A 72,089-nucleotide genomic window follows, 5' to 3' on the forward strand; every position below is an offset into this window, starting at 1 on the left:
GGGCAAGATCTATGTAGCCAGATTAGCCTTGAACTCCATGCCCTCTCTCACCCACCTCCTGGATGCTAGGATTTCAGGCATGTGTGTCACCTCACCTAGCAAAGGAATTCTTTACTTTGGATCAAATCTTTAGGTTCAAAAGGAATTCTTTTCCTTGGATCAAATTTTTGGGAGAGGGTTGCTGCAGCTGTGGCACAGTCTTCTGTCTTCCAGATGATTTCCAAATTGACTACTGATTCGTGTAATTTCAGAGAGTAGCAAAATTGATGGCAATGTTTAGAGAGTTTAAACTGATATACTCTGGCAGCTCATACAATGGGAAGAAAGGTTCATCCTATGGGAAGAAAAGCCTGCTAGAAAGAGCTGGAAGAGAAAAGAGATGCTGGACATAGACCAGATTCCTGTGTGAATCAAGGTTATGAGAGCTAAAAGCAACAAGGATGTGTAAGCTGAGTCCGGTGGTGTATACTGCAGCCTCAGCCCTTGGGAGACAAAAGCAGAAGGATCAGGAGTTATCAGGTTATCTTCAGCTACAAAGAAGTTCAAATCTAGCCTGGGCTATATGAAACCTGTTTTATAAACTGTGTATGTGTGTGGTCTATACAGTCCTGTGAAGTGTTAGGATTTTAAGCATCTATTTCAGACTTGCCATGCCTCTGTGTGGTTTTTACAGTTTGAATGTCTATAAAAAGAGATCAGAGGCTGAAACATCCAACATCATGGTCCCAAAGAAGCAGGGCAGCATTAGCTCTGGAGAACACTGGCTATAAATAACTGACTTCAGGAGCCTGTGTGGCCTAGAACCAGTGTGTGTGTGTGTGTGTGTGTGTGTGGTGTTTGTAGGCTGGCTTCAAAATGACAGTGTCACTGGAATTTTGGTCTGGACTCCCCTCTAGTCCTTGTGATCTGTGTTGACAGACTTCAGAAGAGACACACAGAGTAGCACAAAAAACAGAGGTTATTGCAGAGCGTACTGTCGCGGGGCAAACAATGGCCCCAGACACCACTGTCCCAGTCTATATTTTGGATACACTTTGTGTTGCTGCTGTGTTTCTTTCTTTCTTTTGGTTTTGTTTTGTTTTGTTTGAGACAGGGTTTCTCTGTAGCTTTGTCTGTCCTGGAATTTGCTCTGTAGACCTCTGCCTCACTCTGCCTCTCATGTGCTGGGATTAGAGGCATGTGTCACCACCACCCAGCTATGTTGTTTTCTCAGATTTTCCTAAAAGAATTTGATTCATCTAAGTGATAGGCTGGTTTGGACGGAGCAAGATATGATGTGTTTTTACTCAGTATCATAGGCACATACTGAAATGAACTTGTGTGGGGTGCAAGAGCTGTTGGGTGCAGTAGTTAAGAATGGAGTTCCACTTCTTGGTGTCAGCAGATAGAGTTAGAGAGAGGAAATGAACACAGGCCTGTAATCCCAGCACCTGGGAGGTAGAGACAAGAGAGTCATCACTGGATGCTAAACCCAGTAGAACAAGTTTGATGAGGGTTAGGCTCTTTACATAGTCTCAAATTATCTCCCATCAAAGCATCTATCAACTGTAAAAGGAAAACCACTACTCTTGAAGGGAAGAAACTTGGGAGAATTGACTTAACCAGTAATGGGACAAATCAGCCCCTGCAATTATAACCAGTGCCATCACTCCTTGTGTTCCTGCTAATCCATAATTTGAGTCTAATCATGAGGAAACACCAACCTATGATAGGATACTCTAAAAATGTCTTAAATATGTCATGGTCCTAACTGCAGAAAATCTATTCCAGATTAGCTATCAAAGATGTGGATGAGTGTTTGCCTAGCATGCTTAAGGTCCCGTGTTTACCATCAAACATACTTGACGACTGGATATGGCCTATGATATGGAATGTATTTTACTATAATAATGTTATTGAGACACTGGAACCATGTTTTAATGAGGCTTATAGATTAGAAATTATTGTTCAATTGGAATTGATTTCTTAGTTTTCATATTTGCATTGCAGCTTTGAAAAAAGAATGCCCTTCTCTTTTTGCTTGTTTTTTGTTTTTATTTGTTTGTTTTTGTTTGTTTTTCAAGACAGGATTTTCTCTGTGTAGCCCTGGTTGTCCTGGAACTCACTCTGTAGACCAGGCTGGCCTTGAACTCAGAAATCCACCTGCCTCTTCCTCCCGAGTGCTGGGATTAAAGGGGTGTGCCACCACTACCACCAAGCCCAAAGACCTTTTTAATGGGGTGTCCAAAGTCAGTTGATTATTAGACAAGACAGCACACCCAGCAGGAGTCTCCAGTTCCTATGAGTCTCTCTAGTTACAGTACATATAGAAGAGTTTGTTTGCTTGTGTTGAGACAGTCTCATGATATAGCCCTGGCTGGCCTAGAACTTATTATAGAAACCAGACTCAGACTGGTAGATATCCACCTACTTCTGTCTCTAGAACTGTAGGATTAAAAGTATGTGTCAGCCAGGCAGTGCTGGTGCACACCTTTAATCTCAACATAGGAGAGGCAGAGGCAGGCAGATCTCGGTGAGTTCTAGGACAGCCTGATCTACAGAGTCAGTTCCAGAATAGCCAAGGCTACACAGTGAAACCCTGTCTTGGGGGGGGGGGGGAGGGGGAAAGCACGTGCCACCTACAGAACCTTCTAACACATAAGTCAACTCACTTCAACTTTGGTCCGACAAAAACTATTTTTCGCTTTCATCTTCACATTGGGTGATTTCGGTCACGAATTTCACAGGGCTCTCCTTCTCAAACAATAGAAGAATCCATTTTTTGATAAACAGGTGGAAACTAAATAAATTCTAACACTTGTATAATACAAAGATGAAACATTCTGGACCCAAGGCTCAAAGCTAATTAAGCTCCAGTGGGGGCCACAGATTGAACCACCTCCAACCCCTTTGGCAACACTCTTTGTTCGCTTTCCTTGCTGCTGTTCCTATATCGCTTGCCGCAGGAAGCTGCCATATTGAAGCCCAATTTTTAGTTGTTGCTCTTACGAAAAGAAAAACAAATAGGTGGTTTATTACAAGAATGTACGGGAACTTATACTCTAAACGTCCATAAATACATATTCCAGGAGCTCTTATCACCCCAGAACCCCACTACACCTTCTCTTTCATCTTTTTAAACATCCTGTTACATAAATTCCAGCTGCATCTATAGCAGGAAGAATAATAAGATAATAATTGGTCAAACATCAAAAACATTTGGGTGGGCCTTCTCCAGACCTCTGGTCTTCTCTCCCATTGAAGCCCTGGCTCAGGCTCCCCCACTTTATTAATACATTTCTTTGTTTGCCTGTTTCTTCTCATGCCTTTCTCCTACGTAATTACTATGAATTTTTGCCAGGTCAGGAATTTTTCTCACAAACAAATCTCAGATAATAATAATAATAATAATAAAGCAGACAAACAGTGTCTGAAGATCACACATGAAGTCTCTGCAGGCACACCCAGCCGCCCTTTGATTTCTTCTCCATATTGACTTGGGATTCGTTGGGAGAATTGCACGTCCTCGGTTTTGGACAAAGGGGAGCAAGCAGATCCTTCACCTGAGCTATTCGAGGAATTTCCTATGAATTTCATGGGCATGGATTTAGAGCTGTTAAATAAGAAAGAACCACAAGAATGGCCTGTGTGGGCTGGGAATCTCACAACATCGGTACATACATCCCCAAGCATTTCATAATGCTGAAACATCAGGGACAGGAGAGCATTAGGGGTCACTCAGCCTGACTTCTTGTTCTTGTAGGAATGTTTCCATAACTTTGCTAACAAATGGTTGCACTTAAAGCTTAGGATTTTGTTGTAACCAGGTATTGCCTATGGTGCTGACAGACCTTTCCACTGCTGGACAGCTCTCACCAGAACCCTTACTTCTGGCTGTGCTCCTGAGAGGCCGTCTGTCAGGCAATGCCTGCCTTCCTTGCACAACTCTTGCACACTTTTGGTAGCTTCCCATCTGCATTAGTCAGAGTTCTCTAGAGCCAGAGAACATATGGAATTTCTCAATATATTAAGGGAATTTATTTTAATGACTTACAGTTTGTAGTCCAACTAAACTAACCCAGCCATGGGCAGCAGGGAATAGAAAGTCCTAGAATCTCATAGTTGCTCAGTCCCATGAGGCTAGTTGTTTCAGCGGGTCTTCTGTATAAGCTGGGGTCCTAAAGAAGTAGGTTCCAAGAGAGAGATGCGCTGGCAAGTAAGTGCAAGCAAGTGAAAGAGTGGCTCTTCCCTCTTTCAATGTCTTTATGTAGGCCTCCAACAGAAAGTGTGGCCCAGATTAAAAATGTGTATTACCACATCTGGATTTGGAATTTGGTTAGCCACAGGCTAGCCTTGAACTCAGAAATCTGTTTGCCTCAATCTCCCAGGATTAAAGGCATGTACTATCTTGCCTAGGTCTAAACTTTTCATGGCCACTATGCCTCAAGAGCTCGATGTCAACACCCAGGTCAGAAGCTATGTCTTCCAGTCTCAAGATCAGGATCACAGGTATGCCTTCCATTTCTGGATTGTAGTTCATTCCAGATGTAACTAGGTTACAACCAGGAATAGCCATCTCACCAGCTATCCCAACTAAATTGTTACCAGCTTCATTTTCATGTTTTGGATTATGTGGAACAGATGTGTGAATATATAAAAGGAAATGGCAGGTCAGACCTAGAAGTAAGACTATGGTTCTAAACCAGATGTCATGGTGCAAGCCAGTAATCCCAGCACCAAAAAGGCTGAAGCAGACTGTCAAAAAATTCGAGGCCAGCCTAAACTTTCTACTGAGTTCCAGGCCAGACTGGACTGTACATAGTAATACCTTATCTCAACTAATTAACTAACTTAATTAAAGAAAAAAAAGAGATGCCGGGCAGTGGTGGCGCATGCCTTTAATCCCAGCACTTGGGAGGAATAGGAGGAATAGGCAGGTGGATTTCTGAGTTCGAGGCCAGCCTGATCTACAGAGTGAGTTCCAGGTCAGCCAGGGCTACACAGAGAAACCCTGTCTCAAAAAACAAACAAACAAACAAAAAACACAAGAAAAAAAGAGAATGGTTTTGCAATTTGTGTGGGAGTGTTTTTCTGTTTGTTTCTTTTGGGATTTCTATTTGTTTGTTTGATACAGGGTCTTCTGTAGCCCAGAAGACTTACTAAGTAGGCCTTAAACTTACTAGGTAACTGAGGCTAGCCTTGACTCCCAATCTTTTTGCCTCCATTTTTCTCTCAGATTAAATGTATACAGCACCATGCCTGGCCTATAGTTCTGTTTTTCTTTCCTTGTTTTATGTAAACTCTAATTTTCACAACAAATATTTATTTTAATAATAAAGATAATATGAAGGTTTTGTTTGTTTAGTTTCTCCTGAATGCTAGCATATATATGTATAATATATAATATATATGTGCTTATAATATATAATGTATAATTATATATAATATACATATATATGTATATATTATATATAATTTTCACACTCAACTTTCAATGGTTTGTTTGTTTGTTTTGTTTTGTTTTGTTCTGAGACAGTGTCTCTCTATGCAGCTCTGGCTGTTCTGGAACTCACTATGTAGACTAAGCTTGCCTCAAACTCAAGAGATCTGCCTGCCTTAGCCTCCTGAATGTGGGTTTAAAGGGGTACACCACCACGCTTAGCTCAATATAAGTTTGTTTTGTTTTGTTTTGAGACAGGATTTCTCTGTGTAGCTCTGGCTGTTCTGGAACTCACTCTGTAGACCAGGCTGGCTTCAAACTCAGGAATCCACCTGCTTCTGCCTCCCAAGTGCTGGGATTAAAGGTCTGTGCCACCACCACTGCCCTGCTTCAATATACTTTTTTTATTGGCTAAAAATATTAACTTTGGGCTGCAGATACAGCTCAACTGCTCAGTTCTTGCATAGGATGCAGAAGGACAAAGCTCTATCCCCAGCATCATGCAAACGACAACATAGGGAAGTAGAGGCAAGGGAATCCAAACTCATGGTCAGCCTCTGCTACTTAGAGATTCTGAAGCCAGCCTTGGCTACGTGGGACCCATCCACTAAAACAAGCTATGTGCTTATAATCTCAGCATTTGAGAACCTGAGGCTGGAGGATCAGGAGTTGAGATGATCCTGACCTACACAGTAAGTTCCAGGCCAGCCTGTGTGACACTGAGACCCTGTCTGAAAAGTGCCAAACAGAAGCTGGAAAGGTGTCTCAACAGGTAAAAGGTGCTTGCTGACAGACCGGACAACCTGAAGTTTGTCCCCGGAGCCCACATGCTGGAAAGAATTTCTACAAGTTATTCTCTGACATCTGTATTTGTGTGACACATGTGCCCCCACTCCCCCAAAAAACCAAAAGAATGCATCATAATTTAAAATAAAATAAACAAGAAAGAGAGAGCTGGGTACAGTAGTACATGTCCTCCAGACGACTCAGGGCACTGTGCACAGTGCAGCCCAGCACTGGGAAGCTGCTTTCCCATTGATAACACTGAAGGCCTTCAACCAAGTGATAAAACTCTTGCTCCATTCGTCAGAGTTCTCCAGAAGAACAGAGCCGATAGGATGTGAACAGTGATTTATTAAATGGACTTCATGATTGGCTGGGGAGTATAACAATGTCTGTCTGTATGCTGGGGAGCCAGAGAACCCAGGTGCTTCTCAGTCCAAGAAGCCAGAGGCCTCAGAATAAGGGAGCCAGATGACAGCCTTAGTGAGAATCACTGCTGTGGGTCCATGTTGTAAGGTTGAAGGGGATAGCCTCTGCTTGGCCGTGGTGACAGCAGCAGGAACAGACATACTGGTTCAGGAACAGTTGGACTTGCACACATGGGCTGGCTTCTTCTCCTTCCAACTTTGTTCCATTCAGACTCCAGCCCACTGAACAGAGCTTGGCATGTTTAGGATAGACCTTTCTCCATCAGTCCGTGTCCCATGTGTCAACTGTCTTTGGAAATACTTTCACAGACATACCCGGACATGTGCTTTACTGATTTCTTTGGATGTCTCTTACACTTAATTCACTATTAGTGAGTCTATATCCTGTGTAGTAGATACAAATATATTTATAGCCCAGAATTGTTAAGTCTCATGCCCAGGACAAAAGGTTGAGGTGCCTATTAACATACCAAAGTGAATGCTGATGGCCAGGTTCTCCCCGCATCCCTCAGTTCCTACCCAGTACAGAGTCCTCCTGGCTGGCATCCACCCCTTATCCTGAAGTCTCCAGCCCAGTAGCTGGGTTGGGCTTCTCTATTTCCTATATAACCCAGCCATTCTGGTTACATTGCCCCACCCCCATTTTTTTTTTTTTTTATCTTTTTTGGATCTTTTCTCTCTTGGCCACTTCCCCCTCTCCTTACATGGCCTAACTCAGGATCACATTGCTTCGGATTCTCCTAGAGGTTTCTGCATCTGGCTATGCTTTCCCTCCACCTCACCCAAGAGCAGTAATGATCTCCTTTTATTTCCTTTTTTATTCAAGAATGAGTCACAGGCTAAGAAACTTGTCAAAGTCCACCCATGTGGTAAGTAACAGAAGCAAAATCAAACCTGCCTGTCAACTTCAAAACTTAATTCATTGTTTTACCTTATTTCTTTATATTCCTATCTTAATTATTTCTGTATTTATTATCAAAAGGGTGAATTACATTCCACACTGTTTGATAAATGGCATGGGAAACCATGTAACATGTTCTAGGACATGCTAAATCTAATATTTACACGAATTTGTTGACCTCTGAAGAGGTTTGCTGAGGGCCAGCTGTGGTACCACATGGCCTTAATCCCAGCACTTGGGAAGCAAAGTCAGGCTAATCTCTATGAATTTTAGGCCAGCCTACTGTCTATTTAACAACTTTCAGGCTAGCCAGAAGTACGCATGAGACCTGGGCTCAAAACAAAAGTAAGCTTCAAGGGCCAGCCAGATGGCTTAGCAGGAAAAGGTGCTTGCTGCCAAGCCTGGCTACCAAGTTGGATCCCTGACAGCCCTGTGGTGGAGAGAACCAACTCCCACGAGATGTCCTCTGATTTCTTTTTTGTTGTTTTGCTTCCATTTTAGAGAGAGAGTCTTACTATGTAGCAGTGGCTGGCCTGGATATTGCTATGTAGATCTGTTTGGTCTCAAATACAGAGACCCACTTGACTCTGCCTCCTGACATTTGGATTAAAGGCATGTGCCACCACATCAGGCATGCCACCACTAACCCAAATAAATAAGTGTAACAATACTAATTTAAGAAAAGGGTAGCACTTGGGAGGCACAGACAGGTGGATTTCTGAGTTCGAGGCCAGCCTGGGCTACACAGAGAAACCCTGTCTCAAAAAACCAGAAAGAAAGAGAGAGAGAGAGAGAGAGAGAGAGAGAGAGAGAGAGAGAGGGAGGATAAATTTCAAACTGAGCACGATAACTGTAAGGCTGACTGGTATAGCCCTGCCAGTTTGAGGGCAGCCTGGGCTACATGATAAATTAAAGGGCAGCCTGGGCTACAAAGTGAAGCCCTGCCTCAAACAAACACCCAGAACTCATGTAAAAATCAGGGTTTAGCTTAGGTGTGGTAGCACATGCCTTTAATCCAAGTACTAGGAAACAGAGGCAGCCAGATCTCTATGAGTTCTAGTCAACTCTCCTTTACCTAGTAAGTTAATACCAGCCAGTGCTATGTACGAGATCCTGCGGACTGGTGTGTGTGTATGTGTGTGTGTGTGTGTGTGTGTGTGTGTGTGTGTGTGTTAAGTTCAGAAGAGCTGTGGTTGTACTCTGTTAGAACAGTGTTACCTACCACGCACAACAAGGCTCTGGGTTCAATCACCAGCACCTAAAACACAAGGCTTAGTGGTATATGACTGTAACCCTGCTACTGAAGAGGTAAAAACAAGGAATTCATGGTCATCTTCAGCTACCTAGTGAGTTTGAGGCTAGCCTGGGCTACATGACATAGTCTCAAAAAATAAAACAACAACAGACCCCACTATAGATCACAGATTTCATAGGTAAACCCCAACAAAAACAAATTTCCAAATAGGACTAATATAGAGCCTTCCAAATCTATCCCTTTAAAGGCAACAAGACTGTCCTGTGTATTTATTGAACTGTCAGACAGTTTAACTTACTAGTCAAACACATAAGCTTTGTTCTGATTAACTCTCAGTTCTGTTTCCAGTTCTTGCCAAGAGTTCAGCTTTGGACAGATTTATTAGCACAGTGAGAAAAGCAGAGAAACAGCTAACTGTGGTCCCTGCTACTTGGGAGCTGAGGCAGGAGGATCTCTGTGGGTTCAAGGCCAGCCTGGTCTACAGAGTCAGTTCCAGGACAGGCAGAGCTACGTAGGGAAAGACTCTGTCTCAAAAAGAAAAGAAAATAGAGAAACGAGTACCTGCTGAGCATGTAGATGTTAGTATGTAGTGTGTTATTATGTAGTATGTTAGCATAGGCATGTAGTATGTCACTTTGTCATACCCAGTTCAAAGATGAGAAGATAGAGACAGAGAAAGAATGAGGGATTTGTTTAAAAGGAAAATAGAAAAAAGGTGGTACACAAAGTCCCAGCCCAGCCCAGGAGCCCCAAAACTATTATATCCTGCTGCTCCTTGAACACTGAGGGAACTCTCACTGTGCCTGGGGACTTTAGAGTCAGACTAGGAGTCATCCTGGCCACCACCAGGGGCCCTCAAGAAGTCCCATGTGTCATGGCTTCACCACAGTGAGGTTTTGATTCTCAGCCATATATATTTAGAACTTCAGTCTGTCTGCCTTACTCTGTATGGCCGCTTACACCTGTAATTCCAGCACATGGGAAATTGAAGTAGGAGGATTCCTATATACATTTGAGACCAGCCTGGGATTACAAAACTGGCTCTGTTTCAAAAGAAAAGAAAAGAAAAGAAAAGAAAAGAAAAGAAAAAAAAAAAAAAAAAAAAAAAACAGAACAAAATCTAATCTGCTAACATATAGGCTATGAATTTGTTTCCTGAAGCTGATTCAAACTCCCAGAAGCTGGTGTTTAAAGTCACAACAGCAGTTTATTCTTAAAATTATGATTAGATACAGAAAGAGACACAAAGGCTGGGGACCAATACACTCATGTCACCAGTTCAGCACTAGGAAGCCTGGTGGCCAGAGTCGTTGTTTGCAGAGCTGGGAGTCAGAAGCAAAGAAGTCCCTTTCCCTTTGTTTCTAGCAAGTCTGTTTTAAGTTATGGATATTGCCAATCATGACAGGACCAGGTTCATTGGCCCCAAGGCATCAATTTACCTGCCTTAAGAACTGAACAGGTGAAGGTAATCTCTTTCTTGCCAGCCCTTAGATAAATACCCCCAATTTTCACTCTGAGATCCTCTCTGTTCCAAAGCCTCCAGGGCTCACTAGTTCTGGTCCTGAATGCTGTGTTCTTTCTTGTATTGAGGTCAAGTATTATCCCACTGTCAACAGCACCTTGGGGGCCACGGGGCTTCTCTTTTATTGAATGGAACTTTGAATACTATACTGACTTTCAGTTTTCTGATCTTGAAAGGGCAAATTAGTTCCAAGTTCATGAAGCTTCAAATCCTAACAGCAGCCTAAGAGCCTGGAGGTTTTGCTGGGTGGGCTCTCAAGCTTCAGAAACGGACTGTCGCCGTCAGATTTTTGCCTGTCTCCTGAAAACCAAAGGATAACAAATACTGTTTTCTGTAGCTACCGAAGAGACAGACTGCTTGGAGAAAGATTTACATGGCTCTGCAGACTCCCTGGCTGTGCCAACTCTGGGGGAGTCGCTGCACACAGCAAGAGTCGGCTCTGGCTCTTGGCCCTTGGCCACAGTTCCCACAGCTACAGCAACATTGGCAGCTCCTGCTCTCACACAGAGCAAAGTCGAGCATGCTGGGAGTCTCCTGCTGACAACCTCTGAAAGACAAGGCTCCAAGTCCTACCAGCTAATGCAGCCAGGACTTAAAGGCAAATGGCTGCAGCAAGATGCCTGGAATCAGGTCATGACAGAGCCTACCTCAGGAAAGGTTGAACCCTATCTGTGTATGTTATATAACACTTTGCACAGGAGGGATAGTATAGACAAACTATAGACCTAAGTCTATAAAAAAAAAAAAAAAAAAAAAAAAAGCAGGCTGAGCAAGCCATAAACAACCTCTCACCTCTCCTGAGCTCTCAGAGTTCAGGGAAGAAAATGTAGGTTCTGAGGAACAAATTTGCTTTTAATTTTTTTTAATTCTTTACAATTTCATATATATATTCATAATGAATTAATGAATTTTGGTCAATTTCACATTTTATTAACCAGTGTTTTAAAAATATTTTTATTTATGTAACTAATCTTATTTATCTACTTAATTTTGAAACAGGACCTTATTATGTAGTCCTGGATTCCCTGAAACTTGTATAGACCGACCAGGCTGGCCTTGTCTTAGGGTTTATACTGCTATGATGAAACACTATGGCCAAAAGCAACATGTCGTAGTCCATTATGGAAGGCTGAACTCAGGGCAGAAACCTGGATGCAGGAACCTGGAAGCAGGAACTGAAGCAGAAGCCATGTTGCTTACCAATTTGCCTCTTCATGGCTTGCTCAGCCTGCTTTTTTATAGACTTAGGACTACCAGCCTAAGGATGGCACCATTCACAGTGAGCTAGGCCCCCTCCTACATCAATTATCAATCAAGAACATCTCCCATAGGTCAACCTGTGGAGTCATTTTCTCAATTAAGATCCCTTCTTCCTGAAAGAACCTAGTTTGTGTCAAGTTGACATAAAACTAGCCAGCACAGTCCTAAAACAGAGTTTGCTAGCCCCTGCCACTGGGGTGCTGATCGGATTGAAGAAGTGCACCACCAGGACACCTTGCTTTCCTTCCTTGTGTGTGTGTGTGTGTGTGTGTGTGTGTGTGTGTGAGAGAGAGAGAGAGAGAGAGAGAGAGAGAGAGAGAGAGAGAGAGAGAGAGCTTACTTGTGGGCTTGTGGGTATATGCACATGAATGCAGGTCTCCTCAGAAGGCAGCAGATGTTTGAACCTTTGGAGCTACAGGCAGTTGTCAGTCAACTGCCTGATGTGGGTGCTGGGAACCATACTCACTGTGTAATCTTGGATGGCCCAGAACTCACTATGCAGACTAGATTGGCCTCAAACTCAAAGAAATCTGTCTGCCTTTGCCTCCCAAATTCTGATATTACAGACATGTAACATCATGTTGGACAGTGGTTTTTTTTTTTTTTTTCTCTCTCTCTCTCCCATTCCTTCCCACCTAATTTCAAGTTGTTGGGGTGGGGGGGGGGGGAGAGTCTCAGTTTAGGTAGAGTTGCTCACAGGAGCATGGGTTGGGGGTTATTTACCAGAATCTGGGCAGTTTACCAGTGATTACACCACTGAATAAAATGACTTCCTTCTGTAGCAGCCATTAACTACCAGCAGTCCCTCAGGGAGGGATAGGGCCTTATGAGCCCTGGGGCAAGTTTTTTCCCTATACTTCTGGGCTCCCACACAGAGAAGTACAGTGAGAACCAAAGCCTTGCTGTGGTTGTTCTGTTTTGCTCTTCTTTTGTTTTGTTGAGGCATGGCCTCACTATACAGCCCATGGGGGGCGGGGGGGGGGGGGTCCAAGCCAGTCCTTCTGCTTCAGTCTACAGAACACTGAATATATCCACAGCCTCTTCTTGGAGAGATCTCTTGATTTTGCTGGGAGAAGCATTCAGACTGTCCTACTTGCTGAAGACCAAGCAAGGTTCTAGACCGCCACGTTCACTTATTCAACATAGGTAGATTTATTACCGTTTCCTGCCCCAGTCCAACATTCACACACTGAAATGCATGACGTTCCTAGCAGTGCTTGAGGGTTAACTAAATGGGAAGGCTTGGCCCCTTGGTGATCCTTCCAATGGGTCTGGGTGTTTTTGAGCATTCCCTACGCTGTACTCCCTTTCGTCTTAATGGGCCCTACCCACTGAGGTGGATTCCAGATCTCTCTCCTATATCTTTGGCTTGGCTCAGGCCTCTGACCCCTCCACAGCATCCTCTCAAAGCAGGGAGATGGCCAAAATAGGCAGTCAGAGAAGAACACAGGCATTCATTCCTACTGCATCTGCTCAGCCTCTCAGCCGCCCTGTCAGGGAGCCTCTCAAAATCACAGGCTGGGCCAGAAAGTCCTGCCCTCTTCATTCACAGTGTGAGAACACAGTGAGATACAGAGCAAGGTCCTTCAGAGGCTGTGTGCTGACTGCTGAAAAGCCAGAGAGATACTGGTGTGGATGTGGTGTTCTGCACAGGTTCCTTTCCCTGGGTCAGTCTGAACTAGGCACCGAGGACTATGCTCCCCACAAGATTCTTCTCCTTTTCTCTGCTTGCATTGGTCGTCAGGAGGGTTGTTAATGATTTACTACAAGAAACTTCTACTGTCAGTTTTTTTCTTTTGGGGGGGAAGTAGAGTAGAGCAGGGCACACCTGCAGAGGTGGAGGTCAGAGGACAATCTACTGGAGTCTGTTCGTTCCTTCTCCCGTATCAGTTCCTGGGATCAAACTCAGGTCGCTAGGCTTTGCAGCAAGCACCTTTATCTACCTCGAAGGTCCTGTCATCACTTTTTAACTTTTTTTTTTCCTGTTGTTTTTCTAAACAGCAGCGCCCTGAGCATCCTGGAGTCATTTTGTAGACCATATTGGCCTCAGACTCACAGAGATCTACCTGCTGCTGCTTCCTGAGTGCTGGGATTAAAAGCATTTGCCACCATGCCCAGTACCTTTTTTAACTCTTAAAGAACTGACATATAGGAGTAGTACTCTTTAATGAAGTCAGGCAAGCCTAACAGACTTATTATATTGAGGTTTGGTCAACTCATTGACTGACTGATTAAAAACCTCTTGCAGCTGAGCGCTGGCAGCACCGTGTTCTGTTCTGCACAATTTGATATGAACTAGGGATGAAAAGACATAAAAAATGAATTCTTGATCCTAACTCTCAGAGTTTGTTTTTGTTTTTCCAGTGCTGAGGATCCTACCCAAGACTTCACAATTGCAAGGCAAGTTTTTCACCACTGAGCTACACCCCATTCTTCAGAAGGCTATCGTCTAACTAAGATATAAGTACCCATACAAATCAGTGCACTCCAGTGGGAGGACAGACAGCCCATCAGTATGCATGGCTCTGCCTGGCAGAGGTGAAGGAATGCACTTTCCCTTACCAGCCCACCAGGCAGATGCCTAGAGACTTCTGGGCTAGCCTGATTCCTCTTGGTGCCCAAGAAGCCAGCACCAAGATTAATACAAGCAAGCGGAGCACTATAAAGTAAATTCTTCAAAAGTCCCTGTGTGTACCTAACAGGAGCTCAGTGTGCAAGCCCTTTCTTCTCACTTAGTAAACTGGGTTGACTGCCAATCATTTCCTTTTAATAGCCAGAGAAACTGAAGTTACATTGCTCTTTCCTGTTCCTCGGGGCAACTAATACAAGAACAAACAGGGTTCAGTACCAGGAATAAAGTTGACTCATACTCGCAGGCTCTCTCTCCTTTTAGAACACATTGACTGAAGACTTGGAATGGGGGTGACATTCACTCTCACATGGAAATGAATGAAGTGGCCAAAAGCAAGAGATTAGCAGGGAGCAGGAGGCACAGAGCAGGCAGTAGCTCCTGCACTGTTCTCTGTTTGATTTGGGTTTGGTTTTTGCTTTTTTTTTTTTTTTTTTTAAACATAGAATGCTTCACAAATTTTTGTGTCATTCTCGTATAGGAGCTGTGCTAATCTTCTCTGTATCACTCTAATTTTTTTTTTTTTTTTTTTTTTTTTTTTTTTTACTATGTATGCTGCCAAAGTGAGTACTGGTTTTTACATTTCTGAGACAAGGTTTCGTTATGCAACGAAGGTTGGCTCTGAACTCTTGATCCTCTTGTCTCTTCCTTCTGAATATTGGAACCACAGACACGCACCAGCGTTCTCAGCTGTACTTACTATACTGTTTTAGGCAAAGCCGGGCCACTTCCTCTTAGAAGAAATGGTGGTCCTGAGAATCCTAGAGAAAGAAAGTGGTCCTTTGAAGGCCATAGTTTGGGTGGAAAGACAAGGCTGTGCAGAAATAATACCCCTAACATCCTAGGAGCAGAAAGCATGTGCCGAGAACACAGGTAGCCTTTTCCTCTGTTAAGCTTTTGCTATCTCTTCTACCGCTCCTGGTTGTCTCTTCATAGTCTACACTTACTATTTTGATACTCACAGGCTTGTTTTTAATATCTATTCTATACCACTTGAGGGTAGCAATAGTGATGTCCTATCCTTACTGGCAACTAGCTCGGTGACCACTCTTGTTAGGGCATTAGGAAATGTTGTTTGATTTGATGTTATAGGAGAACTGAACTTCAAGGGTAAATAGCTGCAAGGTCTGGCGATCCATAGGTCTGGCCAAGAATTTCTACCAGGCAAACAACATTTGGCAATGACAGGGGCATTCCATTGAAGTAGAGGAGAGATGGGTTATGCAACAGTTCTGCAAATAAAATGGATTTTTCTGGCATGGCTCAGTTCTTTGAAAAGCAATGTAAGATGTCACCTTTACAGATATCACGTACTATGTATCTCTTCCAGGTTTAAATAGGAAGAGGCACAGTTAGCTTTCTGATACATGACATTATGCTACATATTGTGCACATAGACTTTTTTGTTTTGTTTTGTTTTCACCTATGCTTTAAATCTCACTGAAGGGCTGGAGAGATGGGCTCAGTTAGAGAATATTTCTGAAAAAAGCATGAGGACTTGAGTTCAGATCTCCAGAAGCCTTATAAAATCTGGGCCTAGTCACACTTACCTGTAATCTATCACGGGGTGATGGAGGAAGAGATGGATAGATCCCCAGAGCTCAGTGGCCAGCTAGTGTAGACAATTAGTGAGCACCACCACATTCAGGGAGGCTTTCCATCAAAAGGCAAGGTAGAGAATGATAGTAAAAGATACTCAGTGTCGCCGGGCAGTGGTGGTACATGTCTTTAATCCCAGCACTCTGGAGGCAGAGTATGATGGTTATTCTTGGTTGTCAACTTGACTACATCTGGAATGAACTACAATCTAGAAATGGAGGGCACACCTGTGATCCAGATCTTGAGGAAGTTGGTACCCAGGACTGAGGTACCAACATGGTGCCTGACCATGCTTTTGTTAGGAAAAATGTGAATTTGGGGACTTTGGATTTGGAAAGCCATGGAATGTTTTAAGTGGCTTATTGGGCTATTCTAGTAGGAATATGGAAGACTTTGTTGCTGAGAGTGACTTGAATTGTGCAGATCTGGCCCAAGAGGTTTCAATGGAGAAGAATTTCAGTATGTGACATAGAGACTGTTTTTGTGGTATTTTGGTGAAGAATGTGGCTGCTTTTTGCCATTGTCTAAAGAGTCTGACTGAGGCTAAGGTGAAAATTTTAATTGCCTTGAAAAGGGGAGTCCCAAAACAGCCTGGTATAAATTCTGTTGTGTGGTTACTATAATTCATTCTTATGAAGAGTGTTTTAATGAAAAGGAGCAAGCTGAGAAAGAAAAAAATATAAAACTTATAATTCAAGTATTAAAAGGATGCCAGAAAGTAGAAAGGAGCTGAATCCTGTGTTCAAGGAGATGAACAGATTAAGGGAGAGGTGACCTCAAGGCAGATCCCACAGTGTTGAACTTGTTGTTTACAAAGACAAGGAGATTTATGAGTTCAATGCCATCCTGGGACAAGGCAAGTTCTAAGTGAAGAAAAGCTTAGGTCTAGGCAGCACTCAGGAGACAGGACCATGCAGATCTCTGAGTTCAAGGTCAATCTACAGAACAAGTTCCAGGACAGCTGAGCTTAGGTAGTGAGGGAGTTGGAGAACAGAAAGCTGGTAATAGAAGGGGGGCGGGGGAAGGCATGTTCCAGCTCCAGGAGGCAGCAGAACTCAGCAGCTTTGGTCATGTGGCTCTGTATCAAGAATAGAAGGGACTACTGGGATAATTGATGCTGGTTAGCTACAGCTAAGGAATTAGCAGTGATTAAGAAGAGACCAGCATCACTGAGGTGACAACCTCTGGGAAGTATTTTCTGAGAGCACAAAGAAGCTGTGTTCCAGAGATAGCCAGGGTTGCACCTTGTGCTGCAGCTGGACTTGGTAATATGTAAGAATCACCCAGGTAGTACTGGTTTTGAAGGTATGAAGGGGTCATGGAGAGCAGCTGAGGCTTGGCATTGTAAGAGGCCAGGGAAGGCCACTGGTAAAAATGCAGCCTCAATTGCAGTTGATGGCCCAAGACTGAAGAGGTCATGCAAAGAAGTTGAGACTAGACACCATGAAGAGAGCCTATGAGAAGCTATTGGTGAGGCCTAGTTGCAGCAGAAGACCCCAGTGTATTGGAGATCCCAGTACCATGTGATGACCACCAGGAACAGCCAGAGCAGTAGAGTGAAGTCAACCCAAACCTAGTCTGCTACAGAGAACAGAGCTGGAGAAGTGATGAGAGCCCTTTGGAGATGCTCAGAAGATCATGAGTGGATCTGAGACACTGGAGCAAGAAGCTGAGAAGCTGAAGTTGACTTGGAGACCCCAAGATAGTAAAGATGCCAGAGCCATGGGATACCTGCCGAGGAAAGCTGCTAACAGGGAGTAGAACCAGCCCAGGAGAAAGAAATTTGTAGCAGTCAACAAAGATGAAAAAGGAGCTGGAGATCTGAAGACCTCTTTGACATCAGACATGGAGATGCAGTTTGAAGTTTGCCCAGCTGGTTTTCTGTCTTGCTTTGAGGATTACAGTTAAGTGATTGGACGAATCTCAAAAGAGACTTTGAACTTTGGAATTTTAACATTGTCAAAACTATTATAGACTATGGGGACTGTTGAAGTTGGAATAAATGTTTTAGCATTATGCTATGTTTAAGTTAGGCCCTCATAGACTCCTGTGTTTAAACACGATGAGAGTCATAGGGTGGAATGTGGCGGTTTGAATATACTTGACCCCATGAGTGGCACTATTAGGAGGTCTGACCTTGTTGGAGCAAGTGTGGCCTTGTTGGAAGAAGTGTGTCACTGTGTGTGTGTGTGGGGGGGGGGATGGGCTTGGATACCCTCCTCTTAGCTTCCTGGAAACAATCTGCTCCTGGCTTCCATTAGATGAAGATGTAGAACTCTCAGCTCCTCCTGTGCCATGCCTGCCTGGATGTTGCAGTGTTTCCTGCCTTGATGATAATGGACTGAACCTCTGAACCTAAAAGCTAGTCTCAATTAAGTGTTGTCCTTTGTAAGAGTTGCCTTGGTCATGGTATCTGTTCACAGCAATGAAACCCTAAGATACAGAGGTAGTCAGATCTCTGATTTCAAGGCCAGCCTGGTCTACAGAGCAAATTCCAGGACAGGTGGGGCTATTCAGAGAAACCATGTCTAAAACAAACAAACAAAAAAATGAAAAGAAAACAAAAAAAATAAAGATACTTAGTGTTAACTTCTGGCCTCATGTACATGAATCCCACTTCGGTGCACTTGTATGCACACTTGTGCACTTACACCTTCATGTGTGAGCATGTGCACACACACATACAAATCTCAATGGGGAGTCAATATGCTTATAATTACAAATTAAATATTACAGTATTGTTGCTGACGATGTCTGGATATTCTAAAAGGCTCATATGGTGAAGGTTTGGAACCCAGATAGTGAATCTAAGCATTGGCAGGTAACTGGGTCATGAGAGCTCTGACTTAGTCCATGGATTAAATATACTGTGTGTTCATAATTTAATGGCATTATCCGTGGTAGAAATGTTACCAGTGGGGCCTAGCTAGAGGAACAGTTACTGGGGTCATGCCTTAGAAAGGAATACCTTTCCCCAAGCTGATGAATAACAAAAACCCTTTAGGGTTTTGTTTTCTTTTGTTTCTCTTTCCTTTTCCTGGCAGTCATGAGGGTGAGCACCTGTGCTCTGCCTCCTACTACCCCTTCCAGGATGATGCCTCTTGCCTTGAGTACACAGACTGAAACCACTGAAACTGTGAGCCAGATTAAACCACCCCTTTAACTATTTTTCTCAGGTATTTGTCACAGAGATTAAATGTCTGACAAGAGAATGCCCTAAAGAAGGCAGCCTTAAGATGGGTCTCTGGGGTCCTCCAATTCCATGGACCTTTACTCCTCAACCCTACGGGCATTTGAAACATTTAAAAAGTCTATTGTTTACCCCTCCTCTGCTCTATCCTCTATTAAATCAAGATAGCCTTCTATTTGCAGTGTAACAATTTGCCTATGTCTCTCTAGCCGCTTAGTTTGAATCTATAACCCTAATTTGAACATTGTCATTTTACTTTAAGGACTCTAATTCTTTCTTCTAGAAGAATGTGGTGTGACACCATTTCTGGAGTAGCATGAACAAATGTTCACTGACCCCAGATAGGGAAGGGAGGACAGAACAAAGTAAGGATAACAGGATAACTTTAGGGACTTTCTGAAGCTATTGGGTTACTTCCTGAGCTTAAAGACCTTCCTGCCTGCCTGATGGAGTCTTTGACCTCCCTCTTAACATCCTGTATATTAATGAGCTTCCCTCCATAATGAAATTGTTTATTTTGAGACGTGATTTCTCTATGTAGCCTTAGATGATATAAAACTAGCTCTGTAGACGTGGCTGGCCTGATACTCAGAGATCTACCTGCCTCTGCCTCCCAAATGCTAGCATAAAAGGTGTGCACCACCGATGCCCAGCCTAATTTACAACTGTCTCTTTGTCAGTGTCTCTGGTCTCTATGGCCGCTGTATATGTGTGTCTTTGTTATTTTAAGATAGGGTCTCATTATGTAGCTGTGTCTGTCCTGGCACTCGCTATGTAGGCCAGGCTGGCCTCAAAGTCACAGAGATCCTCCTGCCTCTGCCTCTGAAGTGATGGAACTAAAGGCACGTGCCACTATGCCTGGCTCTATGGCAAGTATTTTATGGTCACCAACACAAGCCTTTTTAATAAATTGTCTAAAGCTCTTTAGGTCACCATCCTGAGTCATGGACTCATTGTAGCTTTTTTTAAACCATAAGTATAAGCTTTCTCCACTGAAGTCACAGCTGAGTTGGTAGACTACCTGCTTGCCTAGCATGCACAAAGCCCTGGGTGCAATTCCTAGGACTCCATAAAACAAAACTTGTAGTAGTGGTGCGCAAGTGATAGCCCAGCAGATAGAATTGTCAGAAATTCAAGATCATCCCTGGTTACAGACCAAGTCTGAGGGCAGCCTGGGCTGCTCAAGACCTTGTCTCAAAAACAACTCCAAAATTTCTGAATTGTTCCTCAGACACAAGGGGTTCTCTTTCAGGCCAGGCAATGGTGGCACACACCTTTAATGGCAGCGCTCCAGAAACAGAGGCAGGCAGATTTCTGGGTTTGAGGCCAGCCTGGTCTACAGAGTAAGTTCCAGGACTGCCAGGGCTACACAGGAAAAAAATCTGCCTTTTAAAACCCAAAGAAATGGAGGTAGGGGACATTCTCTCTCTCTCTCTCTCTCTCTCTCTCTCTCTCTCTCTCTCTCTCTCTCTTTCTCTCTCTCTCTCTTCTCTCTCCCCCCTCTCTCAAGTTTGTTTTTACTGTTATTAATTTGCTATTATTAATTATTAATCTTCTTTTCAGTTTTAGTACTGTGTAACAGTACCTGACAAGCAGTAAACTCTTGGATTCAACTCACTGTGAACGCTTCACACTTCACACCAACTAAGCTTACTCACAGTTTAGAGTGATTAGCTTCACAGTTCACACCAACTAAGCTTACTCACAGTTTAGAGTGATTAGCTTCACAGTTCACACCAACTAAGCTTACTCACAGTTTAGAGTGATTATCATAATAAACTTTAATATTAGTTTAAAAAGTAGTATCCCCAATTTTACCTATGGGGAAAATACATCAAATTATAAATATTTTTTTGTTTTTCATTTATTTGTATGTGTATGTGTACACATGTGTTCAGGTACCTTTGCAGCCCAGAAGAAGGTGCTGGACCCTGTGGAGTTAGAGTTGTAGGTAGGTGTGAACTGTCAGTGGAAACTGAACTCTGGTCCCAGGAAAGAGCAGCGTCAAGTTCTCTTAATGGCTGAGCCATTTTTCCAAACTCAAATGTTATTTTTAACTTTCTTTAGTGCTGGGGATCAGACCTAGAGTCTCACACATGCTAGGGCCGTATGATTCACAGAAGTCTGGCTACAAGGGAGGCTGAATCAGGCTCATTTGTATCAACTCTTGTTTCTGGTACAAATGGTGGTTGTCAATTTCTACTTTAACATGTGAGGCAACAAATGTGCTATTTTAGAGGGTAGAGAGTCTGAGATTAATTAGATAGCAAGGTGAGTATCTAGGCACAGGGCACCTTCATGTGCTCACATGAGGTACGGAGTGCTGAGTGCCACATACCCTGCACGGTTCCTGACACCTGACCCTTAGCTCTCATTCTCCTGCATAAAGATTTTACAATGTACTTTTCAAACATTATTTTTCCTACACAAAAACCTTCTGAGTCAGACATTCTTGCTAGAATAGTAACTTCACTCCCCATAGTAAGACCGTATGAAAACTGTAACTGAGGATCATTTAGGTCTCTGACACCAAAGTCCCCGTCTTCTCCCCCTAGACAGCAGAGTCCTTGATTCATTGTTATAATCTATGTTAGAGGGCCAAATGTAAATAAATGGAAGAATTATTTGCAGACTTAGGGGTACCTGAGGTATTGGAGATACATTACTATATAGCCTTATTTATAAAACAACAGTACTGATTTAACCCAGTCTAGGAGACATATTGTCATATTTAATGTCTGTGAAGTTGAGGTATATCTTATCATGGAAGATGTTTTGTAGTTTTTGCTACTTAACAACAACCTTAACCCTAACCTTATCCCTAACCCTAATGTAGTTGTCATCTCTTGTTAATGCACAAATTCAGTTGTTACTCTCTTAGACGTGACCAGAAAATGAAACCCATGGATATTTTAGTGTGTTGATTTAACTTTTGGTATAAGGAATATAGATCCTATTTATTGTCTGACCATCTTCCATAGACACCACCTACTAAGCTCAAGAAAACACCATGTGATAATTGTATATGCTTGGCACAGGGAGTGGAATATGATGGTTTGTATATGCTTGGCCCTAGGAGTGGCACTATTAGGAGATGTGGCCTTATTGGAGTTGCTGTGTCACCGTGGGCATGAGCTTTAAGACCTTTGTCATAGCTTCCTGGAGGCCAGTCCTCTCCTAGCAGCCTTCAGATGAAGATGTAGAACTCTCAGCTCCTCCTGCACCATGCCTGTCTGGATGCTGCCATGCTCCCACCTTGGTGATAATAGAATGAACCTCTGAACCTGTAAGCCAGCCCCAATTAAATGTTGTCCTTACAAGAGTTGCCTTGGTCATGGTGTCTGTTCACATCAGCAAACCCCTAACTAAGACATACCATGTGAAGGGTCAGGGCTAGAGAGGTGGCTCAGCAGTTAAGAACACTGGCTGCTCTTCCAGAGGACCTGGGTTCAATTCCTAGCACCTACATGGCAGCCAACAACCTTCTATAATTCCAGTCCTGGAGAATCTGACACCCTCTTCTGGCCTACACAAGCTTAAAATACACATATAAAATAATGAAAATAATAAAATATCAAAGAAAAAAAAAAAGAATGGATGCACAAGGTTTGAAGGAAACCTCAGAAAGGGTTAGGCATTGTGCCATATACCTTTAGTTGGTTTAAGTTTAGCCTAGTCTACACACTGAGTTTTGGGCCAGTAAGTGCTACATTGTATTAGTACAGTGTCACAAAAACAAAACAAAAAAAACCAACCAACAAACAAAACCCTCAGGGGGAAAAAAAACCAACAAAATTACAGCAAAAGCAGTAGAGTCCTGCCTGAGGAAGGCTGTGTCAGTAGTATCCTGGTTGGCATGGGTGGCACTGGCTGAAATACAGATATCAGTGAGTGACTCAGAAGACAGACTGGCTAGGAAGGATTTGAATTACCTCATCTGAGTTATTTCTTTTACACTTTACTTTGTTTTTTGTTTTGTTTTGTTTTGTTTTGTTTTGTTTTTTTTCGAGGTAGGGTTTCTCTGTGTAGTCCTGGCTGTCCTGGAACTCACTCTGTAGACCAGGCTGGGCTTGAACTCTGTAATATGCCTGCCTCTGCCTCCCAAGTGTACACTTTACTTTTATTAATGCAGAAGCCAATGTATATAAGACTAAGGATATCACTCAGAGTATGTGTGTTTAGCATGCTTGAGCTCCTGGGTTTAATCTCCAGTATCACGGAAAAAAGAAGAAGAAGAAGAGGAAGAGGAAGAGGAAGAGGAAGAAGAAGAAGAAGAAGAAGAAGAAGAAGAAGAAGAAGAAGAAGAAGAAGAAGAAGCAGAAGAAGAAGAAGAAGAAGAAGGTCTCTTTAGTGCATATGTAAGTCTAAACAAGCCCTGCGGGTAAAGGCTGAGGACAAGAAAGCATTACGTCATCCATTAGCCTGCACTCAGTTTCCTCCGTTAGCTCATTTGGATTATCATAATAAACTTGTATTAGTAGCAACATATCATCTCCAGTTTTAATTCTAGGGAGAAAAGGGGAGCAAATTAATTCTTTGACACCATAGACTCAGGCTCTGAGGATGCTCTGGATCTGTGTCTTTTAGAATAAACCCTCACATTTTTCTTTCTCTCTCTAAAATGTCAGGATTTGCATCAGTTTCAGAACTAACATTAAAAGAAAACAGAACGAAGGGGATCTGGCAGGAGTAGATGTAATGGTTCATAATGAATATTGAATATGTCTTTGGCAAGGAAATTGGCTTTTCAGGGCTTTAACAATAATAAATCACTAGTACAAATATCCCAGCACTGTGCCTAGCACATGAAAAGATTAAATAAATAACAGGGTTGCGCTCAGTGCAGAGAATGTTGGCCATGCCAGTGGCCACACCCTCAATTCGCAGCATCTTCAACAACAGAAGTGTGTACCTCACACATGACACTTATCTAGCCCAGACTGGTGATCAGAGGAGGGCGAGGGCTGCTCCAGCCTGTGTCATGTGATGATATGAGCATCTGTGTCCCCTCCGAAATCAAGTCAGAACTTAATCTGCAGCAAGAGCTACAATTTTAAGAGCTGTGCTTGTAGCTGGGTATCATGATGCACGCCTTAAATCCCAGCACTTGGGAGGTAAAGGCAGGTGGATTTCTGTGAGCTTGAGCTAGCCTAGTCCAGAAAGTGAGTTCCATGATATCATGAGTTCCGTGATAGCCAGGGCTGGTACACTGAAAAACCCTGTCTTGAAAAGCCCCCAGCCCACCTGACAAAAAAGAGGTGGGCTTGCTTGAGGAGGCAGTCATGTCATGATGACAGAAGACTGTACCTTTGTGGAGAGGATTTAATACCTTACAAAAGAGGGTCACACAGATTTCTTCTTTTCCCTGTATGCCCTTTGTACTCTGTGAGCACAAGGAGCTAGCCATCTTGGGAGCAGAGACTGGTTCTCATCAGACAGCAAGCTTTCAGATACCTTGTTCTTAAACTTCTCAGCCTCCACAGCTGTGTCAAATCATTAAATTATTCAGTCTCGGCTGCTTTACGTACTTATTTGCTTGGTAGTTTTATGATAACTGTGTGCACAATGTGGTGTGTGTGTGTGTGTGTGTGACAACACACTTGGAAGTTAGAGGATAATGAGTAGCTAGCACCTTTACTCACCAGTCCATCTCAATGGTCCTTATCTCTTTTGTCTTTTTGAGACAAGGTTTCACTATGTAGCCCAGGCTGACCCTAAACTCCTGGCCATTCTCTTCCCTCTGTCTCCCTAGGGCTGGATTATAGGTGTGTACAGTAACCACACCTTGCCTTTTTTTTTCCCTAAAGATGTATTTTCAAGTGTGTGTGTGTGTGTGTGTGTGTGTGTGTGTGTGTGTGTGTACATGCATGCAGGTAACTGTGGAGACCAGAAGGTGGTATAAGGTCCCCTGAAGCTGAAGCACACGAAGTTGTATAGCACCTAACAGCCCTGAACCTGGACTGCATCCGTGGCAAGAGCAGCATCTGCTTTACTGCTGAGCCGTTCTCTAACTCCCACATCTACCTTTGTATTTCTTTATTTTTAAATAATAGCACAAGGGGCAGCAGAGATGGTTAATGACTAAGAACACTTTTTGTTCTTGCTGGGAACATGGATTTGATCCCCAGGACCCACATTGTGGCTCATAATCATCTGTAACCCCAGTTCCCGGGGCTCCAGTAGGCATTCATGAGCATGTAGGCAAAATATTCATATACATAAAATAGCTAAAAAATAAAAATAAATAATGGCACAAATACTCTCAGAAGTAAGTTAGTATCGAGAGTGGAATGTTTCTAACATGTGTCTGAAAATGGTGGTGCAGCTACAGCAGTGAGTGATGTGTAAGGCCGGACAGGTTGAGAGGTACACACTAGACAAAGCCTAGCTTGCTAGAATGCTGAAGGGCAATTCTGGCAAGGGCCAGGAGAGCCAGGGTGAGAGCCTAAGCCTTGGACATTGCTTAAGTGGTTGTAATCAGAATGCTGGTAGCAAAGTTGGCAGGAAAAGGTATTTTGATGCACTGTCAGATGGAAATGAAGAACGAGGTACTGGAGACTGGAGCAAAGAGCATTCTCTTGTAAAGTCACAGAACTTGGCTGAATTGTGTCTTTGTCCTAATGCTTCATGTAAGGCAAAACTTAAATCATGTGTGTGTGTGTGTGTGTGGTGTGTGTGTGTGTGTCTGTGTGTGAAGGTACATGTATGTCACAGCATATACATGCAGAGATGTCAGAGTACTCGTGGAAGTCAGTCCCCTCTTCCCACTGTATAGGTCATAGGGATCAAACTCATGTTGTCAGTCTTGGTGACAAGCCCCTTTACCCATTGAGCCATCTTGCCAGCCTGAACTAGAGTATTTGGTGGAAGAAATCTAAGCAAAGTACTGAGGGAGTTTGCATAGTTTCTTTTTGGTTTTTGATTTTTATTTGCTTTTTGAGACAGGGCCTCTCTATGTAGATAGCCCTGGCTGCTCTATAACTCACTGTGTAGATCAGGCTGGCCCCAAAAGCAAGAGATCTGCCTCTTGAGTGTTGGAATTAAAGACATATACCACATGACCAGGCTGCATGGCTTCTTTTGACTATGTTTATGTAAAATGTGAGAAGGCAGAAACAAATTAAAGATCGACTTTATAATTAAAATGAGAACAGAACTAAAGGTCTGGAAAATTCTTAGCCTAACTAGGTTCTAAGAGTCAGCTGGGAGAGATTACTAGGGTTGTGGCCCAAGCAATCATTTGATAAGGAGGGTTTTTGTGGCTAACATGAGGCCAGAGAAAAAATAATGCTGAGGCATTTCAGAGAGCTTCCAGGTTGCTAGTCCTAGCACAGGCCCACAGAGCTAGGGCCTCAAGGGCAGAATAGTTAAGAAGGCTTGAGGACTAATGAGGCCTGAAGGGTCACTGCCCAGCACTGCTTCATCCCTACTCGAGTTTCATGGAAGCACTCGTTGGCCACCCAAGCTGGGACCAAATGGCCCAGGAGTGGCTCATCATGACCCCTTTGAAAGCACATAAGCCTAGGCAGTGTTCTTGTAGGGCCTGGCCTGCTCTCTAGGTATGCACAGTGCAAGAGCTGTGGAGATGCTTCTTCACTTGTGTTTCAAAGCTGTCCCTAGAGAGCCTTGAGGCCCACACAGAGAGCTTCTACATGGGAAAGACATTTGGTTGAGCAGGGAGGTGAGAGCCACTACAGACAGGCTCCATAGGGCAGTGCCTAGAGAGGTAACAGAGGCTGGGAGAGACACAAGGGCTCAATTCCAAGCATAGTGAGTGGCAGCTGCTCCTTGAGAAGCTGTGGAGGTGAGGTTGCCCAGGGCCTAACCTCTGCCCCAGTGTGTCTGGAAAATGGGTCAGACAGTCAAGATCATTTGACTTGAGTCTCAAGGCTCAAGGTTATTTTCTTACTGTGTCTTAGGTCTACTTAAGAGCGGTTAACAAGTCTGTCTGACATATTGCTATTTTTTGGAATGGGAATGTGTATGTTCTCTACCCGTCTTTCTGGAGAATGCAATTACTCTATTTCTCAGGCTCACAGCTAGAGACATTTGCCTTAAGAGGGATTGTACCCTCTGTGCCATCTGATTTAGACTGTGTTTGGATGAGACTTTGGACTTGGTTTCTCGTTGATTGGTGCAAGTTAAGGTTCTGGGGACTGTTGGGATGGAATGAAGGGATCTCATATGTGAGAAGGCCACAGAGTATGGAGGACCAAGGATGGAATATTATGGTTTACTTGTTTGTGTTTCCTCCAAACTTCACATTTAATCTTAATCCCCATTACAATATTAAGTGGTGGGGCCTTGAGGAGATTAGGCTGTGAATTACCAATCATGAATGGATTGGGGCCTCATAAAAGAGCTTGAGGGAGCAGTGCATTCATGCCTCTGGAGCCTTGTTATTTGTGAGGACACAGTCTTCATGCTTCTGGAAAATGTAGCTGTCACTGGATGCCAGTCCTCTTTATCTTCCCTTGAACTTGACAGCCGTGAGCATTCAGAGGAGTAAATTTATATTATTTGTAAGTTACCAGTGTCAAGTTTTTCATTTCTGAAACAGGTGCTCACTATATAAGCCAGGTTGGCTTCCAACTTGGAATCCTCCTGACTCCACCCCTGAAATGTCAAAATCACAGTCACTATATCCAACTCTAGCCTCAAGTGTTCTACTACAGCAGTATGAGCAGACAAAGATACTCTGTAACAACAATGCCTCAGACTCTATTTTGAAACACACAGGCACTGAAGATGCTGTGTCAGAGGCTAAGCACCTGACTTGACTCCTTCCTAGGCCTGAAAATTACACAGGGTACTTCTTTCATTAGCCATAAGCCAGCTCTAGTCATAGGATCCTAACCTAACTGCAAGAAAGGTTGTGTGAGCCAAGATGACAGAGAATTTATTATGTAGCCCTGGCTAGCCTGGAACTCACAAAGTCTGGCCAGACTATGCTAGTGTTAAAGGCATGCCCCACCATGCCTGGTCTTACTGACATTTCCAAATACCTAGGAAAGTGCTTGACTTGTGGTGCTCATTAATAATTGTTCAGTCAATCGTCAATGAATTAGTGAATTTCTTCTTTACTTACGAGATGACTCTGAGAAGTGTCTAAACAAGATGGGATATTCAATGAGTATAGTAGGGTCTCATCCATTGATCTTAGCAGTCAAGAGGCTGAGCGGGATGGCTATTGAGAACTCAAAGGCAGCTTGGACCTCTCAGTGAGTCTCAGGTCAACATGGGCTACAGAGTCAGACACTATTGCAACAACAATAAAACAAAAATGGATGCGTTTAGGTTGATATTTCAAGAATACTTAGAGTTAGTAAGTTATTATTATTATAAATGTTTATTGAAATCAGTGAGCTCATTCTCAAATATAATTACAGATTATATAAAACGTTTTCTTAAGTAGCCTGGGGGGTGGGGTGTTCTTGTTTTTACTGTATCCCTCCCTTCCCTTCTCCTAACCTACCTCCTTTTACTCTCTGAGACAATCTTAGTACATAGCTCAGCTTAGTCTTGAACTCACCATTCTTTACCTTAGCCTCCTGAGTGCTGAGACGATAGGCTTGTACCACTATGCCCAACCCTGATTTCTTTTCATTATTGTTGTTGGGTTTCTTTTTCTTTCCTTTTAGACAGGGTCTCATACAGTTCATACTGGCCTCTGACTTGAGAATGAGCTTGAATTCCTCAGACTGTGTCTACCTCTCAAGTGCTGGAATTACAGGCACGGGTCACTCCACCTATTCTCCTGCATTTTTTAAGTTTACTAAAATATGAAAGACTGTAACACCCAATCTTAAAAGCAAAGGCCACTCAGAGAGCTGGTAAAAGATAATGTTTAGAGGAGTGATTGGGGCTGAGCTGTCCCTCGGATTCCAAGATCGTTAAGTGTCACAGCACCCTGTGAGACACAGGTCTCTTACTCCAACCCCTAAGAGCTACCAAATGGCTGATCCCAGAGAGGCTGTGCAGGGCGAAGGGGCTCACAGCGATTTCTGTTTTCATTCAAAGATAGACTACAGTCCTCTAAGACATGATTGCTGAGAGAGTTAGGAACAGTTCACATGGCTGAAGACTTTAGATTGTATTGATATAGAAAGACAAGGAACAGTCAAGACAAGGGGGACGGGGGCACCTAACCATCAGAACTCCTTCTGGCTATTGTTCAATACCTGTTCTTAATTTGACCTGAATAATTAGTAGTGTACAAAGTGTTCAGGAGTGGGTTTTTCACCAAAGGCATCTCAAAGTGATTATGAGATAAAATTGTCATTCATTTATTTACCTAATGAATTTGGTGACACACAGTACTTGGTGCTGGAGAGTCAAGGTGCAGACGACAGGCACAATTCCCTCATGGGACTCACAATCTTATAGGAAAAGAAACTGAATAATTCTTATGAAATAAGTATAATATTGGTTGTAAAAACCAAGATACTGGGTGCTACAGAATGATAAACTAGGAAAGCATCTTTATTTTGAGACGTGGGGTCAGGAAGATCTCTTCAAAATACTTATGTTTCTTAACTTAAATTCAAAGACGGAGGACTGGGTGACAGAAAAGCGAAGGGAAGAAAACTCGGGGTTGGAGGAAACACCATGTTCCCTGGTCCATTGATTCATGCAGTGTACAGGTTTAATTGGACAAGTGGGGAAGTTGTAGAAGAAAGTAGCTTGTTCTGCATTCACTGATGAGCAGAGATCAGGGCACTGCAGGCAAGTCTCAAAGTAAATCTTCTTCCATGACTCAAACTTTAGCTGAGCCAGTTATTCTTATAGCCCCATCAGGCACATCAGCCAACCATGAAAGAGGCTGATGTAACAGATATCAATTTACAGCCTGCTTCAAAGCATGCAGGATGAGAACAGAGAGCCCTGAGTGACTAGCACGCAGAAAGAGGGTGGGGCATGGTGGCAGAGAGGGAGGCGTCATCAGGGAGAGCCAAGCACTAAAAGCAGCTGCATGTGACATTTCCGTCAGCAGCCTTCCCTTGCTCATTGTGTATGAGAAACACATCGGATGTTCTGGTTTATGATTTCATCTTCAGAATACATACCCTTTGAGACCCAAGCTCATGTGTCTCTTCCACTGGCTGGCACCTGCTCATTAACTGGGATCTAAGGTCCATCTAAAAGTGACCAGAGAGACCCCTTTCTTCTGCTCTCAAGGTTAGGAAACCTGTGGATTGGGAAGTCAAGTGACTATTTTCTGTATTTGCTAAAAAGTAACAAAGAATAAACTATCTCCCCCCACATCCCTTCCCCCTCAAATCCCACACAGATGCCAGAACCATGTCAGAGTATAAGGTCACACACCACACATTGCCACTGTCTTCCTAGGTTGGAGAACAGTATTCCCTTTCTTTTGGAAGATATATAAGCTAACATTTGGTTGGGTGGTGGTGGTGACGGCAGCACATAGCTTTAATCCCAGCACTCGGGAGGCAGAGGCAGGTGGGTCTGTGAGAGTTTGAGCAGAGTCTGGTCTACAGAGGGAGTTCCAGACAGGGCTATATAGGAAAAACTCTGCCTCAGAAAATCAAACCAAACCAAATTAAAAAAAAAAAAAAAAACAAAACAGGAAAAACAAAAAACAAACAAACAAACACAAAAAATATCCCCCAAACCTGACACTTGGAGGCCACAGTAGCACTGCTTTATCTATTAGGGGAGCCAGACTTAGAGAGAACCACATCTTTGCCTTTTAAATGTTGTGTTTGCTTTTGCAGACATATTAAAGTACTAGAATCTATTATTTCTAGGGGGAGTAACAGAGGAAAGCACCTACAGGATTTTACTTCTTTGACCCAATTTCACTGTGGTATAAATGAAAAGCATGGTTGAATATCAATTGGCCCCCATATTTGTTAAAGTTCCCAGCATTCTGTTCACTTAAAAAATGTATTACTTGGGCTGAAGAGATGGCTCAGCAGGTAAGGGCACTTGCTACTCTTGCAAAAGACCCAGGCTGTGCTCCCAGTACTGACATAGTGGCTCACAACCATCTGTACCTCCAGTTCTAGGGGATCCAACACTCTCCTCTGGCTTCAGAGGTCATCAGACACATATGTGCAGTACATACATATGTGCTTGTAGCATATTCATAAACATAATCTTTTAAAACATACACACACACACACACACACACACACACACGGCGAGGGGAAGGAGAGACTGGGATAGAGTAAAGTTCATTGTAGAATGCTTGCCTAGCCTGCATGAGGTTCGGAGCTCATGTCTCAGCACTGCAGAAATATGCATATAATAAAGAAATAAGAATAGTACAAATGTATATATGCAATTTTAGAGATTTCTGTTAGGTTTTGGTGTTGGAATCTGAAACTTCTAAAACCGTACAGCCATATAATCTCTTTGAATATATCCCCAAATTATCTCATGCAAACTATGGTAACTATAGTAAATACCAAAGTGTTTCCTTTTTTAAAGAGCAAAATCACAGCCATGATGACAATCTGTTCACATTTAAGTGATAACCGCGGATGAGCACCAAGGCAGTTAGTTAGCTCTGTCATCTGTTGGCCACATTCAAACAAATTTTGTGTCAGGAATCTTTTCATAGCCAGACATTAGACCCAGTTCTAGGTCATTTGGATCATATATTGAATTGGAAGGAACATGCCAAAATTAAGAGAAAGGTTACTTCAGGGCTTGTTAGTCTATGTTATCCCCCAAGATGTATGTCTGATGTCATCACTAATTAGTTGACGGTAGAGCAAGCTCCAGTGAAACTCACTTTGTCCACAAATATTCAGAGAAAACTTACTACATGCATTATACTGATAAGACACTAATTCAGCCTTATGAAGTACAACTGAGCAGAGAATCACATATTAGACAGCACACAGTCAGTTTCATGGCAGGAACTCAAGAAATAAATACTGTATGTATAAAAAAGCACATGACATTCATTACCTTTTTTTTCAACATTTATTCTCTGTGAATAATGTGCATAGGTCTGCATGTGCCAAAGCTCTGTGAGGAGATCAGAGAACATCTTGTGGGAGTCAGTTCTCTCTTTCCACCATGAGAATCCCAGAGATAAAAATCAGGCGGTCAGGTTTATCCACTGAGCTATCTCACTGCTCTGAGAAGTAGATTTTTATTTCCTGTACCCTCTGTACTTCAGGGATATTAAGAACACTAGCTGGAAACAGGGAGATATTAAAGGGTTATATTTAAATCAGCACCAGGAGGTTTTATTTTCAAATGGGCTATTCTGCAGATAGCCATAAAATGTGGTTTCTTTTTTCTCTTTTTTCAAATATCAACTCAAAACAAAAAGCTGTGTTACAACGTAACTCAGAATGTTGCTGATTTATCTTCAAGTTTTCTATTCTTCTTTTCAGCCACAGCATTATACATAAGTGGGAAGGAAAAAGAAGATGAGCTAACAATCCTGGGAATTAAAAAATTTAGTTGTTGTTTGGGTTGGAAGCCCTGTCCTGTATGGCCTTGGATAAACCCTAACTTTTCCAGCTGTACAGTAATAGGGCTTGGGTTACAGTGTTTCCAACACATCCTCTAGCTTAGTACTCTGTGATTTCACCCTCTTTTTCATCCTTGTTAGTGTGTGTAGTGTGTGTGTGTGTGTGTGTGTGTGTGTGTGTGTCTTTATAGTCTAGAAGAGGGTGTCAGATTCCCTAGTGCTGGCATTGCAAACAGCTGTCAGCCTCTGGATATGGGTGCTAGAAACCAAACTCTGAGTCTGTTAAGGTCTCAGTATATAGGTCTGGGTGTCCTGGAACTTACTATGTAGATCAGGCTGTCCTCCAATTCATAGAGATTCTCCTGCCTTTGCCTCCCAAATGCTAAGATTAAAGGCATATACCACCACTGCCTGGCAAGACCTGCGTATCAGACTCAGGGCCTTTCTAATGCTAGGCAAATGCCCAAGTGCTCTATCACTGAGTTACATTCTCAGTCCCATTCACTTCCCAAAGTCTCTGAAGAGTGTTGTGTTCAGCTCAGCAAGCTACTTGGATACTATTTGCCTATATTCTTGTAAAGCATGTTTGTTTCAGAAGGGTCTTATATATCCCAGGAGTCCCTAACCTCCTGATCTACCTGTTTCCATCTCTCAAGCATTTGGATGACGGGTGCTTGCCTGTCTAATCTGCGTGACTGTTTTCATGGTTTCATTTCTAATCGAGCATTTGGAAATACACATATTTATTTCTCTGTTATAGAAATGTTTTACCTCAATCTGGGGTTTCTACCTAACCTTTAATCATTAAGTTCCTGGATAAAAGACACATAACTTTTATTATTTACAATAAACCTTAATCAGCACCAGTTGGGCAGGCATCTACCTTCTATGCTATTTCCTATCAATAACTCCAAGCTATTACTTACTATGTTTCATCGGAGCTGCAATTAATTCCAATTAGCCAGCACTCAGGGCCCTTTCTTTACTCCTAACCCATGGTGGCTCCTTCCTCCATTCACCTTCTTTTCTCCAACCCCGAAGCCCAGGGAACCCTAAACCTCGTCTGTCTGTTCTGACCAGCTATTGGCTGTCAGCACATTTATTTACCAATCAGAAATAACCTGAGGACAAGGTCACATAGGGTCCCTTGGGTCTATGTGAGGACTCTTGTCCTGGGACAAGCAGGTCTTCAGGAACTAGTATTAGCATCAGAATACACACAGCATCAGGCCAACCCACTACATTCCTCCATTACTATTTCATATCTATGTTATTTGTAGTCTTTTCTTAATAATTCCGATCAGAGTCTGGTTGTTGTTGTGTTGTCGTCTTCCAGTCACTTATTAAGCCAGCAAGATGGCTCAGGAGATGAACATACTTGTGTATGTACTGATGGCTTAAATTCAATTCCCATAATTCACACAGTAAAAGAACCAGCCAGGTGCAGTGGTGCACACCTTTAATCCCAGCAACTGGGAGGCAGAGGCAGGCAGATCTCTGAGTTCAAGGCCAGCCTGGTCTGCTGAGTGAGGTCCAGGACAGCCAAGGTTACACAGAGAAACCCCCATCTTGGAAAGGATCCAAAAATAAAAGGATCCAAAACAGATCCAAAAAGATCCAAAAATAAAAAAGCCATAAACTTGTAACAGAATGGAAGGAAGGAAGGAAGGAAGGAAGGAAGGAAGGAAGGAAGGAAGGAAGGACAAACTCAATTCTTAGAAGTCATTCTCTGACCTCCACCCATGCTTTGGCACATGCACACCTCTCTCCCACACACTACTGTATGATACTATTTCTGGAGAGATGTAAACAAATATATACTCATCCCAGACAGGGAACCAACAATAGACCAAAGTCCAACTTGGTGAACCAAGGGGTTCTATCGGAGTATTTATAAGAGTATGGGTGAGCAAAAGTGATTCAAACACAGATCCCCAAAGCCTACCCTAGCATGGGTGATAGCTCACAAAAGCTGGTAAGTTAAGCTCACTGAACAACCTGCAGGCCGCTCAATGGGTTGGAGAACGTCATCTGGATAGTTTAGCTGGTCTGGTATGAAGCTCTTCTAGGCAATTCAACATGTGTCTTTCAGTAGTTCTCCTACTGTTTCCGTAAGCTTGGGGAACAAAGTGGTTAGTAAATCTGGTCAGTTTCAGAGACTCCCTGAATCTACTGGATTGTTTATTTCCTGAGGTTTGTTTTTCACTTTGTAGATTAGGTCCACTTCAAACTGACAGAAATGTGCCTGCCTCTGCCTCCCTGCTCCACTCAGAGGCTTGCACCTTGACTGCCCAGCTACGCCCTGAGTTTTAAGGAGTTTCCCTGCAGGACAGAATATTTCACTTCCCTTTAGAACAGCAGTTGTCACCCTGTGATTCACAACCTCTTTGGGGGTTGGAGGTGTTGAATGACCCTTTCACGGGGTCTCATATCAGACATTTACATTACAATTCATAACAGCAGCAAAATTACAGTTGGGAAGTAGCAAGGAAAGTAATTTTATGGTTGGAGTCACGACAACGTGAGGAACTGTATTAAATGGTCCCAGCATTAGGAAGGCTGAAAACCACTGCTTTAGAACATCCTGAGCCTCACCAAGCTTTCCTCTTAGATTGTTTTACCTTGGAGGAAATTTCAGCACAACACAATAAACGTAACTTGAAAAAAAAAACTTTAAATATTATTTTTTGACTTTATGTATATTGCTGTTTTCTTTACATGTACATCTGTGTGCCATTGTATGCCTGGTACCATTGCAGGCAAGACTGACAGCACTGGAATCCCTGGGACTAGTGTTTCAGATGATTGTTAGCCGCTAGGTTGGTGCTGGGAATTGAAACTAAATCTTCTAGAAAAGCAGCCAATGCTCTTAATGCTCCAGCAACTGCTCCCCAATGTATTTTTAATGTGTGCTAGTGGTGGTGGCCAACTCTAAACTAGAAAAGAAAAAAACCAAAATGAACAAACAAACAAATAAGCAAGCAAAGAACCACTGTCACTTTACTGGACTTCTGTTTTTGAGACAAGGCCTCACTCTGCAGCCTGGGATAGCCTGGAACTGACTATGCAGCCCCAGATTAACAGCTTCTCAGGCACTAGAATTACATAAGCAGGGCTGGTCACACAGGCTTAAGACACCCCCACCCCACTCCACACCGCTTTGGTTTTTCAAGACAGGGTTTCTCTGTGTAGTCCTGGCTGGCATGGAACTCCCTCTGTAGACCAGGCTGGCCTTGAACTCACAGAGATTCACCTGCCACCCTTTCCCCTCCAGTACTGAGATTACAGGCATGTGTGTTACCACAGAGCCAAAAATCAAGGCTTCTACAAATAATTACTTCATATTTTCTTTACAGCTTGTGTGTTATGAGCAAATACCTGCCTGCTATGTGTGGAGATCAAGCCTGGGGGCTGGTATGAGTCCACACAGTTGTTATCTTCTTGATGTCGAAACAGTAATGAGAAACACTGGAATTCTAATAATTCTGGATGGGGAGGTGAAGATTAAATTGCAGGAATTATTGCTGTTGAACTGTTTGTTGGGGCGGGGAGAGACAACCAGATAAATGTGCTTTTACTCTGAGCAGTTCTATGTAAACTGTATCTAACAGTGCCTGGTACAGAGGACACTGCCAGTGTCACCTGCTGTGCATCATCACTGTTACTATACTAACACCAACACTTAAATAATCAACAAGTATTTAGTAACTACACACCTACATCTGTAGAAATCAATTTGTATGACATCAATAGATGGAATAGTCATGTTAGTAAGAAATTTACAGAGATAAGCTTTGAAAGAGAAAAGAGAATTGTTACAGAAAACAATATTTTTTCCCTTGAGACACTGTTCTTCATTTGTTCAACTGAAGTCCTGAATCAAAGGTTGAGGAATGTTCATACACCATAGCCCAGCTACCTAAAGGCCTCCCTTCCTAAAAATGTCCTAAGGCCTTCATTCATAACTTCTTCCATTTCTGAGTGTCTTTATTTCTTGGATGGTTTCTAGTCTATGATCACAAAGGAGGGAGAAGAAGTGGAATCGTACTACAGTTGTACTAAATAATCAAGAACTGGAAAGTGTTCTTCAGTGGGATAAAAGTGTCCTGAAATCTCTCAGAAAAGGAGTAAACAAAACCCTTTTAGAAAATAATCAATTTCTAGCTGCGATTATTTTAGAAAAACTAGTTTTCTAAATTGTCAGGAAATCATGCTTATCTCTGACATAAAATTTAAATTTTCTGCTAAAATATACTGATAGTGTTCCTGGTTCCTGGAACATGAGGCTTCTCCCCCCATCCCCCAACTTGAAACAGGGCTCTGTTCTGAATTCCAGACTGCATTCTGCACCCCAGGTACCTGGGATTATAGGCATGGGCCACTACCATACCAGGCTTTCCTCTCTCTTGGTACTTCCCTTTCTTTTTGTAGTATTACAATCACACCCAGAGCCCCCTGACTACTAGAAGGTTCTCCACCACTGAGTTACATTACCAGCACACAAACACTTGTAACTCCTGGTGATCTGAACTTGTGGCTTCTGTGTGTAATCTACACTCATGTGCTTTCCTTGTCCTAGATACATATGTATCATTTAAAAAAAAAATTTTTTTTAAAGGGTTGGAGAGTTGGCTCAGTGGTTAAGAGCATTGTTTCTACTTACAGAAGACCCTGGTTTGATTCCTAGCATTCACATGGTGGCTCACAAACATCTTGAATTCCAAACCCAGGTGATTCAATGCCATCTTCAGACCTTGGTAGGCATCAGACACATAAGATGGAAAACATACATACATGCAGGGAAAAGACATACACATAAAATAAATCTCTTTGTTGTTTGTTTGATTGATTTGAGATAGAATTTCTCTGTGTAGCCCTGGTTGTCCTGGAACTCTGTAGATCAGACTAGCCTTGAACTCACAGAGATCCACGTGCCTCTGCCTGCTGAGTGCTAGTATTAGAAGCCTGTGCCACCACTGCCCAGTGTCTTTTTAATAAATATTTTTTAAATGATAATTATTTTTTTAATATAGAATCTAAATTTCTCAGGTTAGCCTCAAACTTACCACCTTCCTGCCTCAGTCTTTTGAGTAGCTGGCATTGTAAGTATGTGCCACCATTTTGGGCTCTTTATTTTTATTTATGGGAGAAGGTGTGTGCCTGAAAGTCAGAGGACAACTTGTAGGAATCAGTTCTCTTCTTCCACCTTTATGTTATTCTACTTCAGCAGATCTGCTTGGCATTTTTGTAGACTGGCAAACCTTATGAATATGTAATGCTAAAAAACAAAACAAAAACAGGCAGTGTCTGGAGAATGTCTCAGAGATTAAGAGCACTTGCTGCTCTCGCAGAGGACCATGGTTCCATTTCCAGAATCCATGTTGGGTGGCTCACAAAGACCTGTAACTCCAGCTCCAAGGGATCTTCTGGTATCCACAGGCACCTACACTCCCTTGTGCATACACACATGTGCACACACACACACACACACAGACACACACACACAAAACCTACCAGTAAACAACAACTACAAAACAACCAACCAAACAAACAAACAAAAAACCCAAAAGCAACAACAAAACCCCTAAAGCAAAACCAAAAACAACATGCCTTTAATCCCAGCACTTGGGAGGCAGAGGCAGGCCGATTTCTGAGTTCGAGGCCAGCCTAGTCTACAGAGTAAGTTCCAGGACAGCCAGGGCTACACAGAGAAACCCTGTCTTGAAAAAACAAAACAAAACAAAAACAAAGACAAAAAAAAAAAACAAAAAAAAACAAGTAGGGCCAGTGGCAAACTCTGTATACCAAGCATTGGGGAGGCTGAGATGGATCTGGGCATTCAAGGCCAGTCTGGGTTACACAGAAAGACTATCTCAAATGCAGACAAACCCAACAAGGCCCAGAAGAAAGAGACACCCATCTTTCATAGGAGAATGAACTCTAATTTACAAACTAACACTATTTCTAAAATAATTATCCACTCCTGCCAAGGAAATAGGAAATGAAACACTGAAAATAGCTTGGATTTGGAGGCGGCCTTCCTATGCTTTCCATTAGAGGATAAAGAGCAATTATGTACAAGATCCTCACTGGCAAATATAAAAACCATGGAATCTTATTAATTCACAATAATCAGTAAGAAAGCTAAACTGAAATAAGAGCTTTGAATTACGTAACAGAATTACCAACTCTTCCTTGTTAATCTACCTGTTTCTTCCATCTTCCAGTTTACTAGGTAGAAGAGGTGCTCCATCCCTTTGCTGAGAATTGAACCCCTGACCTCACATGGGCTAGGTAAGGGCTCTTCCACTGTCTTAATTTCATTGCCTATTGCTGTAATAAAATACTCTAACAACAACAATAACAAAAAAAAAAAAAATCAACTTAAGGGAGAAAAGGTTTATCTGCCTCACAATTCCGGTGACAGTGCATCGCTGTGGGACGTCAGGGCGGTGGAGGTGAAGCGGCTGGGCACATCACATCCCCAGAGCACAGGAACCAGTGCATGCTTGCTAGTGCTCAGCTCCCCCTTCACTCTCACAATACAGCCCAGGAGTGACGCTGCGCACAGTGGGCGGGGCCTCCCACCTCAACCAACACCATCAAGACAACCCACCACAGGCCAGTCTGATTTGACAATCTCTTACTGTGATTTTTTTGCCCAGGTAAATCCAGGTCAAGGCAAGTTAACAACACTAACCACCACCTCCAATTGAGCTGCACCTCCAATTTAGGAAGAGGAGCTTTCTGCAAAGAAACGGAACCCATAAAGGCCAAAAGACTGAGGAGTAAGACTACGAAACATTGCCGCATTTTCCTTCTTTTTTCTTCCTTGATCAGCTTGGTCTACAGGGCAAGGCTGTTTCAAATAAAATAAAAGCCCAGGATAAATGGAGTTAAGCAGGGCTATATTTAAATCTCCCCTCTATAGCATTTTATTTTAAAAAATTACTTATGATTAAGCATAAGACTACTTGGTGATGCACCTCTGATTCTTGGAGGACAGAATTGTCCTAGGTTTTCTGTAGAAGGCCTTTATTTAGCTGTACAGCTGAAGGGACTAGGAATTCCCTGAGTCATTTCCGATATCCATACTTCATCCCATTGACTGGCAGTGCTCTTGGTAGCTATCACAGCCTGAATGATGAGCTATTGTGTTGTAGTTAAAACCAATTTGGCTGTTTCGTGGTGTGGTCTTGTCTGAACTGATCAAATGACTAGTCAAACAGAAAGGTTACATATGATAGAGCTAGAAGGTTCCAACTTGACTAATCTTTTCATTGAAAATAAAAATATAGCCCCATTATCTAACCTGTCTGAGCCTGATGCAGACTGGGATCGTCATGCCTACTGCTCTACCTCATCACACAGATGTATTGCTTGTCTGCAATTTATGGTTTTGTACCTCTCACTGGCCTCTGGCACAGTATGTAATTTCTCCAGATTCTAGTACCTGCTGTGGCTAGTGAAATAAGACAAAAATAACGAGGTATGTGTGCACATGGGTGGAATTTGGGAGTGGTGAAAATAGTTATTCTGGGCAAAGTATTCTAAACTTGGAGATTATACTTTAGGCTTAAAGTAAACAATCTGTAGGTAACACATAGAACAGAGGGTATTTCACTACTGCAAGATTACCCAGCTTCCTGCTGTTAAATTAGTAGAAAGAAAGAAACTGGGCATGGTGGTACATGACTGTAATCCAAGCACTTAGGAGATAGAGGCAGAGCAATCAGAAATTCTAGAGCAGTGGTTCTCAGCCTTCCTAATGCTGTGACCCTTTAATACAGTTCCACATGTTGTGGTGACCCCTCCAACCATAAAATTATTTTCATTGCTACTTCGTGTAATCTTGCTACTGTTATGAATTATAAATATATCTTATGATCATGCACGACCCTTGTGAAAGGACTGTTCAACTTGCCCCCCCCCCCCCAAGAGGGTTGCAACCCACAGGCTGAGAACCACTGTTCTAGGTAAAATCTGGCAACATAGTGAGCTTGAGGTCAGCCTGGGATAAGACCCTATCTTTAAAAAAAAAAAAAAAAAAAAAAAAAAAAAAAAAAAAAAAGGTAGACAAAGAAAGACAATAGACAATAGGAAGAATGTGTGCTTCTATAGGACATTAAACGTTAAACAGCTCTCCTTAAGGCTTCTGTTCTGCCTGAGACCATGTGTTCTAAGACACCAAAGTGGGGGAAAATGTGCCTTTGGTATGGATTCTGAGATTGAAGGTCATTCTAGTGCAAAAGATGAAGTGGGTTGATTCAGTCACTGTAGCCATGGTGACCAAAGAAGCATGAGTTTTTTTAAGGGAGGCACTGTGCATGATGCTATTAAAGAACTATTCTCATTTGAGTCCTGATCTGCCAAATGTAACAACGAAAAGTTCTCCAAGTGGGGACGGAGGGAGGGAGGGATTGCCAAGCCTTGTTACTATGATCCCTGTTCTAAAACTAGGCTTCTCCATGGAAGCCTCTCAAGCCACCATGGCTACTATAGAGATGTGTAAGAGAGGAAGCATCTTTATGATTAAAACAAATCAAAGAACTTGCTGGAATAAAGCAGCCTAACAAAATGGTATTTGCCCACTCTCTGGATTTGCTCATTTCTCATCCTACCCCCTCCCTACCCTATACACCCAAACCTGCACTGTCTGTTCCTCCTTCATGTGATTATAAAGAAGGGGTAGGCCTGGAGGCACACACTCTTAATCCCAGTACTTGGGAGGCAGAGGCAGGGAATCTCTGAGTTCGAGCCCAGCCTGGTCTACAGAGTGAGTTTCAGCACAGCCAAGGCAACACAGAGAAACCCTGTCTTGAAAAACTAAAACAAAACACCCCCAAAACAAAGTATTACAAATCCTATGGCTTTTTCCTTTATTTTGAAAAAACAAGTCAGGCTTGGCAGCAAACTTTTTACCTGCTTAGCCATCTCACTCCCTCCTCTGCCCCAACAGCCTGCCCAAGAGCCCTTAGAGCTCTTGATCTGTCTCTACCTCACAAAGGCTTAAAAAAAAATTTTTTTTTAATCATCTAATACTATGTGAGCTTCATGTAGCACCTTTTAAACATTTGAATTTGGATGCATAGAGGGGGTATGGACTCTCTTCACACTGCTCATTAATCATTATCTTACACTAGGCTAAGGAACTTTTTTCCTGGTCCTTTTAGGCTTTTCAGTTTGAACACTTAATTTAAACTTTAAGGATAATCTACTGATACATACCAAACATAAATGTTTATCTTTTCTCCTTCAGGAACAGGTAGTACTGTGGCAGAGGCCCTTTTCCTGTCAGTAAAGAGGCCCCACGGTTTCTTTTATGCATATAGTGCATACGTCTGTGTACATGTTGGCACATGCGAAGCCGGAGGACAATTTTGACTCTCTCTACCTTACATTCTGTGGCAGGTTTAGACTCAGAGATCACTGATTGAGCAAAACTAGATGGCCAACAAGCTCCAGATACTGTGTTGTCTCTGTCTCCCCAGTGCTGGGATTACAAGTATGTCCAAAACCACACCCCATACATGGGTGGTGGAGATCCAAACTTAGGTCCTCATACCTGGACAGCAAGCACTTTACCAACGGAGCCCTACCCCCAGCTTGCTTTTTAGAATGTAATGTATGTATGTGGGGGGGGGGGCAGTGAGGGGGGTTGCCATGGTACAAACTTGGAGGCCAAATACAACTTTGTGGAGAGGATTCTCTCCTTCCACTTTTACATAGTTTCTGAGGGTTGAACTTGGGTGGTCAGACTTTCACAGAGCCTTCTGACTGGACCTAGACCCAAATTCCTAACTCTTCTAAATCAGCACCATAAAATGCCACCTTCTGTGTCTCAAGCTCTTCTTTACGAAGACTGCTCAATGAATCATGAGAACTTCTACCACAATGGGAAAGATATACACCCTTATATCTTTACCTAAAGAAGAATGGCATGTAAAGCCACAAAAATGGAGCCATATTAGAGCAAACAAAAGCACATCTGAAGTTATTTATTTATAGACAGAAGCTCACTGTGGAGCCCAGGTGCTCAGTATCTGCCTCCAAGATTACTGGGATTATAACTGTGCACTACATGCTTCGTTATAACCCAAGACTTGTACAAACGTAGAGACAAGGCTACACTGTAGATGTGATAGCTTCTGGAGCTCACCTAGATACAACTGTTATAGGTAACAAGTTATGCCACACACCATGGGGGCTGTGTGGTTTATTTACTGTGGTTCTAGGGATGGAACACTGGACATCATACATTCTAGGCAAGTGTCTTACCTCCAACTCCATATGGGATCTTAAAATCAAGTTCAAAATTTATGTCTAATATCTCCACCTCCAACTTGGCCACCTACGTTCACATTACTCCTAAATTCAGATGGGGAAGAGGGAGGTGCTAATTGTGACTTTTTGGTGTCATAACAGGTTTCATGGTCAACAGTTTTCATAATGGTTGCTTGGCTCTACCAAGAAGCTTGCTACGATGGCCTCGAACTTTGCATTTCTCTTGTATTAACAGCTACATATGGCGATTTATACTTTTTCTTATAATTTGTAAAATTATTTTTGTATGTTTATGGGTAAAAGAATGTATCAGTGTGTGGGCACAATCCCCCTCCCCCAAGGCACAAACAAACATTCTTGCCCAGGTACACGTACTGAAAAGTAGTTTTAAGTAACCATTTACTATTTTGTCATTTTGAAGAAATTTTTATTGCAGGCCATTTGTTTTCTGTCAAACCATCTTGGCCAAATTATCTCCTGTGAGCAGGAAGCCAGGAAAGCAGCAGATCAGGATGTAAACTGGTGCAGGGAAGTGATAAAAAGTTCAAAATAGCAAGAGCTGAGGAGACAGAGTTCAGAGAGGACCTTGATCTCACCTTACTGTTACTGAGTTACTCTTCAAAAAACCTTAGAGATCCAGAGGAAGCCTTCAGGAAGCAGCAAGTCTATAACTGACTTACAACCTGGAACTAGACGAAGATGCTTGGAATAAGCACTCTTCAGCTTTAAAGATGGTCTTCAGGAGTAGCACTTTTGGTCTTCACTTAGCTAGCACTTGTTTCATTCACGGTCCAGCTCTATCCAACTACAAGCTCTGCCCCTTCCATCGCTCCCTCTTATGTACTTTATAAGAACAAACTATAATAGTGTTTGTAAAATACTTGTAGATGTTTCTAAGGATTACCAATTAGGATTATTTATTAGACCTGGCATTTGTAAACTTCATTTTCCATATTTTGCATAAATTAGAAATTGTGTGGGGTATGTTCTTGGCTGAATAAGCACTATGTTTAAAAGAATCCTTTCTTGTTAGTAAACTGGGGATAATAGCAACTTCCTGTTTTCTGTATCACAAAAAGTGAAAGAACTGAGAGAATGTAAGCAGTTCCACATTTCCAGAGGAAACATGCTGGGATGTTTTTCCCTTTCCAAATAAGTATATTATCAGTAGTTTTCTATTTTGACTTCTTCTGCTGGCACTAATTTATGGAGTTGTAACTCTTACCTTAAATTTTTCTTTTCTCACTTTAACAGCAGTAGAGATTATTTGAGGCAAATGCCAAATCGTCACCCATTTACCAAACTTTAAAACAGATGTGGATTCTGGGAAACTTGCTATAAAGCTAAAAGTTATAAAGAGCATAACTTTTTTTTTTAAAGAACTATTTATTATATGTATGTGAATACATTGTAGCTCTCTTCAGATACACCAGAAGAGGGCATCAGATCCCATGACAGATGGTTGTGAGCCACCATGTGGTTGCTGGGAATTGAACTCAGGACCTCTGGAAGAGCAATCAGCGCTCTTAACCTCTGAGCCATCTCTCCAGCCCCCAAGCATAACTCTTGATAAAATAAGAATCCAGTTGGTGACTGGATATCTTGCTTCTTCTGACCATGCCATTCATTAATGGGTACACTCAGAAAATAATCTATCTTTTTTTTAATTATTTTTTTTATATGTACTGGTGTTTACCAGCATGTCTGTATGAGGGTGTCAGATCCCCTGGAAATGGAGTTGCAGACAGCTGTAAGCTGCCATGTGGGTGACGGGAATTGACCCTGAGTCCTCTGGAAGAATAGCTAGTTTTCTTAGCCACTAAGCCATCTCTCCAGCCCCAGAAAATAATCTTTTATCATCTCTGACTCCATTTTATTTTCTTTTTGAGACAGGGTCTTGCTGTGTAACCAGATCAATGTGGCAGTATCTTGTCCAAGCCTATCTCGAACTCATGCATCCTCCTGTCTCAGCTTCCCCAGTGAGGGGATCATAGAAGTATGCCATGATGCACAGCTTTCCCATTCATGTTAAGTGTCTATGGGGGTATGCTATCATTTTCCTGTTCTCACCATTAATTTTTTCTTCTTCTTCCCTCCTTCCTTTTGAGACAAGGTTTCACTATGTAGCCCGAGCTAGCCTAAGATTCTGAGAGCCATCTGCCTGTCTCCCAAATGCTGGGATTAAAGATGTGAACTACCATTCTAGGAAAGTTTAAAATAAATTAATAGTGAAAAATATGAACAGTTTAATTTATTTAACAATCTAAGAAATTCACAGTATAAACAGTTCCAGTGCAGTTGGGATTTGGGAATCTTGGTGCCTTTAATATGTCTGGCTTTGTAAGTAAAATGCATGGGTACTTTAGCTAGCATGTATGAAGGAATCTCTAAAACTGATCTCACTGGTTTCATTCTCAGCAAACTGACCTGGTTCATTCACCATGGCCTTTTTTGTTCCTAGTGTAAGACTATGTTCTCTCTCTCTCTTTTTTTTTAAATAAATGCACAACCACCTGACAGTATTAATTTGTCAGACATGATATCAGGGCCTTCACAGCTACCATGAGTTTTGTGCTTTCCATCCCTCATGTTCTTATAAAATTGCACTTTGATCCCACAGGAACTTTAGCAGTTTCCTGGTGAGATGGAGACGCAGCCTGCTATCCACCTGTGTCTGGAGGAAGTGCGTAGTAGTCTCTAAATTTTTCAATCTATGTTCCTTAGTTTATTTCCTGAATGTGTCATGGTTTAAGTTAGAATAAGGACTTTAACTGGTGCTATCCCATTGTTTTCTCCAAATCTCCCTATCGTTTTGTTGGTTTGTTGTCTCAAGTACTGGATATCACATAAAAGTCCTTGTGCTACTGAGCTACATGCTCAGCCTTCTGTAATCCTTTGGATCTTTCCCTCTTATGCACCTTGTAAAAATAACAGTAATATTAATTCATGGTCCAGTATGGCTCTGTAGGAACTTGCTGCCAAGCCTGACAACCTGAGTTCAATCCTCAGGTCTCACATGTGGAAAGAGAGGACTGATTACCTAAAGTAGTTTCTTCACACACACTAAATAAGTATAATTAAAAATAAAAGTATTAACTCATAAAACTTATGGAGGACTTTCAGAGAATTACTAATCACTTTTACAAACACTATCTCATTGATTATCACAATAGCCCAGGGTTCTCAGTACTATCTTTAATTTGCTTTGGGCAGGGACTTGAAGTCAGAGTTCAGTTAATTAATGGCCCAGATAGCAATTATGGGACTAGGTCCTCTGATTCCAACCTGTATTCAACTCACATCATTAAGTTCCTATCTGCCCCAAGCCAGGTTTTGTAGGGTCTGAGTCTTCAAAACATTAATAGCTCTCTCTAAAAACAAAATTATAATGTAACATATAACAAGAATATAATCCTGCTCGGCGCCTTGGAAGTAGGTGCTAAGGGGTACCCTTTAGGGTTTTAGATTAAGTTTTATGGAAAAAAAAATCTTCTATTTATTCTCTCATGTCATATATAATGTGCTTTTGACCATGTTCTTCCTCCATTAGTCTCTCTTCTTTCTCGTTCCTTTTGGTATTTTCAAGATAGGATTTCTCTGTATAGCCTTGGCTATCCTAGAACTAGCTCTGTAAACCAGGCTGGCCTCGAACTCATAGAGATCCAACTGCCTAAAAGTGTGCACCACCACCACCACTACCACCAGCACCAACCCCCCCCCAGCACCACCCACACACACAGTCCGTTAGCCTCTCCTGACCCTCCCTGTACATTATTACTCTAGTTACATCACCTCCTTCCACCACCCTAAAACGCCAGATTTTCCAAAAGATTATTCTTAAATGAATAAAACCTAAGTGAAATAAGAACAAAATGCAGGCCGGGCAGTGGTGGTGCACGCACTTGGGAGGCAGAGGCAGGTGGATTTTTGAGTTCGAGGCCAGCCTGGTCTACAAAGTGAGTTCCAGGACAGGACAGCCAGGGCTACACAGAGAAACCCTGTCTCGAAAAACCAAAAAACAAACAAACAAACAAAAAAAAAAAACAAAAAACAAAAACAAAAAACAAAAACAAAAAAGAACAAAATGCAGGAGCTACAGCCTAGCAGCAGAGCACTTACCAAAGCACTGGGGTGGGGGATGAGGTCTGGAGTAAATCTTAATTGTATAACTGTATTGTCACAGCAACCCTATAAGTCGGGCTGTGAGCTAGGTATTACCTTTCTTGCACAGTGGAGAATGAGGCTTGACTTGCCCAAGGGCACAATATAAGTGAGCTGTCAAGTATCAAAGATGAACTCCAGAGACCCGGCTCCCAGATTTCTATTGTGGATGTATCAGTTTCCCACTACATTCCATAGCACCTGCCCTGAAATCAGGTCCGTAACTGCAATCTCAGTGTGGGGAGGTAGAATTATAAGTTTATGAGCACCCTCAGATACACAGGTAAGGTTTGAGGTCAGCCAACAAACAAAAACCATCCAGAAACGTCCTACCTGTCTAGCTCACGTTTTCAAACCATCTCCCTGAACACTGTTACCACCAGATCACTCCAAGTACTGCCTTCCCTTGTGGTGCTGTAGATCTAAACAGGGGCCAGACTCCTGCAAGCTAAATGTTGTGCCACTGAATGTCTTATCCTAACAATCCTAAACCACTACTGTTTTAAGTTCCAACTACCCCAGTGATCTGAAGAGCCTCTCCCTTCTATGTATTTATCAGATATAAAAGATAAATCATTGCTCCTGCGCAGCAAGTGGTGGTGGATTTCAAACCGGATCCTACTAACAAGCTGAACTCTTCATGTTGAAAGGAGGCAGAGGGTAGGTGACAGCATACAGGGCCTCTTTTTAATCTCTGGTTCTTCATTCACAAGACAAAGTACATAGGGCCTATTTCAGATGGTTAGGGAAGCTAGTGTAAGTGAGGAGTGGCTGGAGACAAACGTCGGGGAGCCGGGAGGGCAGAGTCCTGGTATGCAGCAAGAGCCTTGGAAGTCAGAAGGCCTGACTCCTTTAAAATAATATTCTCACCGGTGTGGTGGAGCACACGCGATACTTCAGAGGCACAATCAGACGGATCTCTTGAGTTCGAGACCAGTCTAGTCTACAAGTTCCAAGCCAGCCAAGGCTACATAAGACCATGTCTCAAAACACAAATTAAGCAAATAAAAATATTGACACCGACTGTGATGGTGGTGCATGCCTCCTTTAATCTCCAGCGGTAGGGAGGCAGAGGCAGGTTGATCTCTTAGTTCGAAGCCAGCTTGATCAGGCCAGGTGGAGCTTTATACACATGAGACTATCTCAAAAAACAAGAAATCAAAACTAATCAAAACTCATCCCATAATAATAAAAATATCAAGGGTCCTAGTCATTAAGAATATTCACTAGTTTTCCACTTCAAGAGACTTTGGTTATCTGGGCTTGGTGAAGAACCGAAAATAGCTCTTGTGACATCAGGCTCTGTAGCTTTGACTTTAAATGCTAGCCACTTCCTAGCCTGGTGACTTCAACCAGTTAACCTCGTGAAGCCCAGGGTTCCTTATTTACAAAATCTTCTTAGCACCTATTTCATACCGTTGTGAAGATCACACAAGATAATTGTGGTGCAGTGCTTAGCACGCAACTGTCCCAATCCTGTCCCCAAAATCCAGTGTTCATAAACTTCTGGCCTGAGAGCATGCTCACATCACATTTCCAACGTACACACCCTCTGCCCCGGGGCCAGTTTCTCCTGACCAGCTTGTCCTTAAACTAAGCGTTCATCAAATGCCACAGGTCAGGCTCTGTGACGAGATACTTGCGTAAAATTGCACATTAAACTTCCTAACGCCTCCACAGTGCCTGATATAGCGCGAGGAAACAGGCCCGGAGGGTTCCAGCAACTTCCCCAGGTCCCCCAGCCCGGGCTCCAGGCCCATATTGGAGTCTACCAACGTCCATTCAAATGCTGTCGAGTCCCTCGACTCCGCCCGCCACCGCCCTCTGCACCTCAGGGTCGGCCTCAGGGCAGTTTTTCCCTTTTCTCCTCCAAAGCCTGAGGGGTGAGGCCCGCGATGGCGTCCCGGGCACGCCCCAAAAGCAGCTACCCCTCAGGGCGCTCATAAGCGCCCCGGGCTGTGCCGGGTCTCCGGGCCGCAGCGCCGGGTCACGTGGCGGGAAGGGGGGCGCCGGCGCGCGCGCCCGAGCCAGCGGGCACGCGCAGCCCGCAGCGTGTGGAGGCGCGAGATGCCGAGCAGGGTGTATGTATGGCAGGGAGGGGGCGGCGGCCGGGAAGGCCGACTCCACCCCCTGTGCGCATGCTCCGGCCCCCGCGGGTTATAAGGCAGCCGCGCCTGCCCCGCCAGACAAAGTGGCGAGCTGCGACGTGACTGGTCGGTCGTGTAGGTGCAGCAGCCAAGGAGCCCGGCGGCTGGCAAGGGACACGAACGGGACCCCCGGCTCCGAGGAACTGCGGCCCGCGCCGCCGCGTCACGCATACTCTGGGCGCCGCGAGACACACATAACGGTTAGTCGGGGCTGAGCGGGCAGCGCGCTGCACGGAATCCGCGGTGCCCTTGGTGCCCCGGTGGGGTCGCGGAGCCCCGCGGGCACGCGGAGACTTTCGTCCCTGGGGCAAGGGGCGGGCGGGGGGGAGCGACGGGGCATCCTGGGCGCGCGGAGCCGCATGGCCCGGAACGTGGCGTGGGTGAAGGGGACCTTGAGGCTCTGGGCACAGCGTCTCTCCCGGCCGAGCTGCGGGCCCGTGGTCAGGTGGCGGCCGCCGGGCTGCGGGAGTCGGGTCATGGTGCCCGGTGACCTTGGGGGAGACGCTTCCAGTGCAGCCTACTCTAGGCGCCTGGAGAGATGCTTAGGTCGGGGAGAGGGACGACCTGAGGCCGGTTCACGTGGTGCACTCCTGCCGCCTTCTGCTCGGAGGGAAGGCACTGGGGCGGGAGTTACTTAGGACTCGTGGCACACCCGCCCAGCCTCCCCCGTCTGCCAATCGGTGTCCCACCTGGTGACTCGCTAGAGTGGTGTGAGGACTGGGGAGCTGCATTGCGGACCGCCGGTGCGACACTCGGGGTTCGAGTGAACTTTGAGGAAGGGGCAGAAGGTTGGGATAGGGGCTCTTTGTGGTCCAACCTGTGGCTTCATCGCGTCTGCCGCGAGCACGGGGTCTTAAGGCATCCCGGTGGAGAATATTTAAATATCTTTACATTTGGTCAGAGCACGCTTTCTGGGCCAAGTACATCCCTTCTCCGAGTGCATTTTAGCCTTTCTTTATGGTGGCGTTTTTGGTGCAACCGGCAGTTGCGAAAACTAGCTTCTGATCACTCAACCAGGAAACGCACGTGCTACTACTTCAATCTTTTCTCCTTTTCCAGTGGCTCATTATAAACTGGCCGGCTACTGCTAGTAGTTACACAGTGACAAGCTACTTTTGGTTTTTTTACCCATAACTAATTTTGAAATCTCCAGGCATTATATAGTTTAGGCTGGAGGTGTGTAGCTCAGTGGTAAGTGTACCTGCCTGGCCTACCATGCCCGAGGCTCCAGAGTTTGATCTCCGGTATTGGAAAAAAAATGATTTTGGTTTTGAAATAAAATGAGTATATGCTGACATGTGATATTAGTAATTGTATTGAGAGTTTGCAAAAGGGTGGATAGGAACTAAGCCAAGTCTTCGGGGATTTGTGTGTGTGTGTGTGTGTGTGTGTGTGTGTGTGTGTGTGTGTTTGTGTGTGTATGAGTATGAGACAGAGAGAGAAAGGGGGGGAGGTGGACAGTCCTTGGCCTTAGCCTTTGGTAAATTAAATCCAGTGTGTACAGGCAGGAGGTATAGGCTTTACATAGTGAGACCCTTCTCAAAAAATAAAGTAAAAATGGCCAAGTTTTTATAACTTTGCCTTCCAAGTACCATAAGAAATGACCAATAATTCAAGACTTTAGAATTGCGGGTGAGGGGTCGACAGTTTCTCTGTGTATCCCTGGCTGACCTGGAATTCTGTAGACCAGGTTGGCCTTGAGCACAGAGATATGCTTCTGCTTTCCCAGTGCTGGGATTAAAAGCGTCTGTCACCATATCCAGCCTAGGACAAATTTTTAATTGAGTGTATTTCAGTAATTTCATTGTGGGTTTAAATAGATACTGTTGGTTTATCAAATTGTGGCCTTGTAAATATGAAAGTTCTTAGTTTGAGGAGCATTTTGAGAGTTTTGAAGATTTAGCTGTACGATTTACATAATCCTAAACAGATTAAGGGGGGCAGGGTGGGGATGAGGTGATGTAAACATGGATACCTGTAAACTCAGGCAAAACAGTGTTAGACGAGTATTCTCCCAACTCCTTGAAACTTTCATTCCCACTGTGCTTCAGGAACTTCCCAGTATGTGTTTCATGCAAGGTCTGGGTCCCCATATAATGCCTACTTGACTTTATTTCCCATACTAGGGACTAGGAATATGGAACTTGAACACAAGCTGGGCGGTGGTGGCGCAGGCCTTTAATCCCAGCACTTGGGAGGCAGAGGCAGGTGGATTTCTGAGTTCGAGGCCAGCCTGGTCTACAGAGTGAGTTCCAGAATAGCCAGGACTACACAGAGAAAACCTGTTTCGAAAAAAAACAAAAAAAAAAACAAAAAAAAAAAAAGGCATTTCAGACAGTGCTGGGGCCATGCAGAAGCTGAAAGAATTTCATCAAAAACTAAAGCATAGAAAGGTCAAAAATAATAAGAGGGAATAGAAGTGTCAGCCAATGTAGTGTCTTAAGTCAGTGTAAGGACACAGGAAGAGACTAAACAGTAAAAAAACCGAAGTGTGGCTGAGCAGGTTTGCATTTTAGTATGGGTTCTGGGGATAGCTGGTTTGAGGGAGTTCTTAGAGTGGGACCATATGTGGGTACCTAGGGAAATCCTTGAGAAAAGGAAGGAAGCAGGTTTTTGGGTCGGGGACTAGTTGGGTGTTTGTTGGAGGTGAGAAACAAGGGTGAAGTTAAGGATGTGGTTCAAGTTGCTAGCTTGAGCAAATGTAAGTTTTTATCTTCATTTTAACCAGTGGGAATCCTGAGGTAGTGTGGCTACACTAGAACTGCCAGCTCACAAAACCTGAAGGTTAGATTCAAAGCCATTCCTGCCCTCTTGTCTGTTTTTAATTGGTGAAGCTGAAGTTGTTTGGTTCCCTCTTTATCTTCTCTACAGTTTATTTAGTATGGAAAATGCTAATTAGCAAGCCATTGAGTCACTCCTGTGTCATCACTATCCCTTCCTACTTTCTTTGTGAAGCAAATCCTGAAATAATGATGAAATAATAATGATAATAATAACAATTTTACTGACTTAGCTATATCCATAGCTATCTGGAAGAGTCTTCAGAAAAATCCTTAGTCAAATTGTCCTGCTTTTAAAAATTAACATCGCCAAATCCTCATCAGATTTTCCCAAGTTATGTTTATATCTATGTATTGAATTATGGTTTTTTAGTAATTGGTTCCCTTGATCAAGGATACAAACAAGGTCATATATATATTTAATGTCTGAAATCTATAGGTTTCTCATCTGATTTATTTGAAAGAGCTAGGCCCTTTCCCTTTTCTTCTAGTTTTCCCAGTTTGGGATTTTGAGTTTGTCCTCCTGGCATAGTTTTAACGTGTCCTAATTAGCACATCCTGCTAATGTGTCTCCTCTCATTGGAAGCTCACTTGAAGACCCAGCAAGCACTGCAGTCAGGTTTTTATTTCTGAGAAAGGGTTTAGGAGGGGAGATAAGTATATTTCATGTTTACTATTTCTACTTGAAGACATGTGATGCCCTTCAAGATAACCATGCTTAAATCCTCTTATGTCATCTTAGTACTTCTCCTGGTAGGCCTGCTTCTCCCATGCACAGATAGCTGCCACATCATCTTTGCCTCTCTGACTCTTTCATTACTGTTAGTGTTACCCAGTTTAGATTGCTTTGTGATTAATTCAATGATCTTTTGCTTGTTTGTTTTATTTTTTGTTTGTTTGTATGTTTTTTGAGACAGGGTTTCTCTGTGTAGCCCTGGCTGTCCTGGAACTCACTCTGTAGACCAGGCTGGCCTCAGACTCAGAAATCCACCTGCCTTTGCCTCCCAAGTGCTGAGATTAAAGGCATGTGCCACCACTGACTTGGCAAATTCAGTGGTCTTTTACCTTGTATTATTACTATTGTCAAGACAGAATCTTATGTGGCCTAAGCTGGTTCAAACACCCTGTGTATCTGAAGGATAGTGTAAGTCACCATACCTGGTTTGTGTGCTCCTAAGGACAGACATAGAGCCACATATATGCTAGGCAAGTGTTCTCCTGACTAAGCTACAGCTTTTGCCTTCTATTATTGTCATCCTCTTCCTTCTACACTGTCCTACCAGTTTCTGGTCATCTCCTTAATCAAAACCACTCAAGAGGTGGGGGCAGGGAGATCTCATGTGAGTTTTCAAGGACAACCAGGCCTACATACAGAAACTGTCTCCAAAAACAAAACAAAAAATAAAGCAAAACCAAACAAACTGGGGTGGTGCACACTTGCAATCCCAGTGCTAGAGAGGTGGAAACATGAGCTCTCTTAAACCCCAAGGTGAGCAAGTTCAGGCAAATTAAAGACCTTGTCTCGACAAAACCATGCAGACCTATGGCCTCCATATGTACATACATGCACATTCGTGCAAGTGTGTACACACATACACTTTCATGGTTTCCCACTTTCTACTGAATTAATTTGTTGAGATAGAAATAAGTCTTTCTGAGTCAGGGTCCCACTGTACAGCAGTCTGGCATCTGGAAGTCCACCTGCTTCTGCATCCTTAGGGCTGGGATCAAAATGTGTACCACTATGCTTGGCAAGTAAATCATCTTTTAAAATTCTGTGTGTTCTTTAATTTGTCTTAACCACGTGGCCTTTTCTTCCCTCTAATTTTTTCTTTTGGAGGAATGGTGGAGGGGCATAGATCTTACAGTAGATGATCTACAGTGAGAGAGTGAGCCCTAGTATACACAAAAGAGTTTCAAAGCTCAACACTCACAGTCACAGAATGAACTCACCTTCACCAAGTAATGAAGGCTCAGCCTTTGAAGGATATCACTGACCATAAACAGGATCCAGTTCTGTTTATTGTCACACTTCTACCCTGTTGCTAATTACAGCCCATAATATTCTATCTGACTTGACAGAATTAGCCTTTGTAGAGAAAAGAACTTTAAAATGTTCCTGTATTGTAAGTTGCATAACTGATCATTGGTTGAAAAACAAATCTTTCCCATGATTCTGTTTTGCCTCTGGTAGTTGGTGTTCGTTTGTCGGTTTTGGATGTTGGGGGTGTATTGATTACTTTTTTCATAGTTGTGACCAAGTTACCCCACAAGAAGCAACTTCAAAGAGGCAGGCTTTCTTTCAGCCCAGGTTTTGAGTATCACATCAGGGTGGGGAAGGCATGGCAGCAACATAAGGCTGCTTGCTTACATCTGGCCTCCATCCTGGTTATAGGCCTCCAGGCCTGCCCTTAGGGCCCACTTCTTCTAGCTAGGTTCCTAAAAGTTCCTCAGCTTCCCCAAACAGTGCCACTAGCTAGTGACTTAATATTCAAATACATGAACCTGTGAGGAACATTTTGCTTCCAAATCATAACAGGATAGAACCCAGTACATAATTGAATAAATGGAAACTTAGTCAGTTGGTAGAGGTAGGCCTTCTTTGCAGGCCTAACTGCTTGCATTAGACTCCTGGGTCCACAAGGTGGCAGGAGAGAACCCAATTTAGGATCGTTTTCCTCTGACCTCCCTGAGTGGTATCCACACACCTTTGCACACATACCTTCTTTCTCTTTGAATAAATTTTAAAAATTGAGTAGGAAATCACACTGTTGTTTGTAAACTATCTTGGAGTAAAGTTTTTTTGTTTTTTTGTTTTTTTTAAGGATTCTTTGTATAGCTCTGGCTGTCCTGAAACTCACTCTATAGACCAGGCTGGCCTCAAAATCTGAGCTCCGTCTTGCCTTTGCTTACCAACCACCACCACCCAGCTAGGTTTTCTTTTTTCAATATTGTTATATTACATTTCTTTAGCAAGAAATGAGAGAGAATGTATGTTGGGATTCCTGTGGAGCAAAGAGGACAATTTCCAAGAGTTCTCATGTGTGGGTCCCCAGGATCAAGCTGGTTGTCAGGCAGAGTGGCAAGTGCCTTTAGTTGCTGAGCCATCTTGCCAGCCCAGTTACTGAGTTTTGAAAACCAAAGCAATGGGTTTTTTTCCTAGTTTTCTCTTCTATTTTCCTATAGGAAGGTTTTTTTCCCCCTCTATCTCATCAGAGATTTTAAACAGAACAGTCTGCAGGATTAATCTCCAAGGTATGTGGAGTTCAGTAGAGTTTGTAAATTTGTTGGGATCTAAACTGTGAATGTAGGCTTGTTGTGTTAATGCCTGTGATTTAGAAACCAGTAAATCTTAGACTTTATTAGCTGTTAGACACAGATTGAAATTGTCACCATTTCAAAATCACCTCGGTTATTATACTAGCACTTAACAACGTCCAGTTAAAAATTTTTTGACAGTTGTTTGATAGATTTTTTTAAATGCATCTATACATTTACTCGTGTTTTTTGTTTTTAAAAGTATAGGGCTCACTTTATAGTGAGCTGGTCTTGAACTCACTATGCAGATTACAACTCTTCCTCCAACCTCTGGAGACTGGGATTACAGGTGTGCCCTGCCATACACAGTGTAAAAGTGTATTCTGATGAATTCCACAGGTATTGCCAAATTGCCCCAGGAATCTGACACCCCTTAGGGGAAGCATTGTTTCTGTTCTCCTGGAGAGTGAGGCTAACCAGACCTATCTATAAAGCCACACAGCAGCGAGACCTTGTCATAGGTTATATAATCATAATGCCACAGGTTAAGTCACAAATTCAGGTAGAATATTTTTCAGTTAGAAAATGTCACCAATTAAATGGGTATCTTAATTTGACTTGGGTTTTCTGGCCCTGTTTCCAGTAGGTTCACATCAGCAAATATACTTCACATTCATTGAAACATCCTGTTCAACAGCTCAGGTGGAAGAACCTTTAAAGAGGTCATTGAACCTTAGCCTTGAAATCCTTACAGATTAGAAGCACACATCCTTACTTCAGCCTCTTCTGATTATATTAGTACTTACTCTTAGCACTCTGTCACTTAGAAACCTCAGTTGAGTAGACGGGAAGCAAGTGGTTTAGTAATTACTCTAATTTGAGGAAAATCAGGTACTCATTTGGAAATTGTATATTTCTAATAAAAAACCCAGTAATTATTTTAATGACAACATAGTGTGAGATTTATATCATCAGTAATTAGGAAGGCTATTTAAAGGCTGGGCACGTGGTTCAGTGGATGAGTGCTTGCCTAGTGTTCAAGTGTTATTGTGTTAGTGTTATTTAGCAGTAAGTCTTTTACAAAAAAAACACACAATATAGAACAGTATCACACTTGAACTGACACATAAAAACTACAGTATTTATCTTTCTGGATCTGATTTATTTTATTCAGCAAGTGTCTTTGGGGTCCATCCATGACATAAATGATAAGATTTTCTTTTTGTTTTTTATTATTTAGGCTTAAATTATTGTATGAATGTGTGCATGATGTATATATGTAAGCATATATGCTGTGGCATTCGTGTGGATGGACATGTGGAGGACAGTTTTGGAGTCAGCTTGTTGAAGATTCTAGGGATCAAACTCAGATAGCCAGATTTGCTTGGAAGTACCTCTACCCACCACGCCTTGTAGTGTCCTAACACCGGTGTCAGCTGGGCATGGTGGTGCATGTTTTCAATCCTGCTATTCAGTAGGCAGAAGCAAGTAAAAGTTTGTAGAGGCAAGCTTATATTTTGTATGGTGTTTCTTTATGATTAAGATTATACGTGTTGTAATTGATGAGTGTTTTATTAGTCAGGTCTAGTAGTCATCTACTTTTCATAGGTAGTTTTCCTTTTTTTCCCCTTCTTTTCTTGATTGGGGGTCGTGGGGCAGTGACTGCTGGGGACTAAACCTAAGGCATGTTGAGTGTGCATGTTGAGTGTGCTGCTGAGATACACTTTCAGCTTAATTTATTCATACATTCTCTCACTACACTTGTATAACAAGAAGCTAGATCAAAACAGTTAAACAGGAGGCTGCCATGTTAAATCAGTCTTATGGATCTGAGTGTCTGAATTTGAAGCCTGAAACTAGTTTATGCTTAGTAATGTACATTGAGCTTTAGATACATTCTGTATCTTTTACATTCACAACCTGTCTGCTGACCCCTCTAGGAAGTGGTATGGGAGTACACAGGAATTAATAGTTTTCTAGGGCTTTTGTAACTTCTCTGGAGAGAGTCCAGGGCATGGGTTGGAATACAACTTTGGCTTTCTAGAATGGCTTACTAGTATAATGCATTCTATTCCACCACCACACCCAAGCCCCTGTGTTTGTGTGGGAGAATGTGCATGTGATTGTGGGTACTCTCAGAGCTGGGTAGCCTGGTGCCTATGAACCACCCAGTGTGGGTGTTGGCAATCGAACTCAGGTCCTTTGTAAGACTAGTATGTGTTCTTAACCACCGAGCTATGTCTCTAACCCACTGGTGTTTTGTTTTGTTTTTGTGGGGGTTGTGTTGTGTTGATCTGGGTATTTTGGAAATCACTCTGTAGACCAAACTGGTCTCAGAAGGCATAGATCCTTCTGCCTCTGCCTCCCAGGTGATGAGATTAAGTATCTGTTACCTGTCCTCCCACCTCATGCAGGTATTTCTCGAATGGCCTGCTCTGCTTAGCTTCTATGTCCTCTTAGGAGGCACATCTTGCCATTCTGTCACTTGTTTTTTTAACCCCCTGTTACTTTAAGGCAATAACAAACTGTGGGACTGCTGCACACTCTAAGATTTAAATCTTAAAACGTTTGTTCTATCATTCAGCCTCTAAATTTTACCATGTGAGGTTTGTATGTGTTCCCTTTTCCTGAACTACAGGCAAAGGGTCTAGTCCTATAATTTTTTTTGAGATAAGGCCTTCTGTGTAAATAAGAAATGCTGGTGTAAATGGAGACTTGATCTGAATTTTGTGTTAATTTTAACAATTATTTGTCATGTGGTGGTAGAATTGTGTTGAATCTGTTTCTGGGTTTTTAATGTTTGCTGTCTTGCCTCCCCCCCCCCCCCCCCCCCAAAAAAAAAAAAAAAAAAAAAAAAAAACTATTTTAACACTCATTTACTTGTGAATCTTCCTAAAGCTACTTAAAGTTGAATTGTAGATTCTGTAGAAAAGCTTTTATTAACTTGACGAGGCAAGTCTTCGTGACTGAAAATTAGAGCTGCCTTTTAATTGGGACAAACCATAGCTGGCAGCTAACTATAACACGTCCAGCGCGTACTGCTGTTCTAGTCAGGGCTTGATGTGTTAGGCAGCCGTTGGGGGTGGGGAGGTGTTATTTCCTATATGTAGGTAGGTTTCCTATATGTAGGTAGGTTTCCTATATGTTTGGGAAGTTTTAAGAAGTGTCTTTATGCTCAGATAAAGGAAAGAGAAAATGAGAGCCTGGAGCCCTTGTACTTCGCAGATTTACCAGCACACCTATGTTAAGTAGCTTTTTTTTTTTTTTTTTTTTTCAGTTAGGTATAATGTTCAAGAAACCTTAGCTTATAAAGATGTTTTTTATCTGACCTGAATGAAATTTTCCTACAACAGATCCCCATTTCCCCCACATCCCCACAGGCTTGTTTGTTTAAAGAAAAAAAAAAAAAATCCAGATTCTTAATAGTTAGATAGAACTAAATATGGTAGATGCCATGTTTTCTAAGAACTCAGGTCCCCGAGGGCTTTGTCAGCCTACGCCTATTACTGAAAAAGTGTGCAGTTTACTCATCCCATGGTGCACTGAGGTTTGCTGTCCCTTGGTTTAAAAAGCTAGGTCCTCGAAGGAAGGAGAAGTTTGTGACTACATAGATCTAGGGAGAGCCTGTGTCAGAAATCAAAGAGGTTTCTAGGGTGAGGGAGGGAAGGAAAAGCAGATAATCATGTCTTCTCTCTTAGGCAGCTGTACACATGTACATAAAACATGGAGGCAGAATGGAGATTGGGAAGAAGGGGACAGACTGACAGGAGAATGGGGTTGCAAATATGAGCAAGTTGTGTGAAAAATGTCAGTGACACTCATTATTTTGTACACTGATAACAAAATTTGGTATGTTTTTTTAAAAATTCCTGTAATTCCAGCACTTGGAAGCTAGGAACAGAACCAGGAGTTTGAGGCCAGCCTCAAACACATAAGAGTTTGAAGCCAGCCTGGACTGCATGTGTTCTCCTCTTAAAAGATCTTGAACCTTTTTTAAAAAAAAAAAAAAAAAAAAAAAAAAAAAAGACCTTCTCCCATGTGAACAGTCAAAACTCCTGCTTTGCTTATTTCTTAGATAGAATTGGGATGGTTGTCACAATTGACATGTGATTTTATTGACAGAAATCTGTTTTACTTGCTTGGTTGTGGCCATTTTACAGTGCGTAGTATTTATTTTCTGTAAAGTTTCAGTGCCCAACACTGATAAAAATTATTTTTAAAAAATCACATAGAATAAACTACAAAGAAACAAAAGGTTTGAAACCAAAACAGAAAAGTAAGAGTACTAGGTCCATTGGAATTGTAGGGTGACAGGTTTGTTGTTCCCTTTGCCCCCCACTTTTGGAGATAGGGTCTCACTATGTATCCTTCCCTGGCCTGAAAGAACAAAACCCAACAAGACATTTCCTTTCATTATGATTGTTAAAAGGCTTTTAGTGCAGAAAAGGAATTTGTGGAGGTTGTTTTGTTGCTGACATAAATTTTTTCCATTTCATGTCCTTCAGATACTAGATTTGCGCTGCATCTTGGAATTCATCTACACTTACGATGCCACCTGCGATTGGAGGACCAGTGGGGTACACCCCCCCAGATGGAGGCTGGGGGTGGGCAGTGGTAGTTGGAGCTTTTATTTCTATTGGCTTCTCCTATGCATTTCCCAAATCCATCACTGTCTTCTTTAAAGAGATTGAAATCATATTCAGTGCAACAACCAGTGAAGTGTCATGGATATCATCTATCATGTTGGCTGTCATGTATGCTGGAGGTGAGTGCACAGCTCCTTCAGCTTAGATTAGGCTGAGTTTAAAAAAGTTACTCAAATGTCTGGAATAGTATAGTTCAGAGTCTCGGGTAAAAGTCTATAATTACATCAGTTGTCCCTCAAGCACAGAGGTGAGGACAGCTGACACCCTCTTTGGCCAGCATCCTAATGTGCATGTGCACACACCAAGAGACAAGCTGAATAACTTGCTTCTGTGATGTTGTGGATTCTAAAAGCATTTTCCCTGCACTTAAACTTGAATTGTATCTTTTTGTTTTCTTTGGCATGGTGGGGAGGCTATGTAGAAAGTAAATTGCTTATTTAAAACATGTTTATTTTACCTGGAGACATCAAACCAAACCACAATTAAACATAAAAGTTAAACCTACCATAAAACTTGAGGTTGTTTCATAGGAATTCTGGGGCAAAGTATTTTTGTTTAGCCAATTTGGCAGTGTTCCATATTGTCCTGTGAGCTATCCAACAAGATGGGTTTTGCTAAGAATTTAGTGTCTCAGATTATACATACTCACATGTAGCTCTTTAACAGCCAACACAAAGACTCTACTTTTCAGTGGAGAAAAACTTAGCCTTAAGCTACTAAATTGGTGGCAGATTCAGCAGTCTTTACTAAGTCTCTGGGTGGATTCAGCTCGGCTGCCGGCTGTGGGAGAGAACACTAACTCTGCTGTTCTTTTTGATGTAGTAAGCCCACGAACAAACAGCACTGTGTACTCAGAGTCATGATTTTTCTGGAGTGGGGTGGGTAGTTTGTCTTTGTTTTTTGAGACAGGGGTTTTTCGTATAACTTTGTCTCTACAGACCTGGCTGGCCTCCAACTTACAGAAGAAATCCACCTGCCTCTGCCTCCCAAGTGCTGGAGTTAAAGGCACACAACACTGCCGCCTGACTTGAAGTCATAATTTAATTAAACTTGGTTAAGTTCGTTGATTAGAACAGGGATAAATGGACAGGAGCAGTAATTCGAAGACCTGCTTCTTCCTGTGTATCTTTTTGTTGTTGTTTTGTTTTTTAAGACAGGGTTTCTCTGTGTAGCCCCGGCTGTCCTGGAACTCACTCCGTAGACCATGCTGGCCTCGAACTCAAAAATCCACCTGCCTCTGCCTCCCGAGCGTCTTTAACTTAAAAAAAAAAAAAATATGGGTATGAATGTTTTGCCTGTGTGCTATGTGAATGCCTAGTGACCATGGAGGCTGAAGAGAGCTTTAAATCCTCTTGGACTGGAGTTACACTTGGTTGTAATTTGCCATTGGTGCATAGAAGCAAACCTAGGTCCTGGGGAAGTCAAGCTCTTAACCAGCCCTGCTATCTCTAGCATTCATCCCCCCCCCCTTTCCTGGTTTGTTTTTTGAGACAGGGTCTTTGTGTAGGAGTAGGGTTTAAACCAACACCCCACCCCATGCTAGGATTTAAAGGCCTGTGCCACCATGCCTGTCCGATCCCCTTCCCTTACCCTCTACCCCCAACCTTTGATACAGGGAATTAGCTCAGTAGACCAGGTTGGTCTCATTCACAGAGATCTGCCTCTACCTCCCAGTTGTCCAGATTAAAGGAGTGTACCACCTCATTTTTTAAAAATAAGTTCTCATTCTATGGGCCTGGATGTCTTTGAATTCACTATATAGATCAGGCTGGCTTACCTCTGCCTTGGGTAGACTTATGTCACTGTTGTTGGATATTGGGTGCTGGCAACTGAACTCAGGTCCTCTAAAAGAGCAGCAAGTGCTCGTAGCCACTAAGCCATCTCTTTAGTCCCAGAAATTAGAGTTTTCAAGGGACAAGCCCTGGCTGTCCTGTAACTTGCTATATAGACCATTTTGACATTCTAAGTCACAGAAATCCTCCTGCCTCTTCCTCCCAAAGGCTTAGATTAAAAGTGTGAAGCACTGCCAGGTGGTGGTGGCGCACACCTTTAATCCCAGCACTTGGGAGGCAGAGGCAGGAGGATTTCTGAGTTCGAGGCCAGCCTGGTCTACAGAGTGAGTTCCAGGACAGCCAGGGCTACACAGAGAAACCTTGTCTCGAAAAACAAAACAAAAAAGTGTGAAGCACCTGGCCAAAGAAAAAAAGATCTGAGTTGCTTTTGATTTGTTTTTCCCTTTTTGGGAGAGTTCAAATATTATAAAATTAGTAGCACTAACCTAAACTTCTTAGAACACTAGTGTTGCAGTATTTATTTTAGAATTCTAACTGTGTAAAACCATATGAATAATTGGTATGAAAATGTGTAGATATTCTATTAATGTCCTATACAAACAGAAGCTTAAGTTTTTGAGTGACCTGTGATGTCATGAACTGGCTGTTTTCATTCCTTAGGCCTCTGGTAAGAGCCTGTTCCTTGTAACCAGTGCCTGCTGGCTCCCTCACGTGACAGAAGAGATGTTCCCTCAGGCCTCTTTCAGAAAGACACTTGATAAACTCATGAGGCTCTGACCTAGTTATCTCCTAAAGCTCTTGCCTCTCAATACTCAGTGCTTTTGCTTTTCGGTTGAGTTTTAACATGATTTTCCCCCGACCACGAGGATGGAACCAGTCATCTGCTGTAACCAGGCAGGTTCTAGTGTCCTGTAAATAGGCATTCGTTCCTCAAGTCCATATCTATGAAGTGTGAAACTCGATTGTTTTTTTTTAATTCCAAATAAATGAATTTAATACTTCATTTTGTAATCAGCAGAAAATGTTTGTTGGAGTTTGAAGGTGTGCCTTACCCAGTGGCCTAAAATGCAGTTGTCAGGCTTATGAACCATGGAGATGGACTCATTAGTTTTCTAGGTGAAATGATCCACCTTCACATTTGGCCTTTCTTTATGGGTATGGGAATTTGTACTACTATATTTTTGATTCTCTCCTAGGTCCTATCAGCAGTATCTTGGTGAATAAATATGGCAGCCGTCCAGTAATGATTGCTGGTGGCTGCCTGTCTGGTTGTGGCTTAATCGCAGCTTCTTTCTGTAACACGGTGCAGGAACTTTACTTGTGCATTGGTGTTATTGGAGGTGAGTGACACTGCTTTATTTATTGTCACTATTTGGTAATACATTTGCTTCGGTGTACAAAATTAACCTTTTTTGTTTGCTTGTTTAGACCAAAGAGGGTGAGATTTTGTGTATTTTGTCATCATTTTCTTTTAGTTAACTATGTATTGTGAACAGCTTTTATTAATGTCATTCAGTGTTTGAGACAGAACAAGGTTTGCCATGTCCAGCCTAGCTTCAGGAGTTGATTTTATTTGGGGCAGTGAGGGAAATTAAGGAAAAAGGACAGAGTACATACAGAGTAAAGCTGGGGTTAGATAGGCAACTCTAGGAATCTCAGCATGGTTATTATATACAGTTGAACAAGGATGCAGGGTTAATTGTATATAGCTGGATCAAGACAGGGTTTATGGTATATAGCTGGATCAAGGAGACAGGTTTAGCTAGGTCACAAGCATCACAGTTTCTGGAGTTGGAGTTACAAGGGTGTTATAAGCTTCCCAGTATGAATAATGGGACTCTGACTCAGGTCCTCTGCAAGACCAGTACATGCCTTAGGCACTGGACTATCTCTTTAGCCCTACTTACTCTAATGTCTTTGCTTGGTAAGTAATTTCAAAGATACGTCTATTTATAACAGTGTGTTATCTTTGTTCCTTTCCCTAGGTCTTGGGCTTGCTTTCAACTTGAACCCAGCTCTGACTATGATTGGCAAGTATTTCTACAAGAAGCGACCACTGGCCAATGGACTGGCCATGGCAGGCAGCCCTGTGTTCCTCTCTACCCTGGCTCCACTTAATCAGGCTTTCTTTGGTATTTTTGGCTGGAGAGGAAGCTTCCTAATTCTTGGGGGCCTCCTCCTAAACTGTTGTGTAGCTGGATCCCTGATGCGACCAATAGGGCCTGATCAAGGCAAGCTAGAAAAACTCAAGTCCAAAGAATCTCTACAGGAAGCTGGAAAACCTGATGCAAATACAGATCTTATTGGAGGAGGTCCCAAAGGAGAAAAGCTGTCAGTTTTCCAAACAATTAATAAATTCCTGGACTTGTCCCTGTTTACCCATAGAGGCTTTTTGCTGTACCTGTCTGGAAATGTGGTCATGTTTTTTGGACTCTTTACCCCTTTGGTCTTTCTTAGTAATTATGGTAAGAGTAAGCATTTTTCCAGTGAGAAGTCAGCCTTCCTCCTTTCCATTTTGGCTTTTGTTGATATGGTAGCCAGACCATCCATGGGACTTGCAGCCAACACCAAATGGATCAGACCTCGGATCCAGTACTTTTTTGCTGCTTCTGTTGTTGCAAATGGAGTGTGCCATTTGCTGGCACCTTTGTCTACAACCTACATTGGGTTCTGTGTCTACGCGGGAGTCTTTGGATTTGCCTTTGGTTGGCTCAGCTCCGTATTATTTGAAACATTGATGGACCTTGTTGGACCCCAGAGGTTCTCCAGTGCTGTGGGCTTGGTGACCATTGTGGAATGCTGTCCTGTCCTTCTAGGGCCACCACTCTTAGGTATAGTATGTCTTCCCTACATTTTAGGTTCTGATTTGGTTATAAAACTAATGTGTAAAAAAACAGCTCTACCTTTAAAGCACAATCAAAGACTGCATTTTAATAATAGGTGCGTTTTAGCAATAGTCATGTAGAAGAGTTCCTCTTCCAGGGATCAGAGTGTACCAGCACTGTCCTAACCACTGTGCATCTTGGACTCACAAAGCTTAGGATTATTTTAGTAGCAGTTCCATAGATAAATTGTGTTCCGTTACATTAGTTTATGAGTCTTTATATATATAATTTGAGATCGTGGGTTACTAAACTTTTTCTTTGGGTGTTTTTTGTTTGGGTAGTGTTTGTTTTATATTTTGTTTGGTTTTTTTCAAAGCAAAGTTTATGCATAGCTCTGGCTGTCCTGGAACTCTGTAAACCAAGCTGTCCTCAGACTCTGCCTCCTAAGTGCTGAGATTAAAGGCATGCACCACCACTGCCTGGCTTAAACTCTTTCTTAAAATCCCATGTTGATGGTGCATGCCTGTTATTCCAGCACTTGGAAGCTGAGGCAAGCTGATTGTGAGTTCAAAATCAGCATTGGCCTGCACAGTGAGATTTTCCCAAATGTTCCAACTTACCTTACAATTCTTGCAGCCAAAGATTGCCTGGACCTCCTGACACTCATAGGCACATGCCGGTATACTTACAGATGCTTTGATAGTACCCCTTTCCAGCTCCTCCCTGGTGACTTGCCAGTCCACACCAGCTTTCACCCCTTACTCTTTCAAATATGCCCCTTTCTTTACCATGTCTAGCACTCCTCTACAATCTCGACTTACAGTGGCCCATTCCCTAATATGGCTTCCAAGGCTCTGCAGAGCTTGGCCCTATCTGTCTCTACAACCTGTTTCCTACCCTGGCCTCTTGCTCTCTGCTCTCTAGGACCCAACCCTTGCTTTTCTGCTCATAGCCTTGTGCCTTTGCAGTGGTTGTTCTGCCTGGATCCTCTCTATCTTTTCCTTGACAGGTCCATCTTCCGCTGTCTCAGCTTGAGTGATGCTTCAAAAGAAGCAGCATTCACCCTATTCACTAGTCTCCACCACCCACGTTCTAGTCCCAGAACTCTCCCTGCAGTACCTGTCAGTTTGTGTAATAGCCATATAGAGTTCCTTTCCAGTTGGTCAAGTGACATCATTGCCATCAAACAACACAAGCTTTTGGGAGAGGATGTATATGATGAGCCATTTTCCAAATTCATTTGGTGTCAACACAGTAGAGAGGCTTCCTGTAGCAAGGAGGTAGCAGGTGCAGGCCTCAACTCAGAGCCTGTGTTCCTTACTGGTCGTGTGACCTTGAAGCAGTTGCTTCCTGTTGCTGTACTTGAATTTCTGTAGCTGCTGGAAGATACATTGTGGATTTGGTGCTGAGAGTGCTGTTGGCTACAGAGCAGTGTTCTCAGGAAGTACTGATAAAGAACTTTGGCCTTGGTGACTGGAGTAGATCTGTGTGGCCTTGGACACTCTCAAACTTATTTGAATTACAGTTTTGCCCTTTGTGTAGTGAGAGAATGGATTATGATCTCTGACCTTATCATTGAGATTTGCCGAGAGTTAGTTGTTGCTGATTTGAAAGTAGAAAATACAAGGCCAGTCAAAATCAGAATCACTATAAATAGAAAGTCTTGTAGCTCATTCTTTGTACTATGTGTAGTTCGTGGGCTCTTTGAGTAGATCCTTGCACTTTAGGAAAGGTGTCTTTGTTTGCTCTTACCACATAGCCTTGTCTTCTGCATCTTTAGGCCGCCTCAATGACATGTATGGAGACTACAAATACACATACTGGGCTTGTGGCGTGATCCTCATCATCGCAGGCGTCTATCTCTTCATTGGCATGGGCATCAATTATCGCCTCGTGGCCAAAGAACAGAAAGTGGGGGAGAAGCAGAAAAGGGAAGGTAAAGAGGACGAGACCAGCTCCGATGTGGATGAGAAGCCAAAGGAGGCGATGAAAGCACCGCAGCAGAGCAGCTCCGGGGACCCTGCAGAGGAGGAGAGTCCAGTCTGACCTGTGACGCATGAAGAGAGCAGCGTGTGACCCACAACATCCGAAACATCCTGCTGGCCTCTAGTCTACCAGTGGTGCTCAGTGCAGACAGTGGATATTTGTGTGGAAAACCTACCACGTGTTCATTGGTGGGATTTTTTTTTTTTTTTCACTCCTTACCAATGCCTGAATTTATAATATACAATGCTATAGGTAGGGAGTGGTTGGCAAAGGATATGGGAAAGAAGTAGTGATTTTGTTTGTTTGTTTGTTTGTTTTGTTTTGTTTTAATCTTAGCTTTTAACAGTGTCATGAAGATTATAATATGTGCCTTAAGTTTTAGTTTTTAGAACTCTTTAGAGAGCCTTAACTTTTAAAACCATTCTGCTGAATTCATCTGTTTTAAATGTCATTTTAAAAGGAAAAATAACAACAACTAGCTTGCTTGAGGTAACTAACCTTAATCTTGTTTTGTTGTTGTTTGTAGTGCTTTGTCAGACATTGTTACCGGAACATTTGTGAATAGAAATATTGGTCAAAAGTCGCAGGTTTATAAAACACTGACTAAAGTATTTTTCTAGCATTATAGTTGCCTGGCATATCTGCTTGCTAGGTATATATTTAAGAAATTTGAAGCATAAAATTCTGGGAACATCTTGACAGTTCCAGCCACAGCCTGTCACCTTCTGGGCACCTCTTACATGCTTACTACAGCCTCGTGCTAAAACGTTATCACTAAATTGTTACCTTTGCTCCTATTCACAGACACTGAGTGGTTAGAGGTAATTGGAAATTTTTGAAATCAACTGCAAAAAGTTAGTATTAACATCTACAAAACAATTCCTGAATTGTTTGATTTGATGCAGACAGTAGTTCTAGCATCAGCTGAATTCAGCATAGGTTTCCCCAGAACCTTAGTTATGGTATGAGCATCTTAGGGTATGTGTGGGTTTGAGGGGCTTTGAGGCCTTGGTTCTTAGGATTGAACCCAGGGCCACAAGCATGCCAGGCATATGCTGTACCACTGAGCCACAACCCACAGGCACCCTGGAATCCTCCTTAAACCCTGAAACCCTTTCTCTTGATTTTTTTGATAGTTCCATTTATATTATTACTAGTTTAGAGCTGTATGTGAGATATTCAGTACAGACTGAATGTATGTGCTTTTTGTTTTTTACATTGTTTTTCAGTATTTGCAAAACCAAGAGGGTCAGTGTTTGGCCTCAGGGAAGCCAATAAAGATAACTAGGGAGGAAGTTGGCAAGTGCAGTAAGTGCCCACCTCCCTGCCATACACCAAGGCTTGAAGAGGAACTTCTATCATGCTTACGATTATTTGACATAGTCTTACCTCCACATCTTAACTTTCATGACCCTTTCACTTACCTGAAATGTAGAAAAATGGGTTCAATGTAAGGATAGGAGGAAAGATGGACCAGATTGGAATTAAATAGTGTTTTGTTTTTTTTTTTTTAACCTGATGTCTTCTGAGTAGAGGCAGAAAAAATAAGACATATGACACTGAATTGTATTCAATGCGTTTAAAATACCATTGTAATTGACAGGGTGAATATAGATTTAAAACCTTGTGTAAGAAGCTGACTTTTTCCAAATAAACATTTATTTTATTTTTAGAAAACAGTTCTTCCACTTGTTTATTTGTGAGACGTATTGTGTCATTTTTATTAATTTTTATCTTAACTTTTCTAATATTGAATCATCAGTTTATATGCCTTGACTTGTACATATGGTTTACTTTATGTTGATTTTTCTCCTTTAGTTAAGTAAGACAAGCAGGGAAGGATTTTAAGACCACATCTTCAACTGCGATCCCCTGATGCAGTTAGCCTTAAGATGCTGTGGAAACCGCTTTGCAGTGTATAGTGTTGTAGTGAGAATTTAGAGAGGAAATCTTGAAAGTTTAGGCAGACCTCACCCTAGTTTGGACTCTGCTATCTTCTGTGAAGCCATGTCATTCATACTTCTGTGAACCTTTCTCTTTTATAAAAATGAAAGTCTCAACCAGGCAGTGGTGGTGCACGCCTTTAATCCCAGCACTTGGGAGGCAGAGGCAGGCGGAAAGTCTCCGTTGATGGTGGAATTTTGAGCCGTGTGTGTGCGTGTGTCTGTCTGTCTGTCTAAGGATTCCTGTTCCATCTCAGATGCTGAAGCTGCATTTGCTGGGCAGGTGTACCTGTGCCCAGGGTTGAGCCCCAGGATTTATGATGCAGGTTCACCCACACTCTTCAGAAGGTGTTCTGTGTTTATAGTCCAAAGCCAAAACTGTGTTCAAAGTGGAACTATTGCTATTAAACTTTTTGCTATCTGCTCGGTCCTGGTGTTTTTCCCATTAAAGGAACATTGGGTCCAGCAATTACTCTGTCACTGGGCTATAACCACAGTCCATAGGATTTACATAAGATCAGTGTTGGTGAAGCCTGGGTGGCACTTAGCAGAGGCCTTATGTCCCCTCGTCATTCCCTATGTATTGGCTGTCAGCTGTGTCGTAAAGCAGTCCTGGGAGCAGTGGGTGCTCTGCTCCTTGTTAGTCATTCCTTTGAGTGCTAACTTTGTTTCAAGTTCTTTTAGTTCACATAGTTGTAGCAGCTGCTGGGTAAGAGACATGAACACAGAATGAACCATTACGTTCAGCAGAGCAGGAAAATTATTTAACAACGGTTTCATTCAAACCATTAAACTTAACCACGCTGATCAGGATCATGCTGGGTCAGGTCTGGAAATTAACATCTTCACCATCTGAGATGAATAGTTTGAACAAAATTACACTTTTTTAGTTTATAATTAAGTCATTTTTTTCCCTTTCCTCCCTCAAACCCCTCCCATGTATAGCTTTCCTTATTCTCATTCGAATTCATGGCCTCTTTATAATTGTTAAATGTATATATGTGTTCCTAAAAAGTACAACCTGCTCAGTCCATATTGCTATATTACTTGTGTGTGTCTTTTGGGCTGATCAGTTGGTATTGAATAACAATTGGTGTGTTCTTTCCTGGGGAAGGCCTGCTTCCACGTTAGCATGCCTGCCTATTGGTGTCACTGTTCATGTGTGTTAGATCTTATTTGAGATGAGGCCTCACTCTGTAGACAAGGATGGCCTGGAACTAAACATCCAACTGCCTCTGCCTCCCAAATGCTGGCATTAGAGGCAGATGCTATCTTATGTTGAATTTCAGAGTGACAGACTTGATACTGGCTGCATGTTTGGGTCTCACCCTCCCTAGCACATGGTTTAACATCTAACAAATCAGGCATGGTGCCTGGAAGACATGAAGACAGAAGTTAATGATAGACTTGGGTAACTGAATGATGTTTGACTAGATGGGACATGACAACTCAAGCTTGCCTGGCCTAAGGCCAAGTTGTATCTGGGTTAGAGTGATGGGGGTGGGCAGGTAGTTTGAGCATATTACTTTTGGACACAGGGTCTCTATGTAGCTTGGCTGTTCTTGGAGCTCTATGTAACCCAGGCTGGCCTCACCTCAGATACATCTGCCTTTGCTTCCCAAGTTTGGAGTTAAAGCCTTTGCAGGAAGCGTTTAGATTCAGTCACTGTCTACTCCGTTCAGGCCCCAGTGTCTGAACTGTGGTGACGTCAACTCAAAGGTGCAAGCCATAGCACTTGTGAGTATAGACAATGGAGGTTGGCTGCTTTGGTTTTGCTGTTTGGGTTTGCTTTGGTTTTTGAGTCTGTATATATGTGGTGTGTACACTTTATGTGAAATCTGAACTCAAGCATCTTCAGGCTTGCTCATCAAGTCCTCTTAGAGCGAGCCATCATTCCAGCCCCTAAAAGTACCAAATATGAAGGATACTGGTTTCCTTTGTACTGACTGTTCTGTTTGGGTTCAAGTTAGGGGTCAAACGAGTTCTAAGCATCAGGAAGTTTTATGTCAAATTTGCTTACCCGCTTTATTATGATACTCCCTTCATGGGGAAGAAATGCCCTCCTCACACCAAATAGGCTGCTATATGATTGCAGTGATTCAAAAGGAGAAGAAATACAAAGTGTTCTGTCCCTGGCCAAGTCCTTAAGTCTAGATTCAAAGATGGAAGTTTTCCTCCCTACTCCTTCGGTGGGTCACTTGTTTTGCAGTTCTGGAGGTAGAATCCAGAGCCTTGTGCTCTCAAGCATTCTACCACCAGTGTCTCCAGCCAGGAATGAGGGGGTTTCACTAGGTTTTGGCTTGTTTTAATTCTACCTTACGACCATTATACGGATTAATGTATGGAAAACATTATATATTTTCCATATAATTATTTTTGTTGCTGTTAATGCTATAATAGGGTATTGAGCCCAAAAGCACATACTAGGCCCATGTTTTTCCACTGAGTCCTAATCCCAACCCTAAAAGACAAATGTAATATAGCCCTGACTTTCAAGAGGGGATTTAAAAAAGAAGAAATCCTGGGCAAATGAAGCCAGAGTTGAGTGTATTAAAGGCAGGAAGATAAAGAGTTAGGTCAGAGGAGTTGGAGAGATAGCTCAGGGCTAAAAAGTACTCCTGCCCTTTGGAGAATCTAAGTTTGGTTCCTAGCACCCAGATCAGGCAGCTGACAACTCTAACTCCTGCTCCAGAGGGCCTGACACCCCTAATAAAGTATTACAAGTCTGGAGATCAACTGGGCGTTCTAACAAACAACTTTAATCCCAGCACTTGGGCAGCAGAGGCAGGCTAGCCTGGTCTATAGAGTAAGTTCCAAAACATCCAGGGATACCCGGAGAAACCTGTATTGAAAACAACAAAAGAGCTGGAAGTCAAGCCTAGGTTACACGGGATCTTGCCTCAGAAAATTACAGGTTTATTTGTTTTTGATACAGGCTTTTTGTTTTGATTGGAACTAGAACCCTAGCTAGGAAAGTGCATCCTTGGTGGGTTTTTTTGTTTGTTTGTTTGTTTGTTTGTTTGTTTTTTTAAAAGGCTGAACTTGAAATCCTTATCCTAGCTAGTCAGGTTGTTTTTTCTACGTCAAGAATTGCAGTCTGAGAAACATGTGCGTGCGTGCGTGTGTGCCCGCGCATGTGTGTGTATTATAATGTAACTCAGGGCAGGATTGCTGGGACTGGATGAAAGCTGGAGTGTATTATCTGCCTCCTGAGCTAACCCCAGGGCTTTTTTCCAAGTAAGCAGATGTCTTGGAGTCTGCATTCCTATGGTTCGCTTCTGAGCAGCCAGTCCCAGGTGAATGATTAACTGCAGAAGCCAAGGCACAGGACTCAACCCTCACAGGCTGGTGTAGAGCACTGCCATCCTGAGATCAGCGTCAGAAATAAATTCTAATGACACAAAAGGGTAGGGCTGAGAATAGCTCAGACAGTGACAGAGCTGCATGCCTTGCATGCAGTAGGCAACAGGCCCAGTCCCTAGGACAAACAAAAATATCTTCATAGGGATCCTACAGTCTACTCCCACCTCTCGTGTGTCCCAGGCAGGTGCCCTCAAACTCACTGTATCAGTGAGGTTAGTCTTGGGACTTCAGATCCTCTTGTCTCTAATTCCTACAGGGTTTATAGGCATTTGCCGGATCTGGTTTATGCAGTGCTGGGGATTGAACCCCAAACCTAATAGGTGTTGGTTGCGTACTCTATGCTGGGTGTGTGTGTGTGTGTGTGTGTGTGTGTGTGTGTGAGAGAGAGAGAGAGAGAGAGAGAGAGAGAGAGAGAGAGAGAGAGCCCCGAATACTGTTGAGTGTAAAAGAAATCTAGGTAC

At 42.7% G+C, this 72,089-nt stretch overlaps 1 protein-coding gene, 1 long non-coding RNA gene and 1 pseudogene across 2 annotated transcripts; 2 read left to right on the forward strand and 1 right to left on the reverse strand.

Moving 5' to 3' along the window:
* The first annotated feature begins 4,432 nt into the window (after positions 1-4,432).
* Positions 4,433-13,992, forward strand: LOC143441898 (uncharacterized). Its single transcript, XR_013109651.1, has 3 exons — positions 4,433-4,488; positions 7,457-7,499; positions 13,933-13,992. It is a non-coding gene; the product is annotated as an uncharacterized LOC143441898 (long non-coding RNA).
* A 641-nt stretch (positions 13,993-14,633) lies between these two features.
* On the reverse strand, positions 14,634-14,719 carry LOC117707938 (U6 spliceosomal RNA; annotated as a pseudogene).
* Positions 14,720-49,081: 34,362 nt separating this feature from the next.
* Slc16a1 (solute carrier family 16 member 1) lies at positions 49,082-67,999 on the forward strand. Its single transcript, XM_034500331.3, has 5 exons — positions 49,082-49,234; positions 59,578-59,837; positions 62,708-62,851; positions 63,497-64,342; positions 66,117-67,999. The coding sequence occupies exons 2-5, from the start codon at positions 59,621-59,623 to the stop codon at positions 66,380-66,382; spliced, it is 1,473 nt and encodes a 490-aa protein (XP_034356222.1). The 5' UTR covers positions 49,082-49,234; positions 59,578-59,620; the 3' UTR covers positions 66,383-67,999.
* Positions 68,000-72,089: the final 4,090 nt, after the last annotated feature.

The sequence above is a fragment of the Arvicanthis niloticus genome, chromosome 4, assembly GCF_011762505.2.
Source record: "Arvicanthis niloticus isolate mArvNil1 chromosome 4, mArvNil1.pat.X, whole genome shotgun sequence".
Classification (NCBI taxonomy): Eukaryota; Metazoa; Chordata; class Mammalia; order Rodentia; family Muridae; genus Arvicanthis; species Arvicanthis niloticus.

Coding starts and splice junctions, on each gene's coding strand:
- Slc16a1 (XM_034500331.3), top strand. CDS start 59,621: ATGCCACCTGCGATTGGAGGACCAGTGGGGTACACCCCCCCAGATGGA. Junction 59,838..62,707: donor GGCTGTCATGTATGCTGGAG/GTGAGTGCACAG, acceptor ATTCTCTCCTAG/GTCCTATCAGCAGTATCTTG. Junction 64,343..66,116: donor TCTAGGGCCACCACTCTTAG/GTATAGTATGTC, acceptor CTGCATCTTTAG/GCCGCCTCAATGACATGTAT.